Consider the following 72,089-nt stretch of genomic DNA (forward strand, 5'->3'; position numbering starts at 1 on the left):
AAGTGAGTTTTTGAGAGAAAAATTCAGTCACACATTTGCCTATAAAGTGCCGAAAATTCAGAGTACCTTAAGGGCGATTCTAGTTGGTCAATCTTAAGGCGGATCAGGACGTGCTGTGGACTATCTACGGAGGGACGACACTTGGAGTCCTAAAGACTTGTTCTTGTTCGGTTCGGGCGCAGCTAGGGAAGGCACGCAACAAAGAGTATGCATCTAAACTATGCTAAATGATTATGTGTAAATAATATGTTTTCCTGGCTTAATGGTTTTTCCGCATGATTTATGAATTGTCATATGTATCATAACCTAACACCCATGACCTAGAGTTAGCTGTTATGGTGTTATCTACGAATATTTGGAGACATTACCTTTATAGGGCAACATGTAAGATCCTTACCAAGAACAAAAGTCTTAAATTTTGGCAATAAGGTCCAGTTGAATCGTGGGGACAACATTGAAAATGATACTGCTTTCCACCCTGCAACCGATGGTCAGCCTGAGAGCACTAACCAAACCATGGGAGATATGTCGAGAGTGCATTATTGGCTTTAAAGAGAAGTTGAGAAATCATCTGGATTTGATTGAATTTTCGTGCATCAATAGTTACCATGCGAGTAGTAAGATGTCACATGTTGAGGCATTGTATGGGAAAGAAGTGAAGAAGTTCTGCTTGCTGGAATGATTTTGGTGAAAATATAGTATTGGGGGCAGAATTAGTTGAAGGAAAAATATCCAAAGTTATTCCCTGAGATGAGTTACGAGGGCGTAACCCGTTTTCTTTAAGAGGGGTAGAATGCGATAGAAATTCGCGCTTTTTACCTATTTTTAAGGCAATTTTATGCACTTTATGCTCATTTTTAGCAACTTATACATGTTGATGCAAGTAACTAGATTCTCCGCATAAGAAAATGTGCTTTTGAATATTACAAGTAACTTGTAGTTGACAAAAGAGTGCACAAGAGTGGCACAAAGTACTTCTCCAGTAAGAATAAGTTGAAAAGTTTGGAAATATATGTGAATTTTCGCGTCAAGTTTCGGGAAGAAACTTCTTTTAAGAGGGGTAGATTGTAATTTTATTACATTTTATTTATATATTTTAACGTATATTTAATATATTTAAATAAGAACTTATGAATTTTGAAAATAAATATATATTTAACGTATATTTATTTATTACATTTTAATATTTTCAAGATTTACGAAATCGAAAATAATTTTAGAATTTTAAGTTGAAAAGAATTTGAATTACGAAAATTGATTGAATTTAGAAAACGATCCTATTCAGTTTTGGATTCGAATCGTAAAAGCTAAATCCTAATTCTAGCCCACTTGGGAAAGCCCAACATTAAAACCCAAAGCTCAAACCCTCCCCTTACTCTAATTCACATGAAACAAAAGCAACCAAACCCTCCTTCAGTTTCACGTAAAAACACCTTAACCCTCTCCATTGTCGCTACTGTTTCAGCCACCACCGTCGACCAGCCACGATCCTGGCTGCACCGCCGCCGCCAACCAGCCGGCGCCCTCCCTTCCTCTCTTCCTCTTTCAATTCGCACGAAGTCCTCCCTCCTTAATCGTGGCCTGTTTCCAGCAGCCGCCGCGAACAGCCTTGCTGTAACCGTCGTCCGGCGTCCTCGCCACCTTGCACGGTAGTCTCCTCTTCCCTCTTCCCTTTCCTTTTTCGTTCCTTTCTTTGGTTGTTTACCCTCCTTTTAATCGTGGCCTTGTTTCGAACAGCACCGTCGTCACGACCACCTTGCCCAGCCTTGTCGCCCGACCAACGACCACCATGCCTGTTGCAGCGCCGCCATTACCGCCGGCCAGCAGTCCCTTCTTCTTGGTTATTTCATCCCCTCCAATCTATTTAAATTATTATTCATCTTTTAATAAATTAATTAATGTTTTCATGATTTAAATTATTAGTTTTAATGATGTATATTTAGAATTCAGATTATATGTTGTTGAAATTAATTTTATTATTTTCAGATTTGTTAATCACGTTTAAGTTAGGGTTTTAATGAAGTTTCATTAATTTAATTCATGTTTCTTGAATATAAATTATAAGTTTTTATGATTAAGTTAGATTTCAGATTATATATTATGCTTAATTAATAATTTAAATTTCAGATTACATAATTGAATTGAAATAAAAGTTTTAATTATTTAAAGCATGAATTTTAAGGTTTTAATGACTTTAATCATAATAGAATGATTATATATTATTAAAGCTATTATTTTTATGATTTTAAGAACGTTGATTATGTTTTGTGGACGTTTAAAATTATTTTATATGGCTGGAAATTTAAAGTACGACGTTTGCGAAGAGTTTTCAACGAATTTCAATTATTGATTCAATAATTATGATGCTAGGAAATCAAATGTTCAAGTTTTAATGTTAGGGAATGTCCTAAATATGTTTAGGATGTATTTAGAATGCCTTGTTATTGTTGTGAGTGATTAGAAGTTGATTGGGATTATTTGTTGGTTGTTTTAGGAGGAGAATTCTCTGTAGTCGACTTTTGAATTATTAAAGTGGTCTTGCAGTTTGTTTACACAAGGTACGTACATACCTGTGTGCTTGGAATGTGTGCTAATTGTTGAAACCATGTTGAATTTGTTGTTGAACTTGGCTATGTTGATAGTATTGTTGAACTTGGTGATGTTGATATTATTTACGAACTTAGTCAGGTTGAAATTGCATGTTTAATACTGTTGCATGGACATATTGAACCTATATTGCATTATGAGAATTATAACATGTTAGTATGGATGATTGATGCAAACATGTTTGATTGGGAACACTAGATTACTTTGTATATATTGATTCAGATCAATTGATTGTTGTTCCCTTTTAGCTTTTCACTACTTTATGAGGGCCGAGGACCTTGTTTAGTAAGTTAAAACCTTATACCCCATATAGAGGGGTTAATCAGTATTAAAGGAAAGGTTGGATTTAATTGGAATGAGTCTTGTTTGATCCCTTTATGATCACTTACTTAATTCCAAGATAAAAACAGTTGTGAATACATGTGGTTTGTATGCCTTATGTGATTGTTGAGTCATAACAGAGTTTCAATTTGTAAATCATGTAAACTGAAACTGAGTAGCAATAGCTTTAGACTGTGCACGTCTAAAGTGACGGACAAACAGGAGTTGGGGTTCATGGTGGTAGCCCATGGCCTTTAATTCGGACCGGATTGATCACCGTGTCCTATTTTTATTCAAACGTTCCTCGATATCGCAGGTCACTAAGGTTACGGATTCGCGCCCGTACCTCGTCTTCCTTAGTGAAGCCTCTAGCTAGAAAACTCGGTCCATTGTCTATTTCAACTAAAATAATATTATTGTTATAAGTCTAGCCTAGTCTAGTCAAGTATGGTCGTCAAATTATCATGTTTGTCTGCCCTTATTTATGTTCATTAGTTTCATGTTAGGATGGTTCGTTTAATAGTATCATGTTAGGATTATTATTGTTTTAGTATGTAGTACTCAGCTTTGCTGATTACGTGCTTTGTTTGTGTGTGTTGATCATGGCTATGCCTTATTGATCCTGTGATGACCCAACTTTGGTGAGCAGTCTCTAAGGATCAATAAGCGTTGTCCATCTACAGGTTTGAAGATGATGCATCATTGGGATCGGGATTAGAGAGTTTGTATTTAGATTTGTTTTGCCAAGTGATTTGGTTTGTTAATTTGGACTTGAAATTTGTCGTACTATTCGTATTTCCTTATTTCCGTTAATTGGTTTTGGGACTTAATATGTAATCGATTATTTATAAACCTAAAAGTTAGTTTTATGTTTTTCGCTGCAAAATTCTGAATAAGCCGTTACGTTTTCACACGGGCGATAATGCCTTGATAATTCTCTATGTTTTATATAAAAAGGTTATTTTAGAAAAGGGAGAATTTTCGGGGTGTTACAGTGAATATAAAACTAAAAGTTATGTTATTACTTCTAGCAAAACTTATAACACCTAATCGGATCCGGGGAGCATTAAAAATAGCAATAGTTGGTTTTAATGAAAACGTAGAAGAACGAAAACATGCCACCTTTTTCTTTTCCAATTTCTTCGTTTCATATCTACAATAGGTTATGGAGATGTTTATAATTAAAAAGTTTTTGAATAGGAATTGTAATTAAGGTTATACATAATACATGAGTGTAGTTAACCTGTGCATAACGTGTAAATAAGGAATTATGGAGTAGTAAGTTCATTAACAGGGTTCAAATAAATCCCAGTGTGATATCCTATAAACATATTTGTAAATGTCGGCTAGAAATATAATCATACTTCATACATACGAAGTATAAATAATATAATCAGAAATATCGTAATTACGGATCAATCGAGCTCACATTATTAAACCTTATTAATACCCCGTATCAACCTAACGATGAAATCAACTTGTTTTATAAAAATTAATAATGAAATCAAGTTTTTTTTATCTTAAACAACTCCGTATATATTCTAGAAGGTAAGATAAACAACTTCTCTCTTTCTTGTTGGTGCTTCTCTCTCTCCTTCCTCTGTTTCATGTCAAGAGTCTCAATAGACTAAACTCCTCACTTATACACCCTCTCTTCTTCCTTCAGACTCCTCTCAAGAGTATCCTCCACTCCATTTGCCGCGAACTTCCGACGATTAGATTCGGTAACCACATAGAGAAGTTGATTGAGTGATGGAGTGTTTGTTGTTGTTTGTCTGATTTTTGTTTCTGCTGAAATATTCGACTCATGACAATCAGTTTTAGGTTTTCTGTATTTAGTTCATTCATAATTTTGTGAAATGTAATACTTGAATGGTGTTAATCTTTTTGACTTTGCTAAAACCAAAATTTGTAGTTTTTGTAATTGTAATAAGTATTTATACTTCAATTGCCACCCCCCTTTAATCTTAACGGTTGCATTTTTTGCGTGATTTGTTGGTATTTAATACCGTGATTGAATGTGATTTTTTATTTTGCCTGTTGTTACAGCGTGGCGTGATTTTTGGGTATTAATTATTTTTCCTTTTTACTCGGCTATGAATCTATGATTAAGTAATTGTTGTGATTAGGATTTTTGGTCTTCTTCGACTTTTATTGTTTAGATTACGGGCTGCTTTTCAAATTTTCTTTCTTGATTTGGAAAATTTAATTCTTTTGTTGACATAATGCCTTTTTTTTTTGCTTTACTGATTTATTATTGCAATTAGTTTTTAAAATCATAAGTAATTACTCCCTCCGTCTCTTTTTGTTCTTTACGTTTTCCTTTTTGGGTGTCCCAAAATGTTCTTTACATTTCCTTTTATATTATCACATAAATGATTTAATATTCTATCAAAAGTTGTGTCCAACTATAATATTAACCAATTAAATCAATTGGGTCATTTAATCCCTCACACTTTTCCATAGAGACATTAATTTTTTCTCATTTTCCCAATATCAAAATTTTGATAAGAGTGAAAACATTATAAATAAATGTAATTTTCCTCGTTTACATGAAAAACTTAGAAGAATCTCAATGCACATTAATTATTTGTTAAAACGCGTGCAAAATACCAAACGTAAAAAACAAAAAGAGACGGAGGGAGTAGATTTTTATTGAATGAAATTGTAAAGTTGCTAAGGTTATTTTAGTCTATTTCTAGAGGGACACCAAAAGTTGAGTTACTATATTACCACTCCCCTCTTCCCTTATAATATATAGATAGATTACCAACACCTTACAACTCACGCGTACTTTCTTTTGTTAGTATTGATACTAGTCTTATATGCACGCGATGCGTGCGGTATTCTATAAAAAACATAAAATTGAGAGATTGTACTTATCTAGAAACTTTAACCTACTTATTTAACATGCTTTTTTCTTTACTTTCTTAACCATAAATAGAAACTAAAACTACCAAACAACCAAATTTCAAAAGCTAAAAAGGCGCAAGCACACAAATAGAGAAAACACAGATAGAGGCCCTGAGACTTGCATAAAGTATTGTCATGTTAAATTCGAAAAAGTAGAGAAAACACAAATAGAGGCTCTGAGACTTCAAAATATTTTTGATTATTACATATTTCTCCATCATTCTCATCCCATCAAATTAAGGCAAAAACTTCAATTCTAACATCAACAGCAAGTCTGCTCAAATTAAGTCTCATCCCAATGCTTTCATTCATCCCTCCAGCTCAAGGAAAGAAACAGCAATCAACAAAGAAGGGTGCACACCGCACCCTAACAAACAAAACACTGCATCAAAAAACAGAACAGTAATGTTAAGACAACATTAGAACACTGCAGCAGAACACATCAGCTGTTGCTGGGAAAAAACAGAAGAAAATCAACACTTGAAACAACCTGCGAACAACAGGAACAACCTAGCAACAAAAAGCAGAGATGCAGCAAAGAAAATCACACTACACACTGTAGAAACACAGCAGCATGTAACAAACAATATAAGTACCAGCTGCAACGAACAACTCATAGCAGCAGACTGTAACAACATAATACAGCCTGCAAACACTCTAACAGCACAACCAATCTGCAGATATCAGAAGTCTGAAGATCAAACTGCACTTGCAGTACCAGGATCCGACTGAAAATAATGAATATAAACAAATGAACCTATTATGAATGCATATAAGACATTATTAATGTATTTAACGGATGGAGTAATGAATGCATCGCGTGAACTTAAAGGTGATTTCCAAGAGGAAGTGGTACCAAGATCATGCAATACCCGTGCCGCCTTTCAAATTTGGGCCAGCTTCCTCTTCAAATGCAGCTTGCTCGTATCATACACTCTACTCCCCCCCCCCTCCCCGACATTTCCTTCTTCACCTCTGCCTCCGTATTCGCCTTAACTGTAGCCTTTGTGTTAAAGTTCTACACAGTTAAATCTACATTAAAAACACAACCTTCAACAACAACAAAGAAATTGAAGTACCCAGGAAAAGGGATTTGCATTTACATGCAATTTAGAAACTACCCACCTCAATCAAAACTCAAAAATCAAAAAAGGTCCCCACTTTTTTTGTATTATAAAGCTCCTTGACAATTTGAGCAAAGCTCTGTGAGTTAAATTTGTTTTTTTTCAATATTTGTTGGGTTTTTTAAATTTATTTTGCTTGATTTCTGTAATTTAAAATGGATATTTTCTATGTTTTACAGTGAGCAACCAGTTGTAGGTTTCAATCAAGTGGCAAATCATGCTCATCAGTTTAAGGGGAGTAGTTCTAGTTTATTATACACACGATGGATATATTACGACAAAAAAGCATGTAATGGACCAACAGTTAATGATTTTGTAATCAATAAAGTGCGTGCGAATATAAGAAAGTAGATTTGTAATGGACCAACAGTTTAAGGGGAGTAATCATCGAGCTATCAATTCTCATCAGTTTAAGGGGAGTAATCATCGAGCTATCAATTCTCATCAGTTTAAGGGGAGTATACAGGGGAGTAATCATCGAGCTATCAATTCTCAACAGTTTAAGGGGAACATATTTTGTCTTTTGATTTAACATGCATTCAGAAGGAGCTCAATATGAGGTACGGGATTAATACAGGGGAAAAGAGTTCTCAAAACACTTCAAGAGACTGCATAAGAAACAATAGGCTACAGGAGAAGCCACAATCATAAATTAGACAAACTACAGGAGAAGCCAAAATCATAAATTAGTCTTCCATCTTGGTGTGATTATCATAAAACCCAAATAATGTAAGAAATTCAACAATTTATAACACCAAAAATCTAAATAACCTGTGATTATCAAACCAAACACAAAATTCCAAGAAAATAAAATAATTCAACACTAACAACATGCAGCGTTAATCTCGAACCACTAAGCACAAATCAGTTAAGCATGAGTTAATTAAGACTAAGTTATCAGTTAATTCAACAAAATTCAGAAGAAATAGTACCGAAGTTGACGATCGTATGGCCTCAATTCCCTTCTTTCCCTATCTTCACTTGTTTGTCGACATCAAGAAATTGCTCAATCACCTTCCCATATACGTTTTCATGAAGTAGCTAAGAAAATAGAAAAGGAAAAGAAAAACAGAGGAGCGTGCGTGAGTGTCTCTTACATACTACTCTTCTGAATTGAAACCTGTCATTCAATAAACAAATACTATGTAATTACCAGCCTACGGCAGGTTGTACAGCGCTGACCAGCTGTACCAACAGCCGCAAAGACAACAGAACGAACAACCAGCTTAATGTCAGCATCATCCATGACAATTATGGCATTATTTCCACTCAATTCAAGCAAGCATTTTCCAAAATCTTTCAGACTGGACAACTCTTTCTGCAAAATATGGACAAAATCTCAAAAAGTTAACTTTCCAATCATCAAAGTTTCACAAATTAATCACCAAATTCAACATCTATATAACATAATTACTCACTCTAATAAACAATCCAATGAATAACAACATGAGAAGACTAAAACCCTTTTGAATTTTCAGGTCAATTAAACTTCCACACATCAAAAGCAACCATTTCAAGAGAAACCCAAATCAAGCCGTTTCCAAAAATTTCGTTCACAAACCAATTCAATTAAATTCCAAACATAATTAACGTGATACAATGGCATCAAAAACCGTAATTAGTCATCAAAATGAAGTAAATAGTGAAGGAAAAACAACTTACGCAAGATTAAACCCCAAATCTTACAAATTTGAAATCGATCTTCAATCATTGGAGCTGGAACAAATTAAACCCCCAAATATTACAAATTTGAAATCGAAAGATTTAAGAAATGAAAGAAACTGAGTGATTTACCTGAGAGAGAGAAAGAGCGTGATTTGGAACTCGATTTCTTCCCCAAATCTTAAAAAATTGAAATCGAAAGAGCTGAAAATTGAAAAAACAATTGGAAGAAACACATCAAATCAACAAAATATCCAGAATCAATTCGAAAAAAAATGAAAATTTGAACAAATTGTTGAAATCTTACCCGGATCTCCAGAAGATCAGACGCTGATGGTGATGGAGACGGCGAGAGGCGGATCACCATCGTTTAGAATAGAGAATGGGGTATGGGGAAGAGGATGGGAGGAAGAAGATCAAAGAGGAAGGAGAGAGAAAACGGGAGGGAAGAAGGAGGGTTAGATGCCGAAGTGTCGAAGACCTAGGAGAGAGAAAGAGAGTTATGGAGGGTTTAGGGATTCCCGTATTTTACAGGAAAGATTCGAAACTAAAAAATTTGAGGGTATTTTGGTATTTTACATGGGGGACACGAAAAGTTATTTTACTATTTTAACCTCAGCTGTTCCTTTATATAATAGAGATTACTCCTACAACTCACGTGAGACTTTTCTTTTCTTTTATTATTATTATTTATTATTATTATTATTATTATTATTATTATTATTATTATTATTATTATTATTATTATGGGAAACCACCAAAACATTACAAGCTTAATAAGCTACAAAGATCAAGTAAACTACAAGAAGTTGGTGGGGAGCCGAGATACAAACTGGGCCCCCACTCCTCTAGCTATGGCGAACCCGATCCTGCTGAAAATGTGGGCAGCTGCCCGTGCCCCAATTTCTTGAGCCCTGGAGTACGTTTGGACCCGCTTCAGCAACGAAACAACCCCTTTCTCTAACTCCCCAAAAGAAGAGAAGGAAAAAGGAAAGAAACCGTAACCCAAAGCCCTACAACGTGCCGCATACTTATCCTGCTTCCGCTGCGCCGCAACCGCCACAACCCGACCCGGAACGAAGTCTGACAACCCAGATTGCGTCATAGGTGAAGACCCAGTCAAGTCAACACACACATCTACACCGCCATCCCAAGAATAAAGCAATATATCTGCAGGACGAAGAGCTCCATCACTCTCACTAGTCAGCCCAACATCAACCTCCTTGCGAGCAGAAATCCCCGACCGATAGCAAATATCCAAAAGGGTATCACGAACAACATTATGTCGATGTTTAATACCCACAATCCCAGCACAAGACACGGCATGATCCCCATAAATGTCCCCATCAAAAACCCGAGAGCAAGCAGAACACGACGTCGAATCAGAGAACAACGGAATATTATTATTATTATTATTATTATTATTATTATTATTGTTATTATTATTATTATTATTATTATTATTATTATTATTATTATTATTATTTGTTTGTTTATTTATTGGTGTAATTATTGTGTTTTTCATCCAAGCATATTGACAGCAGTAGTAGTAGAAAAAAGGAGAGTAGGAACATCCACATAAGGGATGTAAAGTACCAAAATTCAAGTTCAACAAGCTCTCAAGAAATATACGCATATATTTCAACATAGGTAATACAAATAATTGATGAGTCATCTTTAATGATATAACATAATTCCAATGAATAAAACTACAAAAATGTAATTTAACACTACCAAAACAAAATAGTCATATATGATGTACCGTTATTCTCTCAATGTCGTCTCTCATTGTGGATTTTGTCTTTCCCGCAATCGTTTTGCTAGAAGATCTTGAAACTCAGCCATTCGACGAAGTTCACTTTGACTAACACTAGGAGTCACTAGTTCTTCAGATTCATTAGGTGTGGTTTCATCATCTTCAAGTTCGACATTTTCATCCGCATAATGTATAAACAAGGAATCCCCATCCTTGCACATTTTTATGAAATTGTGGATAACACAGCAAGACAAAACTATGTACTTTTGTCTTTTCAAATCATACGGAGGCATATCTCTGAGAATGGGGAATCTAGCTTTCAATATTCCAAAACATCTTTCAATTACATTGCGCTGTAAAGAATGTGTGTAATTAAATATCTCCTCCGGGCCTTGTGGGCTCGTTGCTCCCATATAGTCACGCAAATGATATCTTTCTCCACGATACGGTGAAAGAAATCCAGGCATATTTGTGTACCCTGGGCCAATAAGATAATATTTCCTCACAGGAGGCATAGGAAACTTAGTTTGTTCTCTATTTGTAATCGTTTCCCAAAAAATTCTTGAATCATTTGTCGTTCCCTCCCATCCAACCATCACAAATGTGAATTTCATGTCAAATGAGCAAGCACACGTTATGTTCATTGTAGGCTCAATTTTTTTTTTCCACGATATGGAATTTGTTGCTCCAAAGGCACATGTGATGATACATGAGTTCCATCAATTGCTCCTATGCAATTCTATATAAAAGTTTTAAAATAAAAAACTCAACACATTTGTATTTAATAAATTTAGATAATATTTTAAAGGAATAAGTAAAGATAAAAAAAATTACCTTGAATATAGGATAATATCTTGGATTATTTTTTAATCTCTAGAGGAGTATCTTCAAATGATGGAGGAATGATCAAATGCTTCGATAAAGAACATATGGCATACAAGACCCTTCGAAAATGATGATGAACAAAGTCTAAGGAATGTTGAAATCTATCAGCTACAAGTCTTTGCCTTGAATTATGAGAAATAATAAGAAGAAACATTGCAACTTGTTCCAAAACAGATATGAATTTAGAGTCTTTCAACTTCTCCCTTTTCTTTAACTCTTCACACAAGCTAATAAAGATTTGTGGAGTCATACGGAGCAACTCGAAACATGTCATTGGAGGTCCATTAAGAAGCTCTAGAACATATTGGTGGCCTGTTAACTTTGAAATCCTTTGTGGGCGGGGTATCTTTTTAAGAAACCCATTGTTTTCAAAGTTAATATAGATTGTCATTAATTGTTGAAAGTCCTCCTCATCCGAGTCTGATAAAAGTTCTTCAATATCCAAATCCATATCCATATCTATCTGCAACTTTACAAGCAAAACATAAGTGAAGATTTTAGTATCACTACGTACAAAAAAAAAGTAAAAAATGAAATTACCATCATTCATATCTTATCCAATGTAAAAACGAGTAACATCAAAATACTCCGTAGAGTTCAAATAACAAGACAAACATACTAGAGCTAGTTGTAATTTCTAAAGAGAACATGCTTAAATGTTAAGCACAAAATCTATTTTCCTATCATCGGGGAATCGAAGGAACATTTTCCTCCATGATGGATCATCATGTATGAGTTTAGTTGCTTTTGCAAATGAAGCCCCATCAATTCCCTTGAGAGCACTCAGTGTATCAATGCATTCCATAAGCAAATCATCATCCTCTTTCGATTGTTGTCCACCTTCACTAGCATTAAATTTGTTCTGAAGAAGTTCAGGTTTTTTCTTAGAATTTTCACTCATTGCAACCAATGCATCTGCCATTGCCGTATTAAATTTCGCCCTTAATGTTTTGGGATTGATATTAGTCTTGGCTTTCTTGGTTTTTGGACGCTCTTCACATTGTTTTCCTACATCACCCACTTCTGCATCTGGGTCATCTTCATCCTCACTTTCAGAAGGGCTTTGTAGAAGGGTGTGAACTAACCCCGGTAGCAGTTGTATCACCAAAAATTATGAATTGTTTATCAAATTGCTTACATCCTTTCTTTCTAAAAGTTTTGGCAGACTTATGTTTCTGCAAAAATAAAAACAAATAAAAGCCAAATAAAGGGTGATTAGTGATAAGAATGCCCCCTACACCAAAACAAAAGAGTTGTGATAAACTTATTGACAATCGAGTACCTCACACAACTTTTTCCATACAACATCCTCAGCAGTAAGTTGACAAGCCACGACATTGTATCGAATCCCGGTTTCCTCCAACAATTTACTGAGCCACCATTGGAAATCATCTTACATTAGTTGGTAAGTTATCATTTACTCTCTCTGTGTTTCCGAGGAGTTAGATATGTTAATTATTTATTGTAAATATTTAGGAAAAAGTATTTTTTTTACCACCTAAACAACTAAAACTTGTATTTTACAACCTAAAAAAAATTAAAACTTATTTTTTACCACCTAGAAGTAAAGATGGCTGTGGGCCGGGCCGCCCCGAAGCCCGACCGATCCGACACGAAAAAAGTCCGGCCCGACCCGAGCACGAAAAAAGCCCGGCCCGGCTCAGGCGCGAAGTCATGGGCCGTGGGCCGGGCCTGAGCCTTATTTTGGAAAGCACGACAAGGCACGACACGACAAAGCACGCAAAATTTGGAAAATTAGCCTTAGGCACGACGGGCCCTCCCGGCCCAGCACGAAAAGCGCGTGGACTCGTGCCGGGCCTGGGCCTTATTTTGAACTTTTCGACCCGGCCCGACACGATACAACGTGGGCCTAGATTGGGCCCGGCCCGGTTAGGCCCACGACCCGCGGGCTCGGCACGAAGCCCGACCCGACCCGGTAATCGTTTTGCTAGAAGATCTTGAAACTCAGCCATTCGACGAAGTTCACTTTGACTAACACTAGGAGTCACTAGTTCTTCAGATTCATTAGGTGTGGTTTCATCATCTTCAAGTTCGACATTTTCATCCGCATAATGTATAAACAAGGAATCCCCATCCTTGCACATTTTTATGAAATTGTGGATAACACAGCAAGACAAAACTATGTACTTTTGTCTTTTCAAATCATACGGAGGCATATCTCTGAGAATGGGGAATCTAGCTTTCAATATTCCAAAACATCTTTCAATTACATTGCGCTGTAAAGAATGTGTGTAATTAAATATCTCCTCCGGGCCTTGTGGGCTCGTTGCTCCCATATAGTCACGCAAATGATATCTTTCTCCACGATACGGTGAAAGAAATCCAGGCATATTTGTGTACCCTGGGCCAATAAGATAATATTTCCTCACAGGAGGCATAGGAAACTTAGTTTGTTCTCTATTTGTAATCGTTTCCCAAAAAATTCTTGAATCATTTGTCGTTCCCTCCCATCCAACCATCACAAATGTGAATTTCATGTCAAATGAGCAAGCACACGTTATGTTCATTGTAGGCTCAATTTTTTTTTTCCACGATATGGAATTTGTTGCTCCAAAGGCACATGTGATGATACATGAGTTCCATCAATTGCTCCTATGCAATTCTATATAAAAGTTTTAAAATAAAAAACTCAACACATTTGTATTTAATAAATTTAGATAATATTTTAAAGGAATAAGTAAAGATAAAAAAAATTACCTTGAATATAGGATAATATCTTGGATTATTTTTTAATCTCTAGAGGAGTATCTTCAAATGATGGAGGAATGATCAAATGCTTCGATAAAGAACATATGGCATACAAGACCCTTCGAAAATGATGATGAACAAAGTCTAAGGAATGTTGAAATCTATCAGCTACAAGTCTTTGCCTTGAATTATGAGAAATAATAAGAAGAAACATTGCAACTTGTTCCAAAACAGATATGAATTTAGAGTCTTTCAACTTCTCCCTTTTCTTTAACTCTTCACACAAGCTAATAAAGATTTGTGGAGTCATACGGAGCAACTCGAAACATGTCATTGGAGGTCCATTAAGAAGCTCTAGAACATATTGGTGGCCTGTTAACTTTGAAATCCTTTGTGGGCGGGGTATCTTTTTAAGAAACCCATTGTTTTCAAAGTTAATATAGATTGTCATTAATTGTTGAAAGTCCTCCTCATCCGAGTCTGATAAAAGTTCTTCAATATCCAAATCCATATCCATATCTATCTGCAACTTTACAAGCAAAACATAAGTGAAGATTTTAGTATCACTACGTACAAAAAAAAAGTAAAAAATGAAATTACCATCATTCATATCTTATCCAATGTAAAAACGAGTAACATCAAAATACTCCGTAGAGTTCAAATAACAAGACAAACATACTAGAGCTAGTTGTAATTTCTAAAGAGAACATGCTTAAATGTTAAGCACAAAATCTATTTTCCTATCATCGGGGAATCGAAGGAACATTTTCCTCCATGATGGATCATCATGTATGAGTTTAGTTGCTTTTGCAAATGAAGCCCCATCAATTCCCTTGAGAGCACTCAGTGTATCAATGCATTCCATAAGCAAATCATCATCCTCTTTCGATTGTTGTCCACCTTCACTAGCATTAAATTTGTTCTGAAGAAGTTCAGGTTTTTTCTTAGAATTTTCACTCATTGCAACCAATGCATCTGCCATTGCCGTATTAAATTTCGCCCTTAATGTTTTGGGATTGATATTAGTCTTGGCTTTCTTGGTTTTTGGACGCTCTTCACATTGTTTTCCTACATCACCCACTTCTGCATCTGGGTCATCTTCATCCTCACTTTCAGAAGGGCTTTGTAGAAGGGTGTGAACTAACCCCGGTAGCAGTTGTATCACCAAAAATTATGAATTGTTTATCAAATTGCTTACATCCTTTCTTTCTAAAAGTTTTGGCAGACTTATGTTTCTGCAAAAATAAAAACAAATAAAAGCCAAATAAAGGGTGATTAGTGATAAGAATGCCCCCTACACCAAAACAAAAGAGTTGTGATAAACTTATTGACAATCGAGTACCTCACACAACTTTTTCCATACAACATCCTCAGCAGTAAGTTGACAAGCCACGACATTGTATCGAATCCCGGTTTCCTCCAACAATTTACTGAGCCACCATTGGAAATCATCTTACATTAGTTGGTAAGTTATCATTTACTCTCTCTGTGTTTCCGAGGAGTTAGATATGTTAATTATTTATTGTAAATATTTAGGAAAAAGTATTTTTTTTACCACCTAAACAACTAAAACTTGTATTTTACAACCTAAAAAAAATTAAAACTTATTTTTTACCACCTAGAAGTAAAGATGGCTGTGGGCCGGGCCGCCCCGAAGCCCGACCGATCCGACACGAAAAAAGTCCGGCCCGACCCGAGCACGAAAAAAGCCCGGCCCGGCTCAGGCGCGAAGTCATGGGCCGTGGGCCGGGCCTGAGCCTTATTTTGGAAAGCACGACAAGGCACGACACGACAAAGCACGCAAAATTTGGAAAATTAGCCTTAGGCACGACGGGCCCTCCCGGCCCAGCACGAAAAGCGCGTGGACTCGTGCCGGGCCTGGGCCTTATTTTGAACTTTTCGACCCGGCCCGACACGATACAACGTGGGCCTAGATTGGGCCCGGCCCGGTTAGGCCCACGACCCGCGGGCTCGGCACGAAGCCCGACCCGACCCGGTCCACGACCATCTTTACCTAGAAGTGGAAAAATAGATGAAATTGTTATGTTGGGGTGTACAATAACGCTAATATTTCTGATATTTTCTTTTCTTCCACGATTTCATGTATTTAACTCCCTTCTATCTTCTTCCTTCCTTTTCTTCCATGAATTCACATAATTTTTCCTCCCATTCATTCATAAAATTGATAAAATTCAATGGCATTAAAGAGAGGAAAGTGAAGGAGTTAAAGAAAATCATAGAGGAAGTGTAAAAAGATGGAGCCAAATTGAATTAGTGGATCCCACATAATGGTTCCATCCATTTTTCTTTTCCGGGTGGTAAAAAATAAGTTATAATTTTTTTTTTAGGTGGTAAAAATAATTTTCCTACTTTTTTAGGTGGTAAAAAATAATTCATGATCCAAATATGTAATAGTGGGTGAATAATCTATTGTGATGTGTGGGGAACATAAGAGAAATATAAATAATAAAAAATGGAGGAGTGAGGACCATGGGTGTAATATTTTAATGTAGAAGTTACTACAAATAGAAATATAACTCCTTAAGAAATATGGCCGAAAATGGTACGTGTGACTCCTTAAAAAAAGACGAAAGAATAATGCTGGAGGGGATAAAATTTTAACAATTACTACCTAAATAACATTCTGGTTTAATTGGCTGGAATATGACGTCATAAAATTATTTAAATTGATTCTTTGTAACTAAAACAAAATATTATAATTAAAAAGTCAATGCTTTATAACTTATGTGGTCGATAATTCTCTTAAATCTATGAATTTGGAGCAAATCTTCTTATATAAAAAGCCGAATGAGAATGAGAATGAGATTTTGTCGTAATTTTTATACCTATTATACCCCTCCCATTGGTCTTTAATTACTTGACAAAACCACCCTCTTTATTTGCAGGGGACATCTGTTGGATGACTTGGATCAAGGTTATCTTTGTTTTCCTTTCCCATTCTACTTCCACGGAGTATCAACTATCAAGTTCTTTGAACCATTCTACGGTCTACCTACAAAAACATTACATTATGATCTCTTTCTCTCTCTTACTACGTTGTTTTACACTGAAAATTTGATATACTGTTTTGAAATTTATGGTTGATTTTTGCAAATATAATTTATTTTTCTGAAATTTGTCTTCATAGTTAGAGAAATAAAAGGAATTTTTTCGGCGCTGCAGCTGATTAGAGAGGAAGCTGGAAAGGACGGTCAGAAGAAGAAGACAGAGACGATTTTTTTTGTTTGGTAATTTGATTTCCTTCTTTAATTGTTTAAAATCTGAAGTGCAATTATGGCATATAGAATATTCTAATTACTACCTAAATGTAAGTTTTAGTTTCTAAGTGATTTTATGAATGAATGTCAAGTATTGATGACCTTGAGATTTTAGCCGACGATTAATCAAACAGATTAATGTTGACTTCTGAAATTTTTTGCAATTGATAATACACGGCAAGAACATGGGAATTCATTGCATCCTAAATCAAAAGCCATCCTTGCAAATATGACAAATTGGAAAACCAAATTAAAGAAAATTAAATCTCTCAAAAAAAAATGCATGCATGTATTTATTAGAAAATTCAAAGAATTTACGATAGAAGAAAGAAATACAAAACAACAACTAAAACCATAACCGGACAAACTCAATTCTCATCTTGCAGTTTTTATTATTTTTGATCTCATGCATGCTGCATTCAATTGTTTTTCATTTGAACTTTGGTTTATTGGATACATCATGCGCTCAACATCTCTATTGGTTAACGTGGTGAGTGTAATCAAGGTATTAGTTTTCGTGAAGTAGGTTCCTTTTTATTTTTCCATTTCTTAATTTGTCAAAAAACTAAATTGAGATGATCTTAGGTAATTTCTAATTTGTAGGTGTTGGAGAAACTCAGTAGTCAAACTTATGTATACTATAAAGGTAAGAAAATTTTGTAACTTAATTATACTTCTTTTTTCCAATAATTTAATTACACTTTACAAAATAGTGGAGTATAGTTTTGCGATGTGAAGAAATCCTAATAACTAGAAATAGTGTACTTTGTAGTTTGTACTACGTATTCTTGCAGCTTCTTATTTATTGCACAACAAAATTATGCAGCTTCTTATTTATTGCACAACAAAATTTACTGATTAAATCTCTATCTTGGTAGCATTTCAATATTGTACTTCGTATAATACATTTTTTTTTTTTGGCAAATTCGATAATACATTTACTTCCTTGAGATTGATAGGATAGGAAAGGAAAACTAATATAGATCCACTAGATTAAATCCCGTGCGTGATATTTTCTTTTCACAAAATATTTAACTAAATATCTTCCAAACTACTGCATAATTATAACATTTTTAACCTACCCGTTTAAATTTATTCATCTAATATGCATATTTAAAATGCTAATATAACAATTTGACCAAAATATCGAGTGATATATTTTCCATTATTAATATAGCGATTTGACTAAAATATTACAAATTTAGAATAATTATTACTACACCGTATCTATTGTTTCCACAATTTATAAACTAAAATTTGTTTCCACATAAATACTAATAGTTATAAAAAAAGTGGAGAATAAAAATTTGGCGGAAAAAATTACACCATGAATTGACACGTGTCATTTCTGGTGTCTATTTTAGTATATAGTAATAGATGAGAAAAAATGACGTAGACACTTAGGAGTTGTAGTACGTATCATTGGTCCTCCCTTTTTAGAAGCTAAAGAGATCCCAATAACATAGAGAGCGTGAGGGAAACATGTGGAAAACGTGAGGTGATTACAAACTTTTGTAGGGTGTTGAGTACTATCTTGTAGTATAAAAAGGGTTCTAAGGAAAGATTTTATGCCATGTACAATTTTATCCAGAGATGAGGGAATTGGACCATGGGATAGATCTTGAAGAGAAGAATTCTAAATTGAAAGCAAAATTAAAGGTGTCAAAGGTAGTGTTTCATGATGGTGATTAATAGAGTATGTCTTGAATTATTCTACTACTCCGTATAAATTATAGTATTATACCAAATACTACGATCATGTTTAAAAGGCGCAGAAAGAGGCTCGAAAAAAAAACATGGGCGTTCAACAAGCAAAAGAAAAACCAAAGGGGTTAAAGAATTCGGAGAGATGAAACTAAGGGTATTCGATATCATTTTTAGTAAAGATACTCAAATAATATTTATCTTGAAAGGCTCTGCTCTTAATCTGGTGCATAACTAAAATTGATTGTAAATAGAGTCCTAGATTCCTAGAAGGACCGCAGGTTTAAGTCAAATGTGATTGCTCAACCGCAAAAGTTTAATCCTTCCTAAGAGAAAGCATCATACTCAATGCAAATATTATAAATATTGAACCAAATATGATTGCTTCTTTTTATGGAGTGTTTGATTCTTACTATATACGAAGTATCAATATTAGCTTCATTCTTATTATAAGTTTGACACTCCTTACAAACATATGTTGAAAAATTAAATGTGATGTAGTTATATTGCAAAACATTTTAATAGTACTAGGTAATAATATTGTTCTCTTCTAGCTTCACTATTTAAAATAATAGTGTACATAACAATCCTTTTCACAAAATATCACGTGCAACGCACGTACCATAGGATTGTCGATTAAGGATCATAATTCTTTTTTTCACATGTAATACTATATTATTATGAACTTTATCATATACATAGCAAACACGTGCAAAGCACGTGCCATTTACTAGTTATCACTAATTTATGAGATTATGACCTCATTTTCCGGCCAATTTCACCGGATATTGACTTAAATAACAATAGTAATCATAGTAACGTTTTCTATATAATAAAGGACATCATTTTATTCCCTATGTAGTACATGACAACATGGCTTATTAAAAATGGTAGTAATTGGCCAATTTTTCTTATGTTTAATTGTATTTCTCGGAGTTTAATATCTACTTAATTATAAAGGATGACTAGTGAAGTACTGTGTATTTCTTAAATATGGAGTATATTTTGAAAATATGGTCAAAGTTTTGTCATAGTGTCATCAAAAAGAAATCATACAAGAAAGAACACACGAGATTGTCTAAAGGTGTGTGTAATTTTCTCCTAAAAAAAAAAGTTTAGAATCAATTATGTTCAAGTAAATGGCAATCAAGTCCTATCAGCTATAAGTGTTAATCATGTCGGGTAAATTTGTTTTTTCGGGTGTAGGTCGTATCAGGTCAATTAGGTATAATATTAAGTTCATATAAGGTGAAGAAAATTTTTATTCACCTTAAAAGTTATAGGTCTAATAATTCAGATAAGTTAAAATAATTTCATATAATTTGCAATCAGGTCAATAAGTTTCGACCAGCTCCTATAACTTTACTCACTCAAGTTTACTCTCTTAAAATCAAGTCTAATTAGGCCTAATAATTCACAATTATATCAATTTATTTTAATCAAATCCAATGAATTCAAATAAATTCAAGTTTCATCTGATTAATAAATGCACCTCTAGTTACACAAATAACATGATGCCTTTTTTTTTTTTATGCAAGCTAGGAAAGTTAAATTAATAGTTCAACAACATAATACAAAGAGTGGAGGTTCATGGAGGTCTATCCTCCATCAAAACCTCCGAAACAGATTTCGGAGCCTGCTCAATAATACATAGATTATAGTCCGACATAACGTCGGTTCTACACAACTTTGCTAATCTATCAGCAACTCTATTAGTTTTCCTCGCCTCGAATTCCAGCCTGATATCAGTCATCCTCGTACAAAGATCCCTGCATTTTTTAACAATCCAAAAATTAGCATCCTTGATCTCGTCCACCTGTAGGATTCTATTTATAGCTTGCTGAGAGTCTGAATTGATAATGACTCTACTCCATCTCCTTTCCTCTATGATCTGTAAGGCTGTACATATATCTTGAAGCTCTCCCATAAGGACCGAATGGATGTAGCATTTTTGTTGGAAGCCCAAAACCCAGTTTCCCATGTGGTCCCTGACAATACCTGCAATACCCGCATCTCTATCCACAGCTACAAAAGAAGTGTCACAATTAATCTTGAGCCAGCTAGTGGGGGGTGGTTTCCAAAGGGGGTGGCTGTTTGTATGATGCTCAGAGGGGAATAGGTTGCAGGCCTTGGAAGTATGGAATTCCCAAGCAAGAGCTTGGGCTTCCAAGATGCACCTATCCGTTGAGGTTTGTGTTTGGTTGAAAACAAAGGTATTTCTCCGTTTCTAGATGGACCATAGGACTGCTGGAAACAGAGTTTTCCAGGGGAGGGATATTTGTGTGGATGATGGCGGGGGTCTGTGTGAGATGTTTGAGTGCAGCCACTGTTTTGGTTGAGGGGTAAAAAAAGAGTCATCGACTCCAAGTTGGTACCAAACTTCTTTAGCTTGTTTACAATCCCTAAGGACATGGATTGAGTCCTCAGGAGCATTGTAACAGTAAGCACATGTGTTAGATGGGCATAGATGCCTCACAAATAATGCACATTTATGAGGTAGTCTATCGTGGAAAGCAAGCCATAAGAAAAACTTTATTTTGGTATTGTGTCCGATTTCCAAATCCAAATCCAAGAGTACTCCAAAGAAGGTTTTACATTTCGCAACACAGCCATAACTTTTTTAAAACAAAATTTTCCATTTATAGAAAAATCTGAAAACACAAAATCCTCTTGATGGGCCACCTGATCCTGGAGGGGGACAGATCTACACATTTGAATCACAGACTGAGGAAAGTGGAAAGAAAGCGAAGAAAAATCCCACCCCCCATTATTCATGCAATGGCTCACTTGATGCCTTTAAAGCGAAGAAAAATCCCACCTCCCATTATTCATGCAGTGGAAACATGATGCCTTTAAATGGAGTATTTCTAAGGACTTCTTCTAAGCTTTAATAGTTATTAATTTGAAAGGTTTTACTTAGGTTTATTTTTTTAAATAAAAATAAAAAGAATCTTTATTGCACGTTAATAAACGTGCGAAAGTTCAATTGTAACAAACAAAAAGAAATGGAGGGAGTAGGTTATAGATTAGGGTAATAAATTAACATTTATTGTTACCATTTCCCTCGATATTATAATTCTTAGTCCACTCTTTTTTTTTTTTTTTTTTTTTGATTTTTTATGGGATAGTCATAGACGAGTGAACGGAGCGCTTAGGTGGCCCGCCTAATCCACCCAACCACGGCCACATCTGTTGGGCACCTGCTCACTGCTCGGAGTTCTCAACCGCTGCTTTAATGGCCATATGCTTCTCCTCACCTCCGGATTTTATCTCTCCTTCAAACATCCAACCTCTCCTGCAACACTGCTCAAATCCACACCACCTCACCCAAATCCATGCCAAAATTATCCGCTCAAATCTCTCTTCCAACCCCCTTATCGCCACGCAATTACTACGCCTTTATTCTTCATATGGAAATCTCAACTACGCCACTTCAATTTTCCAACAAATTCAGTCTCCTTCAACCTTCCCCTGGAATCTCATAATCAGAGCTCACACTATCAACGGTTCTCCTTCTCTGTCTCTCACCCTGTACAATCTTATGATCTGCGCCGGCGTTACACCTGATAAATTCACCTTTCCATTCGTGATCAAAGCTTGTTCCGCTTCTTTGAATGTCGACAAGGGGAAGGAGGTTCATGCTTTCGCTGTTAAAACTGGGTTTTATGGTAAAGATATGTTTGTTAAGAATACACTTTTGGATATGTATGTAAAATGTGGGGTTTTGGAGTATGCACGCAAGGTGTTTGATGAAATTCCTGTAAGAAATGTTGTGTCTTGGACTACTATGGTTTCGGGTTTGATTGGGTTTGGGGAGTTGGATCATGCTAGGAGACTGTTTGATCAAATGCCGGTTAGAAATGTGGTTTCTTGGACTGCTATGATTAATGGGTATGTGGCGAATGGGAGGCCTCAAGAGGCGTTCGATTTGTTCTCCGAGATGCAGCCGGAAGGAGTGAGGCCTAATGAGTTCACTCTTGTTAGCTTGCTGAGAGCGTGTACAGAAATGGGGAGTCTTAACTTAGGGGCTTGGGTACATGATTATGCTTTGAATAATGGGTTTCAATTGGGTGTCTACCTTGGGACTGCCCTCATTGATATGTATAGTAAGTGTGGTAGTTTAGAAGAGGCGAGGAAAGTGTTTGATTTGATGGAAATAAGGAGCTTAGCTACTTGGAACTCCATGATTTCTAGCTTCGGTGTGCACGGGTGTGGGGAGGAGGCATTGGCAGTTTTTGAGGAAATGATGGAGGAAAAGATAATGCCTGATGCAATCACATTTGTTGGGGTACTGAGTGCTTGTGTTCAAACAGATAGAGTGGATGAAGGTTTAAATTACTTTAAATTCATGACTCAAGTGTGTGGTATTATGCCTGTTTTAGAGCATTATGTTTGTATGTTTGAGCTGTGGGGTCGGGCCAAGGTTAATGCCGAGACCAGATCATACAATGGTCAAAGATTTTTACTGAGGACTGGAACTTTGATGTTCTAGGAAAGCCTTTACGGTAGATGAGTTCCATGGATATTTAGAGTGTGTATCATGTCAATGACCGTGCTGCTGATTTCTGAAAGAAGATGCGAGCTGCTGGGATATAGAGCAAAGCTGCTAATTTTGAGTCAATCAGAGGCCCATTTTTTAGGTGGTTCATCCTGCAAGCATGGATTTCATGAACTATACAATGCCATCCAGGCTGACATCCCAACCCGGGGGTATACTCGATTTTTGATGAACTGCCTATGATGGAGGCTTGGAGGATCATAAACTCGGGGTATATTCATTTTTTTCCTTCTTTTCCTGTTCTCCGATACAAATTGATTCCGCTTGCAGCAATTAGGATACTTCGTATAAGATTCCTGAAATATAAAAAGTATATATACTTATATGAATTTTAACAAAATGAATGACATTATGAACTACTGATTTGGTGTTTGGGACTAGGGAAGTTACTGAGTTGAAGTTACTGAGTGGTAGTCAGGGAGAATAAGTGCCTATTTTTGTGCATGAAGGTCTAAGATTATGAATATGAATGAGATAGGGAAGTCAAAACCATGCCCATGAATTTACTGTCTTTTGTTTTGTGGAGATCTTTTCTTAATGAAAAAACTCTTGCTGTAGAAAATTTCTATATCATTCATCAATCTATGGATTTTGGAGATATTTTTTCTGCCTTCTTGATGATGCTTGGGTCCCAGTGATCAATTCTTCTCAAATCCCCACCATTTCAGTTTGACAGCAATATTGTGCCCTCGGAGCCGTGCATTGAAACATCGATGATGCACGTCTCCAATTCAGACAAAAATGAGGATATAAAATGTCCTGCTTTCCGCTAAGCAGCTGGTTATATTATGCTGCGCAAGCTAAAGATTTTTTCCTCAGTCCTTAATCATCAATAGAGAATTCCAGAAATTCCTATTTGCTACTTTTCTAACACTGGAAAGGCCTCCGTTTGACTCTTGCTAAGTGGAATTGACATACGGCATATCAGTAACCAAGTAGAATAAACTATGTTTGTGGTAGGGTCCCCTGTCCCTCCCAACCACTAAACTATGTTAGCAATTAAGGTTAGCCCATGAATTGGTGGGGTGGTCAAGAGTATTCTAACTCTCAAAAGCAAACTACTATCAATTGAAAACACTACATACACCCATAAAAGCTACATGTGAACATGACTCCCAAAATGCTACCATATCTTATCTAAGTCATGAGATAATGTTAAGTGGGAAAGTTGTGTAATTGATTCTCCTTTTTTGTATTAACTTTGTGGGTATCCTATTCTCATTTCATTTCTTTGGGCACTTGCATAATAATTTGGGTCTTTTCCCTTGCTTTACATTCTCGTCTATTAGCTGCCCTTTATTTCTCTACCCTTGCTTTGCTCTTATTCCGCTTATTCTCCTGCAACACAAAGGAGTCAGCATATCAGAGCTGAGTTCAGAGTGCTCACTTACATTTCAGAGTAGAGAGAAAATTTTGCTTAAAATTCGGGGAAGATGCATGATTGGGCTCCACCGCTGATAGCTTCAGCCCTGTTTGCACTCCTCCAACCAGGTTTGATCATTCAAGTACCCGGAAAGCAACAGTCAGTCGGTTTCATGAGTATGAATACCAGTGTAGGATCCATTCTTTTCCATGTTGTTATCTATGGTTTGTTGCTTATGTTATTTCTTGTTTTTCTTGATATCCATCTCTATGTCTAAGATGGCAGCAGAATTTTTAGTAAACTGAAGCTTCTTAGCTTTAAGTAATATCTGAAGAGAGGGAAGGAGGAGTTTTTGTTCTGGTTGAATTTGGATTGTGTTCTCTGTTTCTGCTGTACTGCAGTCTGCATAAATAAGAAACAAATTGGTCATGTTGCAAACTGTTTCCATAAAAATCTTCAAGTTTGGTATGGATTGAGGGAAATCCCTGTTCTGAAACTATCACGGCCGTAGTCTGATTCACTGACTGATTTGTCCTGGTGAGCTCGAACGTTGCAGTTTTCAAGTGCTTTTTTGGGTACTTTATCTAATGAGGCCAAACATTGGTGGCTTTGATTTTCTTTTTCTTTTAAATTTAAGCATGTATTCCTACTATAATTCGCACTACTATGATTGATGTATGGAGGTAGTAGCTACAGTATATTAATGGTTGATGTGCTAATGTTAACTTATTTAGTCAGACTCGTAATATTTAATTGCTGTCGGAGGTTCTGCTTCTTTGAACTCGGAGCTAGCCTGAGTATGATTGCTCTGTGCTTTCGAATTTATCTGAAGTTGGAGTACGTTTATATTGCCATTTATATATTTGTTCAATTAGCTAGCTTAAAATTCGGGTAAGCCGCAAGTATGTTTTTGGTATCAAGAAAATTGCATTATGTCAAGATAAGGATATAAATGACCGAAATTCAGCAAGTTAATGTTGAAATCATGCCTGCTTAGACGCAATCTGTAACCAATTTGTTTTTTGTTTTTTTTGTTTTGATATAGGCTTAATTTTGCACTAATAAAGAAAGTTTACAAATTACAATTAAGAGCTTACATAACAAACTACTAGGTATAAAGAAACTATATCAAACTAAAAGGGTAGCAAGTTCTTCTCCGATTGACCCATGATTGTTGATAAGACTTGTTTACACCGTCAGACTACAAGTAGCGTGCTGTAACTGAAATTAGACAAACTGATTATGAACCTAACTGTTACTCCGTACATAAAACATAAATTGAGTATGGATCCTAATATGATTTGAAATGTTCGGAATTAAAGTTATACTCCTCCGCCTAATAAACTAATACGACCCAAATCGAATCCGACCCAACTAATCTATTTCCCACCTCTAAATTACAGCAAATGTTCAATATAGATCTTTTGCATGACTTATTGCACTTGTCGCCTTATCAGAGACTGGTGACAAGCAGAAACTCCGACTTCAGATTTTTTCAACATGTCATTCAACCCAAAACAAATTTCATGACTTGTAAAACTGCATAGCTTTTTCGAGCCATCTTCGGTGTTAATATGGCTGTTAAAAACTAACGCGATTCAATCAACATCTGACAAAAATTGAAATAACTCGGAATTTTTGTTTCATATATTTAATCTGCATGAGCACAATTTTGATCCCGCATCCATGACGCCATTTGAGAGCTTGTATTATGTTGTGTTACTTGCGGCTTACCCATGATCTCTAACATGGCACTATGGCATTACAATTAGAATGAAGACTCAAGAATTTGATAGAAATTTAAGCACGCACGCGGAAGTTTTGATGGACCTCAATTATATAACAAAATTGCATTGTTATCCTTGATTACATTAATAAGAATTGTACAACGATATTTTCTTTGGTAGAACACTTGTTTCATTTTTATCATTGATTATATTAACAAGAATTGTACAACAATATTTGCGAGAGCACATGTCTCTCACTTATATCTTTGGTAGAACTCTTGTTTCTACCTCTCACTCATATTTTTTGTGGAGCTCTCTTAGTTGGCTCACCTCTCAACTTATGCATACAACATATTTATAGTGGGTGCATCCTAGTTTCTAGATTTTTCTACATTTGTCATTTATCTAGATTTTTCTTACTAGATTTTTTTTATGATGATTCTAGAATTTCCCTACTAGAATTTTACAAACATATTATCTAGATTTTTCTAGATTAATATTTCAACAGAATTAAGTTTCAAAGACTCATATTTGTGCCCCGAAAAAGAATAAATAAACGTGTACACACAGGAAGAACGTCTTCAGTGAATTAAGGTTTGTATTGAGTGATTAATTATGAAGTTTCTACATAGAAACACGAACCTTGTCCACGAAGTAGTTGGGTAAGGGTTGGCGAATTATACACTATAATCATATGATCAAGGATTCAAGGGCCAACAAAATAATTAACAGGATATAAAAAAACCAAATCAGGCTCATAAATAATGTTCATCATCAAATTACTCTTACAAGAGGATGACATAAATTATGATCAATGGTACACAACTTACATTTATGGCAACTTAAAATCCTCACTAACCAATGTAAACATGAACGCCCACCGCCAAGAAGAGGATGCAGATGAAAGTGAAATAGATGAGAGTATGAACAAGTATGGCAGGTCCACTTGTATGGAAGCTACTGAACTCCACCGCCTTGTTGCGACCGGGTATCTGAAACAGCAGCCCCGGCGTTAATAATATGAACAGCACCACCGCCACGAAAACTGGCCCCCAATCTCCCATTCTCCTTCAATTATATTAAATTCTCTCTGATTCCTCACTTTGCTGAGTGTTGTTAAAACTCACTTGGCTAGCTACAAATGAAATGAGTATTCATATGTTGAAAGTCAGAAATGTAGTTCCTTTCCTTAGTGGCTTAGTTATATAAAAAGGTGAACAAGAGTGACAAAATAATAAAAGGAGTGCTGGTGAAGAAAAGTGGCTACTGCTAAAGAAAATTAAAGTTACGATGACGACAGAATCAAGCTATTGCGATCGATCATGTATAGTACAGAGTATATGGTTTATTATAGTCTACATTCTACAAGCTGCCAATATATACAACATTATGTGTCTTCTGAATGTTTGTAAATACTTTCAAAAGTAAATCCCCTGTGATCTTCTTTAGTTACAAGTTGCAACATGAGGTTTAGGCAAGGGAAGAGATATGTATCGTAGAGTGTTTTTATTTTTTTTTTAACAAAATAAATTTGAATTTAATGAATACATACAAAATAAATTAAATAAAAATTCATTTCAACAAAGCTACGAAAATTGCACATCGAACCTTCTTTATACCCTCTTTTGTATCGTTGTATTTTACAACCTTACAACGATATGTGAGCATGTGAGCATAAGATGGTTTGGACATGTGAGCAGAAGACCAAGTCATGCCCCGGTTAGGAGATGGAAGGGGGGCAAAGTGAGAATTGCAAGGGGTAGGGAAGGACCTAAGAAAACTTAGAGGAAGGTGATTGAGCACGATATGAGCTTTCAGGAAAATATGGCGTTGGATAGGACAGAGTGGAGGGAGAGAATATACATTGATGACTTCAGTTGATTTATACAGATTTCATGTTTTTGTTTCTTTCTATTTTTTATTTTATTTTTATTTTATTTTTATTTTTATTTTATTTTTTAAATTCTTCAATTTTTGTTTTTTATTTTTTTTTATTTTTTTATTTTTAATTTACATTCTATTTTAAAATATACTTATTTTACTTATTCATTTATTTTAAACTTTACTTATTTTTATTATCTCTTACAATATTTCTTCTATAATATATATACATTTTTCTCTTATCTTACTTTCATTAATTTCACTTTCTCTTCTTTGTTTTTTTGACGATCTCCTACGACGATTCATGTTAGCCGACCCCAAATCATGTTGGGACTAAGACTTTGTTGTTGTTGTTGTTGTTGTTGTTGTTTGTATTTTACAACCTTACGAGAGCGTCTATAGATATGTTATAAGGTGATGATGAAACAACTTGTATTACTCTAAACTCACAAGACTCAACTTGAACGAAACCATTTCATGACTCTCAGAGGGACTAAAATCCAATGAAAGACTTGTTCGTATTATAGAAACATCCAATCAAGTGCGATTTTCTACAAGTAATCTGTAATTTCCCATTTTGGCTCATGTTTGTGGACAAGCTTTATATAACTATCAAGTACTAACAACATGTTGTGATTATACGAAAATTTGAATCGGCTGATGAACTGATTGATGAATAATTGTTGCATCGTGGACACCCACCGTCCTAAAAGACGATTCTGCGGTACCTCTTTGTGCAGTAGAACAGAACGCAGTCGCCCTCCGGGATTAGGGCAGCGCCGACTTTCTGTGCACTCACAAAATCGGATGGAGTAAGAACATATGCCAAATCCGAGAGCAATTTTCTGGGAGAGAAATGAGTGTGTGTTTCGATTTTCTTGAAACGTGTTTGTTTGTAATATGTATTTTGGAAATGAACCGAAATTCTGATTAAGTAATCAGAATTATGGAGAGCCAATAGTAAACGAGCAGAAACATCAAAGGTTGTAACAGCAAAAAACGAACATAATCATTAAGGTTGTAACGGACGCATTTAATGCAAATTAATCCAACGGTTACGTAGTCAATGCAGATTCCCATAACAAGGACTTAACCAAAACAACTCGGTACCAAAAAGAATAGGTAAGGCCCATAGAACACGCCCGCGAACCGCATTACCAAGTACCAAGGCCCACAGAACGTGGATCGAGGCCCGAGCCCGGACCGACTCCACAACTTCCAACAACACAAATTTGAAGATGTGGAAAAGAAAGAAAGAAGAGAAGGATATTGGTTTTGGGCAAAACAAAACAATTGAATAGGTGTCAATGTCCTTCGACTTGATCACACGGCCCATAGAACACACCCCACGCCCGCGAACCGCATTACCAAGTACCAAGGCCTACAGAACGTGGCTCGAGGCCCGAGCCCGGACCGACTCCACAACTTCCAACAGTCCCCCACAAATTTGAAGATGTGGAAAAGAAAGAAAGAAAAGAAGGATGTTGGTTTTGGGCAAAACAAAACAAATGAATAGGTGTCAATGTCTTTCGACTTGATCACACACACACATACACATATATATAGGACCAGGTTCTGGTGAGAACCTCCTTTAAGATGAGAACCTCCTTATAATGAAAACCTCTGACAATCGTTAGATCAAGATGAAACGGGCGGCCAAGATTCAATCTAATTCAACTCCCAAAACACGTTGACTTCTCTCTCTTCCCCGAGGACCACTGGTATGATTGTTTCTCTCTCTAAAATATGCGATTTTCACTCCTTTCTCTCCCTCTAAACTCTACGCTCTTCATTTTTCTTCGAATTTTCGGAAAATTTGTCTCAAAATTAGGTATAATCTGTCAAATAATAGCTACAATGACACTTGATTTCTTCGCAAAATCAAAATTTTTAACGTTTTACATTGATTTTCCAGCTTCAATTTGGGAGGTCGTGTAATTTTACTGCAAATTTTTGGCTCCATAGAGATGATGCGAGCAACAATTTGAGAATTTTTAAGCTTGAATTCATCAGTATTGTTGTATGATTTGAATTCCTTCTAAAGTTTCTCAATGACAGAGGTAGTATTTCTAATATAGTTCAATTGGATTTCTAGGTTTTTTATTTCTCTAATTTTCATTGCTAATTTGCTTTATTCTTCGTATATTGATTCGGCTTGAATTTGCAAGTCCGTCAACAATTTTCTGCAAAATTCGGCTTGAATTTGAATTTGCAACTCCTGTAGATAGAGGTAAGAGTTGTGAATTCAGTCCAAATCAATTTCTAGATTTTTCAATCTCTGTAAGTGTCGTTGCAAAATTCTTTAAGCTTCTCATATTACTTGCGTACAATATATGTTTCTAATACAATAATCTCATGAATTTTTGATCGATTTTAGTTCTAGATAGAAGTGAACAAATTAGCTATTAAAATGTGTTGAAGTAAACGAAAACTGTGCTAAAGTAAACTTAATATCGCTGAAAGTAAACGGATTTGTTCCTATGTTGTTGTTTTGGTCTCTGGTTCCATGCTTTAAATTGTTTTGCTCGATTTAAGCCAAAATTGTGTATGTTGGTCAGTTTTGGTCGTTCTATTCTGTTGCAATTGTGTTTTTCTTCATTTTTGGCCTTATCGGATTTTGTTTTAAAAAGTAAATTAGTTAGACTCGTAAGTAAATAAACAATCAGTAAAAGTAGATTAATTAAACGTAAAAGTACCTAATGGTTGGATGTTATGTCGAAGAATCACCTGTTGTAGCAAATAGACCAAAGTTGACTTTATGTTGATTAGACTAACAATTGGTTTTACCTTAGTTGACTAGGGGGGTGGTGCACAATGTGAAATTTGTCTGCAATGGCTATAGAGTTGCAGTGGCTTGTTGTTTTGTTTTGCAGCGTTGATGTCAGGGTATATATATGTGTTGTTTTGCGTTGTTGTGCTGCTGCAGTTCTGCTTCTGTTAGACTGTCATCGACTCAGTCAATAACCTGTTCAAGGATTCTAGATAGTGTAGCTGGTACTTGACTTTTCCAGAAGGCAGAAGGTAAACCTCAGCCAATTCTAGCTTCTCAGAAGTAAAACTGTGTTGTCCATTGTCTTGCCGAGGACCTTCAAAACAAGCTTAACAACATCTTCTCGAGTAACATCATCCTTGTGCTCCTGCTTAAGCATTGACTGTAAAGTTTGCTAATTTGTTGATGCAAAAAATTATAGTCAGAGGATCTTTACTGCTCAAAGTGCAGGCATAAGGTGATTGAGATTATCACACCTATAAAAGGGATAATTCAAAAGTCTTATATCAAGAAATACAGTAACAATCACTGTAGCCTGTAGCTAATTTGTTGTTAATAGGCTGAGGAAATTCTAGAACTCAGCTTGTATAGTCATTGTAGCCCGTGGAGGTGCTTCCAAGGAACTGTAAATCACTAAAATGGTGTGTGCTTCAGCACTTGTTTTCTTCTGCAAGATAGAATTGGTGTCCACTGTATTTTTTTTCTTTGGTTTTAAGGGAATACCTTTGGAGCATTAGCTTTGTTGATGGTAATAGAAGCCTTTTATGGCTTGGTGTAGTTGGAGTTGAGTATTTTGTTACTGGATTTTCTTAAACCTATTAGCTCAAATGGTAGAGCACTATGCACATGCATAGGGGATGTAGGTTCGATTCCTACATAGGTTGTCTATGAAAGTATATTAAAAAGAAAAAGTAAATTAAAAAAACTCAAAAGTAAATTAAAAAAGCTGAAAAGTAAATTAAAAAACTCATAAACAAATTATAAATTAAACTGGAGTTTTTTTTTGTTAGCTTAAAGAACAAGAAACTACAAAGGATTAGAAAAAGAAATAAGAGTAGCAGAAGTTGTCGTAGTGAGAGAGTGAGCCCGCTGTACTGGAGCCCTTTGAACTTTGGTAATGCTGCATTAGCCTGATATCAACTAGCCCTGCATCCCTTAACATCTCCACCAGCAGGTACGAGACCGAAAGAACCCTAAGTGAAGCTACTTCCCTGTTAGAGCGCAACCCATTTCAGGCCTTTAAGACACGCAATTTACCCCGCTTGCAAAGCCGAGTCCAAATACCCCAAAAAACTATCGTAAAGGTGAATAGAATCGATTCAAAAGTAAATTAAAATTGTTTTATATTTCATTGTCATCAATTGAAATAAAAATAAAATATACTTTTCCTTTACAATTTAGAAGTAGATAAATAACTCGTAAAAGTAAATAAATTTGTTTCAAAAGTAAAGAACCATCGAGCAATAGAACCAATATCGGTTCCACTTGATTTTGGCGGTAACTTCCTTCTTGAACCAATATCGTCTGCATGGTTGCCTGGTCATGAGGTTGTTTGAACTTTTCCGGAGTGTTCAAGCTTTGTTGTATTGTTCAGTTAGTGCTGCTGTCTGTTCTGTTCAACGTTGATATGTACGATGTTGTTTTTCTGTTGGTGCTGCTGATCTGCACATTGGTGTTGTTGATCTTCAAACTGCTGCTTGACAAGATAGATTGTCCATAATCCACTGTAATGCTGTTAAGGTGGTATTAGTTCGTGCATTGAGGAATTCAGAACAAAAACCCAAAAGTTTCTCCTCAGTTATCTTTCTCTGGTTGTTGTTACCATTTGGGATTTCCACTGTCAACAAGCTATCAGCATAACATATGACCAACCTGTTGGTGTTGTTGTTCTCATTATTCCTTTCTCTAATCTTAGGAATCAACACCTCGTTCCGTTTGTTCCTCATCTCGTAAAGCTCATTCCAACGACTACTAAGCAAAACCCGAGTCAAGAAAGGCCACAGATTGAGTACTGCAAAGTATCTGAAGGAAGTGAGTTGCCAGTGCTGCATTGCTTCAATTTCTTTAATCTGGGATCCATCCTCGAAAACTTTAACACAAGCAAACAGAACATGGAAAACGAAAATGATCCATCACCTTGACAACATCAGCATGATCTTGACCACTGGAAACACTTAGATGAGCAGGAAAGTAAATAACTATCAATCAGGAAAATTGAAGTAACTATAAAGATCCAGAACCATAAAACACACACTAGTTTGGGATGCTTTATGTGCTTTTCCATATTTTACCATTACCTCACTCCGGGATACCTTATGTTCCTTTTGGTACTTAGAAGTATATGGGCGGATGCCAAAGTAAATGATTTCATATTAAAAGTAAATAAAACAATACAAAAAGTAAATGAAAATAGAAAACTAGTTATGGTTTGTTTTTTAAAGGTCGTATAAATAGTCTTATTGCTTTGTTCGATTTAGAATTAGTACCATTGTGTTTCGATTCAGATATAAACTACATTATCTAGTATATAAGTAAATGAAAATATTCAAAAGTAATTAAAAAAATCCCAAAAGTAAATTAGAAAATCTCAAAAGTAAATTAATTAAAAAATTTCAAAAAGGATTTATATAATGTAGGAACTACGGTTGTTGGAGTAAATAGATCAAAAGTAAAGGTTTTTAACCTAAAAGTAAATACAATAATACATAAAGTTAAGATGAACCTACGTGGGATTCGAACCCACATCTTTTGTGCTTTTGCACAATGCTCTACCAATTGAGCTAGTAGGCTAGTGTTGACGATAAAGTAAGAATAATTGATTAGTAAAACAATCTTATATTACCAAAGTCAATGAGTCAACTTTGGTAATACAACAAACCAGACAGCACCTGCTGAATCAGTATCACCAACTCAACAGAACATGCCAAAAACTTTGAGCAATTTGTAGTAAGCTACTTCTAGAACCCACCTCAAGTAACCAGGTTTACACCAGCCCCAACACAATACCAAAACTAAAACTAATAAGACTCACATTCAACATCTTATAACTCTCTTAAGCCAACTGAACTGAACCGAAACAGACGCAACAACACACCTAGACTGATCAAACCTGCTACACTAGATATCAATTCACAACATCTAGTATGAATCACATCAGCTTTCAAATCTCACAAAAGCCAAAAAAAAGAGAGCAAAAGAACCGTAGTAATATGCAAGTATGAACAGGAGAAGAGTAGTTAAAAATTCATGAATACCACAGGCAGGTGCTCATCAGTAAAATAATCTAGGGAGATTTGTAATAAGGGACTGCAGCAGGAAGAGTTGTAACCGAGAGCTCGGTGAAGTGGCCATACCAGCTCTATATTGCTTGTTGAACAAGATCATTTTAATCAATACACCAGAGCCATTGTAAAAGTGGCCATACCATCTCTATATTTCTTGTTGAACAAGATCAGACATGCCACATTGCTTATAGGCTCGAGCCCTTCCCAAAGTCTTCCTCGATTTCAAAAACATTTGGTTCCACCAGCAGCTGCCACTCAACAGAACATGAATTGCACACCATTTACAGACCTTACCTGAACCATACTACAGAAATAACATGTACAAGACCCCAGCAATCCAACTCAAAGTAAAACATACCATTCTTTATGGTTTTAAACATACAAGAAATCCTCCCGTTTTTTTTAATATCAGATCTTCTTTGGCTCTAGAGTGGTTCTAAGATGACTCAATTATTTCTCTTACGAATATACATTAGATTAAATAATACAAAACTTAATAAATTGAAAACACTAATTTAACGGAATTAAACAAACAAACACTAATTCAAAACCCTAATTTGTAAAATCAGTCGAAATTATCAACAGAAGATAAGGGACATGAATAAGGGAACAAAACATTATTCAAAAACCTAATTGAACACAAATCAAATACATGAATATAAAAATCGAAGAACAACCAAATAATCAGCAAAATCGAAGAACTGCATTCTAATTGAATGAAGAGAGAAATTAAAATAGCAAAAACTGAAACAAAATCCAAAAAATCGAATATGTACCTGGCAAATTAATTGGAATAAAGTTGCAAAAAAAGGTGAAGTTATTTGCAAGAACAGCGAGAATCAACGAAGTTGAAGAAGATGAAGCCCGATATGAGAGAGGATTTGCAGGAGGAGGGAGAAAACTGAATGAAGAGAGAGAAAGAATTATGGGAACCGCTAATGTGTGTGAAGGAGGTCATTCAGCGCCGTATATTTACCAAAACACCCATAATGAATGATTTGAGCGGGTGAAATATGAGCTGTTAGATTGATTTGATCGACGGCTGAGATTAGTTCTCAGTTCTCATCTTAAGGGGTGGTTCTCACCGGATCCCGATTATATATATATATATATATATATATATATATATATATATATATATATATATATATATATATATATATATATATATATATATATCAATGTTATTTGTTTAAACTTCGCGTGCTATTTCACTTAACCTTTTCATTCCGCATTAACTCTGTCATAAAGTTTTTTGCGATTGATGATTTCTTACAAATCACTCGTTCACGAGCGCGACCTCTACATAATAAGGCCATCCGTCTTTTAAGGGCAGTACCCCTAGATACCTTTATTCGCCCTACATAATAAGGTATTGTTGCTTGTTCGCGTACAACATCAACAACATCAATGCACACATTCTTAAAAGTATGAATCTGATCTATAATTGGTTTATTATCCTCAACTTGAAAGCCTAACCACTTACTCACACAATAAATTTTAGTACCAGCATCATCGTCCCATACTTATTATCTAATGCATCCCAAATATCCCTAGCATGATTTTAACCCATATAGATATCAAGAAATGCATTCAACATATGATGCAGCAACATGACCTTACATGTCCTATCATCCTTAGAAAATTTCAACTCAAAATCGTTCAATTCAGTTTCATCAATAGGTTGGACAACATCACCAATCAGATAAGCAACATCATATTTGTTCCAAATAAAAGCTCATCCTAACCGGTCTAGAGCCATACATCTAGACGATGTCGATGACGGCTTGGGAAACCTTAGGATGAATGAAGGGTTAAGGAACATGTTGGATTCAAATGGAAACCTGATGTGTCCTCCATTCCCCCTATGATGCAGAATCTATTTCCTACAACGCCTTATGAAGCCTCTATGTACCAGGGATTTCCACAGCCTACTCCCCATATGGTTGGAAAACATAACTTGTTTTTCGGTGATAATCCATATCCTAATGCTGGAGGGTTTTATCAAGCGCCTAACGCTAACGGGAACAATCAAAATCAACCCCCTTTGGCTGGCCCTCCACCAGGGTTTTCTGTAAGACCAACTCAAAACAATGGCATGAATTATTATAATTACCCAGTAGGAGGAAACCAACATGGCTAACAGTCTTTTCCTCATACTCCTAATAATGACAGATGGGGTAACCCTTGAGTCAATCCCCCTCAGGGCCAACAAGAGCCACTGATGGGGCAAGTGGAAGTCTAGTTCAGAGACTTGTAGGCGACCGTTTGGGTACTAGGGTAGAATCAGCCATGGCAAAACCAATTCCTAGATGGATTTTAGATGCCTATCCTTTACCTAGAAACATTAGAATGCGTGACTTCATTTTCTTTTCTAGAGATAATGATGTTTATGCTGATGAACATATCATCAGATATGAATGTCAGTGCAAAGACTTTGATAATGACTATTATAAACTGAAGATGTTCGTATGTTCTCTAACAGGGCATCTTTTCAGTGGTACTCCCATTTACACAATGAAACCATACACATTTAGGAGGTAATGGTTGATCAATTTAAGAGTCAATTCGGTAGAACAGTAACCGAAGTCACCATTAGTGATCTAGCCAAAATTCAGTAGAAAATCGGAGTGTCAGTACGAGAGTACCTCATCAGGTTTAAAAACGATAAAATTAGATGTCATGTTAATACCACAGAAGGAGAATTCGTACAGATGGCTCAGAACGAGTTATTTGTCCAGTTTCGCAAAAAGTTGAACGGTTCTATTTTCGGTGCCTTCTCTGGATTAGCCCAAGCAACAACCCGCTTTGAGGCTACTCTACAGAAGGAATCTAACCTTAGACATAAGGCCTACTATACTGGTGCTGAGGATTATGATAACATGACCGTCGAGGTTGACCTGGACTAGCTAGTATCAGGCCCACCTTTTAAATGTTCCCTGCTAAAAAGGAAAGAGTCGGTGGCCACTGGAGATCTCAGATCTGGAAAAAAATGAACCTATACTTTCAACCTCAAAAAGGCAGACAAAATTGTTGATTGGCTGCATAGACATAAGAAAATAAAAGTCTTAGGAAAACTACTAAAACCTCCGAAGAAACAAAAGGGAAGGTTTTTTGCAAATGGAATAATGCTTTCACCCATTATACTTTCTGAATTTCTTCACCTTAGAAATAATATGCAGGATGCCATTGATAAAGAAGAAACTATGTTTCCTGATGAAGAAGGAAACCAAGTCCATTCGGCTGAAATAGAAGAAGAACATTTTGCTTTTATACCTGAGTCAAATGATATACTTGAAGGAAATAATGCCCTTGGTCCAAGTATGCATTTAATGCTAAGTCTAATAAATGTGGTTCAGTATTAATTAACAAGATAATAATTCAGTGAGATCAAGTGAAATGAATGCCTAGCTAGAGGCCGCTTCAGTTCAAGTGAAATTAATAATATTAATACACAACTTACGCTTGACTGAACCCGTAGGGTCACACAAATATTACGTGAACGGATCAAGTATTTAAGTGAATATATTATTCATTAAGCACTCCATTTATGATCATTCGGAAATGACGGATCTCGGTTCCAGTGGGAGCTGAAATCGTCAAAAGGCAAAATAAAAAATACTCTGGAAATGATGATATTGCCGGAAACGGAAATATGGTTCATAACGGAAATATAAATATTAACCAAGTCGTAGATGTTGCCGGAAACGGAAACATATTTCGTATCGGAAAATATTATCGGAAATAGAAATATTGTAGGAATCGGAAATATTGCCGGAAACGGAAATATTACCGGAATCGGAAATACTGTCGGAAAAGGAAATTATTTCCGGAATCGAAAATATTAACGGAAACGTATATATTTGTTCAAAACGGAAATGGATTCCGGAATCGGAAAACGAATAGGAAGCTCGACGAGCGACAAGCCGGCAAGCGAGCCGGCCCATCCCTCGACAAGCAAAGGCCGAGCGCATAGCGCTGAGCACGAAGCCCAGCGCCAACGCCCAACCGATGGGCCTGGAAGCACAATGAGTCGCGCCAAGCGAGCAAGGCAGCATCAGCATAGCATCCCACAAAGCAAGCAAGGCAGCGGCAGCAATGCAGCCCGCCAAGCAAGCAAGCCTGCCAAGGCAAGGCTGCAGCGCGCTGGGCCTAGGTAGGCACGCGCACCAGCGTGACCCATCGTGGTTGCGTTGGTTGCTTCGTCTTGGGCTCCAAGAAAAGTCCGATTACTTAGTTGCCAAGTAACATTGGGATTAAGTATTCCAAGTCCTACTAAAATTGGTTTGATTAAGAGTTTAAATAATATTACAATTCTAATTGGATAAGAATCTCAATCCTAGTAGGGTTGGTAATTCTTTTCCTAGTAAGAATCAAACTCCTTATTTCCTACCCTATAAATATGAGGCTAGGCCCTCATAATTATACACACATAAAAGATTGAAAATCATATTAGCATGTGTGTCTAGGTACCCATGCTAAGTGAAGGAAATAATGCCCTTGGTCCAAGTATGCATTCAATGATAAGTCTAATAAATGCGGTTCAGTATTAATTAACAAGTTAATAATTCAGTGAGATCAAGTGAGCTGAATGCCTAGCTAGAGGCCGCTTCAGTTCAAGTGGAATTAATGATATTAATCCACAGCTTACTCTTGACTGAACCCGTAGGGTCACACAAATAGTACGTAAACAGATCAAGTATTTAATGGCATTAAATACTCTATCTATGGATATTCGGAATCGACGGATCTTGGTTTCAGTGGGAGCTGAGATCGTCACAAGCAAGTGAATACTCCGGAAACGATGATATTGCCGGAAACGGAAATATGGATCGTAACGGAAATATAAATATTATCCAAGTCGTAAATGTTGCCGGAAACGGAAACATGGTACGTATCGGAAAATATTATTGGAAATGGAAATATTGCCGGAATCGGAAATATTGCCGGAAACGGAAATATTGCCGGAAACGGAAATATTGTCAGAATCGGAAATATTATCGGAATCGGAAAATAGTTCCGGAAACGGAAATATTAAATATTTGTTCGAAACGGAAATTAATTCCGGAATCGGAAATATTAAATATTGTTCGTATCGGAAATGAATTCCGGAACCGGGAATTTAATAGGAAACGTATCGTACGAATGAGCATCGGACGAGGCCTGCCGGACGAAGGCCCAACACGAAGCCAGGCCATCGCCCAGCAAGCAAGACGCGCGCCAACGCCCAGCCCAAGGCAGCGCCAGGCCCACCGCAAGGCAGGCCAAGCGCGCCATGGCGAGGCTGCGTAGCGTGGGCTGCGTGAGCCGAGCGCACGCGTGCGGGCGCCCTCGTGGCTCCGTGCGTGTGTGTGTTTGTGTCCTTGCACAATTCCTAAATCTATAAGGATTTTGTGTATGATTAAATTCCTATTCCTAAAAGGATTATTTAATTAATTAGAGTCCTTGTAGGATTCTAAGTTTAATTAAATCGTATCCTACTAGGATTCCAATTCCCTTTCCAAACCTCTATAAATAAGGGCCTAGGGTCATAATTTATGGATATGGGATTGAAGTATTCTAAGGGTAAGTTTTGAGAGAAAAATAAGCCAAACACTTGCAAACACTTAACCGAATTTCCTAGTAACCTTAAGTGCGATTCTAGTTGGTCTAACTTGAGGCGGATCCGGACGTACTGTGGACTATCTACGGAGGGACGACATTTGGAGTCCTAAAGGCTTGTTCTTGTTCGGTTCGGGCGCAACTAGGGAGGGCACGCTACAAAGTGTATGCTCCTAAATTATGCTAAATGATTATGTGTAAATAATATGTTTCTTGGCATTAAGGTTTTCCCGCATGATTTATGTTTTGTCATATGTATCATAACCTATCAGTGGTATCACGAGCCTCTTATTATTTTCATAATCTAAATTGCATAAACATGGTTAAATATTACAAATTTGCAAGAATTAAAAGGGGTGATTAATTTTCGTAATTGTTAATTAATTGCAATTTGCGTTTATTTAATTATATGTACGTAGTTTTTCGGCAGTGTCTTCGTTACTCATCCAAATCGAGTGATTTTTGTGTCAATTCCGCATGTAAAAGGAATTCTAAAATTTTGACAAAAATAGGATTTTTCGGCCGAACCCAGAATTCTCAAATTCGAAGCCTAACTATGACTTTTCGGAGGTTTTAGTTTTTCGAACGCAAAAGTTTGTAAATTTAAGATGTTAAATTAAATATTTGCGATTCTTGTTGATAAATCTTGAATTTTTGATTGACCTACTGTATATGTTAAACAAGTTTGAATGCCTAGCCTTGTTAATTATGCAATCTAATTTGTAATTATAATTAACTTGTTGAAAATTCGAATAATTTAGAATTGATTTGATTTTCATAATTAATTAATAATTTAATTAGATACCTATGATTAAAAACCACCATAAAAATTGTTAATTTTTGTTAAATTTTAAAATTTTATGACCTGGACTTGAATCCATGTTAATCGGAAATTAATTAATTAATAAATTTTCGATTTTTCGCCCTAAAATTATGAAATTAATATGATTTATTAATTTGTCATTAATTTTGAAAATAAATTTTTTAATTTTCATGCGATTCGCTCATATAACTTGCACGCACAAAGCAATGGACGCTACGTGTTACCCTTAAGGGGTGTTGTATAGTGCGGGCATGCGACGACGAGCAAGGGAGCTCGTCGCCCATGCGGTACGTATGCAGCGAGCAAGGCTATGGTGCACGAGCACAAGGCAGCAGCCCTGCCTTGTGTCGTGTGCTATGTGCGATGGGCGAGTGGGCAAGGGCGAGAGCAAGGCAGCTACAGTCGCGTGTGGGCAGCAGGCGAGCTGCGCCACGACGCAACTGCCGCGGGCAACGTGCGAAGCCTCGCGCGCAGCGAGCGCAAGCTCGCGTGCGACGAGCGCTACGCCCAGCGACGAACGCTCGCGCGCAGCGAGCGCAAGCTCGCGTTCGTCGAGGGCAGGCGCGCACAGCGAGCCAGAGGCCAAGCGTGCCTCGAGGCGCCTTGCGATGGTGTGCAGCGATGGATGCGACGCAGCATATAGGCTGCGCGCACATGCCAGCGATGGCTGCGTGCATGTGGCCTATGGCTGTGCGTTGCGTGGTGATGTTGCGTACCTTGTGTTACGATTAGATCGTTTTAAAATTTTAATTTGAAATTTTCAGTTTATGTAATTTTAATTAATTTTACAATTAATAATTTAAATTGTTTTCTTGGATTTTAATTTTGAATATTATAATTATAATAAATTTCATTTATTCTAATTATTTTACTAAAATTAAAATCATGAATTAATTTAAATACGACTGCAAATAAATTAAATATGTGGATTCAATTATAAATTTATATGAGCTTTAAAATTTAATTAAATTTGTATGTTTCCGGTTAGACTAGAAATACATTTTTATGTTTAAAATTAGTAAAGCATATGAATTTATTGGTTTAAGTGGGAGCCCTTTTAGTCATAAAACTCTTGATTAGGTCTACAAATCCTTAAGGTTAAAACAACTTGATTAGAATTAATAAGGACTGAATAATTTGTAGATTATTGGTGCCCTTGATTAATTGCTGCAAATATTTATGTGATGCATAACGTGTTTTACTAACCAGCTATGTGGGCCATTCATGATAATGAATGGGTGAATGGTATATATTGTATATGTACTGTTTTGCAGGTTATGAAGTGACTAGTATGGCCCAAATAGGATAGAAAATATGGTCTGCGTACCATTAATTTGAATGTAATTGGTCTAAAGTACCAAAATTGTTTTTCAATTCAAATACGGTCTGCGCACCATCAAATAGTTGTAATTAGTTTAATTATTGCTTATCCTATTTGAAGAAAATGGCGCCTCCCACGGAGATTTTCAAGACGGACTTTGAAGTTGAAGCTTCAAGATGAAGTCGGGCCATACTAGATCACATTTATCTTATGCATGCTTTAAGTTATTTATTGCTTTAAATATGTCTTAAATATGCATGAGATCAAAGCTTGATTATGTTGCATGATTAAGGATTTTAGTTCACTTAAAATCTAACCAACATAGTAAGAGCCTTAAGTTCCAAACTTAAAAATTGAGTTAAAAGGTGCCATGCCAAAATAACACTTACTTGGATATCCTTTACATCGATCTTAGTAATAGTTTTCCGCCATAGCGAGGTGTTACTTGTCGATACTAAAGGGGTAAGGTACATAAATAATTGTGAGTACATGTTAGTTTTGGTGAAACTCAACGATATAAGTAAGGAGTCCTTTTATGTCGTGGAAAAATCGATAGGTTTACTTAATAAGTTCTTAGACGTACCTATCAACCAAGAATAGTTTCTAGACTATTAGCAAAAGGTTTTTGCTTACCTAAAATGTTTTAGGATTGAGTCGACAAACTGTGCTTAATTCTTCAATGGTTTTAGGATCTTGGAATCATTTTATTCACACCTGCCGGAACACATAACTTGAATAAAATGCTTAATGAACATTGAATTATGCATGTATGCTAGAATTTAAGTTTATTAAGAGAAACGGTGAATGGTTATTTATTCTTTTCAATTGTAGTTTTAAACTATGGCAAACAACAATCAAAACATCATCATGGGTTCTGAGCTTATGGTCAAGCTGAACCTAACAAATTTTCTTGAATGGGAAGCTAAGCTAGTTGAAATAGTCAGACTCAATGGACTTGAGTATGTACTGTTACATCCCATGCCAAGCTACTATGCCAGAGACATGACCCCTGAAAGATTTTTCGCCTGGGATGCGGATCTCAAAAAGATTATGAGTCTCATGCTGAACAATATCCCTGATGAATGGGCTAGAAGGTTTGTAGCTTATGAACCCTTTACGCTCATCAAAAATCTGAGGGATATCTGTCGTGGAAGCACGGAGGACAGAGACCTGAACGTCCATGAGTTGATTGAATCAATGTCTGGACTAAAGGTCAGTTCTCCCAACAGGTGTTATAGGATGGAAGTCCAAGAAACACATGTTCAGCTCCTTCGCACTAAACAGAGGGTAGGCGTCCCACTGAGGTTCCATGTGGATCTTATGCGTTCATATTTTGATCGCCTAAGTCTACTAGGAACACCAATAAGCGAAAGGATGGCAGTCTCTATCTTGCTCAATTCATACACAGTGGGTTTGGTCGCTTCAAGCAACTATACCTAAGTGAACCAAGAGAAGAAACAGTTGCAGAATTTGTTCACCTTGTCAGAAAGGCTGAGATAATACTGGACTGTTAAGCCAAAGATTTACTCAAGGCTAGAGGGAGACCGTTCAAGAAAAGTGGAAAGTCCAAGGGCAATGCTAAATCAAAGCAGGACAAGTCCACATCAAGCTGTCTTTATTGTAATGGAATAGGCCATTACAAAAGAGAATGTTCAAAGCTAAAGGAAGATTAGAAGAACGGAACAGTCGTTCCATCTTCAGGTATTTTCGTTATAGACTGTATACTTGCTAATTCAACTTCTTGGGTATTAGATACAGGTTGTGGCTCACACTTATGTTCCAATTCACAGGGACTAAGAAGAAGTAGAAAGTTAAGCAAGGGTGAAGTCGACCTACGAGTGGGAAATGGAGCACGGATTGCTGCATTAGCTGTAGGAACTTATTATTTGTCGTTGCCCTCTGGGCTAGTTTTGGAACTGGAAGAGTGTTTCCATGTTCCAAGCCTTACTAAAAACATAATTTCAGTTTCTTGCTTAGATGCTAAGGGATTTTCCTTTTTAATGAAAGACAATAGTTGTTCGTTTTATTTTAAAGAGATGTTTTATGGATATGCTAGATTAGTCAATGGACTTTATTTATTAGATCACGACAAACAAGTTTATAACATAAATACCAAAAAGGCCAAAAAGGATAATTCAGATTAGGCCATATTAACTTGAAACGCATGGAAAGACTTCAAAAGGAAGGAATTCTAGAACCATTTGACTTAGAGGATTATGGTAAGTGCGAATCATGTTTACTTGGCAAAATGACAAAGCAACCTTTCTCTAAAGTTGGAGAAAGAGCAACTGAACTATTGGGTTTAATCCATACAGATGTATGTGGACCAATGAGTACAAATGCTAGGGGTGGTTTCAGCTACTTTATCACTTTCACTGATGACTTCAGTAGATATGGTTATGTCTACCTAATGAAGCATAAGTCTGAATCGTTGACAAATTCAAGGAATTTCAGAGTGAAGTAGAGAATCAATTAGGCAAGAAGATTAAGGCACTGCGGTCTGATAGAGGCGGTGAATATCTGAGCTATGAATTTGATGACCATCTGAAAGAATGTGGAATTCTATCAGAATTGACTCCTCCTGGAACACCACAATGGAACGGTGTGTCGGAACGGAGGAACAGAACTTTGCTAGACATGGTTAGGTCAATGATGGGTCAGGCCGAACTTCCATTAGAATTTTGGGGACATGCACTAAATACAGCCGCACTCACTATAAATAGAGCTCCGTCTAAATCTGTCGGAAAGACTCCATATGAGTTATGGTTGGGAAAGCCTCCAAAAGTGTCTTTTCTTAAGATTTGGGGATGTGAAGTATACGTCAAACGATTAATTTCAGACAAACTTCATCCGAAATCTGACAAATGTATCCTTGTGGGCTACCCAAAGGAAACAAAAGGGTATTACTTCTACAATACATCTGAGAACAAGGTGTTTGTTGCTCGAGATGGTGTCTTTTTGGAGAAGAATCACATTTCCAAAATGACAAGTGGGAGAGAAGTAGACCTCGAAGAAATTCGAGTCGAACAACAAACTCTAGAGAATGCTCACGATGACATTCAGGATGAAACTCAGAGATCTTTAGAAGAATCTGGTGAGAATCATGGTCAACCTAGAGATGTAACCCCGCCTAGATCGCAGAGATATAGATCTCAACCGGAAAGGTACTTAGGTATTTTGACGAACGAGAGCTATGACGTTCTATTACTTGAAAGTGATGAACCTGCGACTTACAAACAAGCTATGACGAGCCCTAGCTCCAAGCAATGGCAAGAAGCCATGCAATATGAATTAGATTCCATGTCAGAAAACCAAGTATTGGATTTGGTCGATTTGCCAGATGGCTACCAAGTCATTGGAAGCAAATGGGTTTTCAAACTGAAAAAGGACAAGGATGGGAAACTTGAAGTTTTCAAAGCTAGATTGGTTGCAAAAGGTTAGAAGCAAGTCCACGGTGTGGATTACGATGAAACCTTTTCACCAGTTGCAATGCTAAAGTCTATTCGGATAATGTTAGCAATCGCTGCATATTACGATTACGAAATATGGCAGATGGATGTCAAAACCGCTTTCTTAAACGGTGTTTTAACAGAAACTGTGTCTATGACACAGCCTGAAGGTTTTGAGGATCCAAAGAAAGCTAAAAAGGTATGCAAGCTAAAGAAATCAATCTACGGATTGAAGCAGGCATCCAGGAGCTGGAATATACGTTTTGATGAAGCAGTCAGTGACTTTGGTTTCATCAAGAACGCAGACGAATCTTGTGTATACAAGAAGGTCAGTGGGAGCAAAATTGCTTTCCTAGTATTATATGTCGACGACATATTACTTATCGGAAATAACATTCCTATGTTGAACTCTGTCAAGATTTGGCTTGGGAAATATTTTTCGATGAAGGATCTAGGAGAAGCACAGTACATATTGGGCATCAAGATTTACGGAGATAGATCTAAAAAGATGATTGGACTTAGTCAAAGCACTTATATCAATAAGGTGCTTGATAGGTTCAAGATGGCAGACTCCAAGTGAGGCTACCTACCCATGTCTCATGGAATAACTCTAAGCAAGACTCAGTGCCCAAAAACACTTGATGAGCGTAGAAGAATGAATGGGATTCCATATGCGTCATTGATTGGTTCAATATTGTATGCTATGATATGTACACGCCCGTATGTTGCGTACGCACTCAGTGCTACGAGCAGATACCAGTCAGACCCAGGAGAGGCACATTGGACTGCTGCCAAGAATATTCTGAAGTACCTGAAAAGGCACAAACATGACTTCCTGGTCTATGGTGGAGATGATGAATTAATTGTTAAAGGCTATACGGACGCAAGTTTCCAAACCGACAAAGATGATTTCAGATCACAGTCTGGGTTTGTCTTCTGCCTCAACGGAGGTGCAGTAAGCTGGAAAAGTGCTAAGCAAAGCACCATTGCGGATTCTACAACTGAAGCGGAGTACATTGCTGCACATGAAGCAGCAAAGGAAGCTATATGGCTAAGGAAGTTCATAGTTGAACTTGGTGTAGTCCCCTCCATTAAAGGACCAATAGCCCTGTATTGTGATAATAACGGAGCTATTGCACAGGCAAAGGAGCCTAGGCACCACCAAAGAGTCAAGCATGTACTTCGTAGATTTCACCTTCTACGAGAGTTCGTTGAAAGAAAAGAAGTCGAGATAAGCAAGATAGGAACTTATGACAACATATCAGATCCATTGACTAAACCTCTGCCGCAGGCAAAGCACAACTCGCACACTGCAGCTATGGGAATCAAGCATATTGGAGAATGGCTTTGATGTCCTTATTTAATGTTTTAAAGTTTTAGAGTTTAAATCTTTGTAAAACATTATTGGTTAATCATTCACAATAAATGAATAGAATTCATTTTTCCATTTAATTTGTGGTTTATTAAATGATGAGTCCCTTCAATTTGACGATATATTCAAGATAGACTGTCAGGACCAGTCCTGTGACTAAGAAATGTCTATCAAGTGAACTTGAATGTCAAAGGTTGAGAATGGTCCCTGGTCGGAGTTTTCTATAAAATTGGACGCATAGAAAACGTTAGACGACTAGAATGCAAGATGACTAGTAGATCTGTTTCTTGAACTATGTGGACATGGAAATGTCATAATCATTTGCATAGATACTTACTTTGGGAAGACTAGTATCGGACAGACCTATGAAACTTTACTGTAAGAGATGAAAATCTGTCATAAGTAAATTTCATTAAAATTATTAGACACTAAATCCTCAATACCTGAGTGATTTGAGATCACTTGTTTGAGAACTGGTTGCTTTGACGTTGACCAACCGTCGCACCGTAAAAGGAGGCTATAAAGGCAACGCTCAGGTAATCACCTATCAAACAAAGTCTAATCACAAGATCGCAAGATTGGGATTGTCCTCCCATAAATCGGGATGAGATGCTTAAAAGTTGTACAAGGCCACTCGGAGAGCTAGAAACTGTGAAATGCATGGCCGTGCTCGGATGAATCATAGGCTATGATTATCTGTTTATTTGATCAGTTGAACTCTGAAACCGAGAAACACCTCTGGACATAATAAGGATGACAACTCCTACCTTATGTTCAAGAGCAAGCATCGAGCGACAAAGGAATTAGGTAATGCACACTTGTCCCTAAGGACAAGTGGGAGACTGAAGGAAATAATGCCCTTGGTCCAAGTATGCATTCAATGATAAGTCTAATAAATGCAGTTCAGTATTAATTAACAAGTTAATAATTTAGTGAGATCAAGTGAGCTGAATGCCTAGCTAGAGGCCGCTTCAGTTCAAGTGGAATTAATGATATTAATCCACAGCTTACTCTTGACTGAACCCATAGGGTCACACAAATAGTACGTAAACAGATCAAGTATTTAATGGCATTAAATACTCTATCTATGGATATTCGGTATTAACGGATCTTGGTTTCAGTGGGAGCTGAGATCGTCACAAGCAAGTGAATACTTCGGAAACGATGATATTGCTGGAAACGGAAATATGGATCAGATCGGAAATATAAATATTATCCAAGTCGTAGATGTTGCCGGAAACGGAAACATGGTACGTATCGGAAAATATTATTGGAAATGGAAATATTGCCGGAATCGGAAATATTGCCGGAAACGGAAATATTGTCAGAATCGGAAAATAGTTCCAATATTAAATATTTGTTCGAAACGGAAATTAATTCCGGAATCGGAAATATTAAATATTGTTCGTATCGGAAATGAATTCCGGAACCGGGAATTTAATAGGAAACGTATCGTACGAATGAGCATCGGACGAGGCCTGCCGGACGAAGGCCCAGCACGAAGCCAGGCCATCGCCCAGCAAGCAAGACCCGCGCCAACGCCCAGCCCAAGGCAGCGCCAGGCCCACCGCAAGGCAGGCTCAGCGCGCCAAGGCGAGGCTGCGTAGCGTGGGCTGCGTGAGCCGAGCGCACGCGTGCGGGCGCCCTCGTGGCTCCGTGCGTGTGTGTGTTTGTGTCCATGCACAATTCCTAAATCTATTAGGATTTGGTGTATGATTAAATTCCTATTCCTAAAAGGATTATTTAATTAATTAGAGTCCTTGTAGGATTCTAAGTTTAATTAAATCGTATCCTACTAGGATTCCAATTCCCTTTCCAAACCTCTATAAATAAGGGCCTAGGGTCATAATTTATGGATATGGGATTGAAGTATTCTAAGGGTAAGTTTTGAAAGAAAAATAAGCCAAACACTTGCAAACACTTAACCGAATTTCCTAGTAACCTTAAGGGCGATTCTAGTTGGTCTAACTTGAGGCGGATCCGGACGTACCGTGGACTATCTACGGAGGAACGACATTTGGAGTCCTAAAGGCTTGTTCTTGTTCGGTTCGGGCGCAGCTAGGGAGGGCACGCTACAAAGTGTATGCTCCTAAATTATGCTAAATGATTATGTGTAAATAATATGTTTCCTGGCATTAAGGTTTTTCCGCATGATTTATGTTTTGTCATATGTATCATAACCTATCACTAAGCAAGCAAGTCTAATATCACATGTGTGCCCTTATACCCTTGTGATCGGACACAATACTAGTAGCAAGCTAGGTCTTAGCTACTTAGTAGGTGACTCTCTAGTAGTAGTGGAAGAAGCATTTAATTAATGATTAAGCACTAAAAGCTCTTGGATCGTATACCTTGAGTGAACTTATGGGGGAGGTTCATATATATGGTGTAGCCCTTTGACTTCCGTTGTGGTACAGGACGTTGTTCATATTTATTTGTATGCACTGGAATGTCGTCACAGAATTGTGACATAGTTGGTCTAAAGGGTAGCTCCCATGACGGCTGTCCCTTTTGTGGACATAGTAGTAAGAAACCCGGTTCATTGCTTAATCCTATAATTCGAAATTTAATATTTCATCAACAAGGAAAGAAGTTAGTGTTAGGTTATGATACATATAAACCATATATATTTCATGCGGAAAAACCATAAAGCTAGGAATCCAAATTAATTGCCACATAACAATTAGCATAATTTAGGATGCATACTCTATGTAGCGTGTCCTCCCTAGATGCTCCCGAACCGAACAAGAATAAGTTTAGGACTCCAAGTGTCGTCCCTCCGTAGATAGTCCACAGCACATTCGGATCCGCCTTAGATTTAATTAACTAGAATTGCACCTAAGGTTTTAAGTTATTCGAATAATTTGTGGCAAATTAATGTTAGTTTTAATCCCTAAAACTTATGTGAATACTTGAATAATGTGTTTATAAATTGTGAATGCCATCACATATTTATAGGGTTGGAATAATGGAATTAGAAGTCTACTAGGTTTCAATTAATCTAATCCTATTAGAATTAGACATTAATTAAAACTAATAAAGTTATTGTTTAATTAAACAACTAACTCTAGTCACTTTAGGAAATTTAATCTTTTAATCTAATCCTAATTGCTTAAGGATTTCGACGCAAGAAAAAACTCTACGCACACACGCACGGCCCACAAGGGGCGCTGGCCATGCGCGCACGCGCAGAGAGCAGGCTTCGGCCCACAACTGCTCGTAGCCCACGAGCTTGGGCGCGCCTGTTGCCATGCGCGCTGGGCCTAGCCTTGCGTGCTGCTTGGTTGGGCCTGCGTGCCTTGGCTGCTGCTGCGATGCCTTGCGCGCTGGGCTTGCTAGGCGCGGCCTGGCCTTTTGCTGGGCCTTGCGTCTAGCAAGCTCGTCCGATGTTTATTTCGTGCGACGCGCTTCCGATTAATTTTCCGATTTCGGAATTCATTTTCGATTCGAACAATATTTAATATTTCCGATTCCGGAATTAATTTCCGTTTCGAACAAATATTTAATATTTTCCGATTCCGGAATTATTTTCCGATTCCGATAATATTTCCGATTTTGACAATATTTCCGTTTCCGGCAATATTTCCATTTCTGAGAATATTTTCCGATACGTACCATGTTTCCGTTTCCGGCAAAATCTACGACTTGGATAATATTTATATTTCCGATACGATCCATATTTCCGTTTCCGGCAATATCATCGTTTCCAAAGTATTCATAATTTGCCTTTGACGATTTCAGCTCCCACTGGAACCGAGATCTGTCGATTCCGAATATCCATAAATGGAGTATTTAATTCCTTTAAATACTTGATCCGTTCACGTACTAATTGTGTGATCCTACGGGTTCAGTCAAGAGTAAGCCCTGGATTAATATTATTAATTCCACTTGAACTGAAGCGGCCTCTAGCTAGGCATACAGTTCACTTGATCTCACTGAATTATTAACTTGTATAATTAATTAATACTGAACCGTATTTAGTAGATTTAGCATTGAATGCATACTTGGACCAAGGGAATTATTTCCTTCAGTCTCCCACTTGTCCTTAGGGACAAGTGTGCATTTCCTAATTCCTTTGTCACTTGATGCTTGCGCTTGAACATAAGGTAAGAGTTGTCATCCTTATTATGTCCAGAGGTGTTTCTTGGTTTCAGAGTTCAACTGATGAAATAAACAGATAATCATAGCCTATGATTCATCTGAGCACGGCCATGAATTTTGCAGTTTCTAGCTCTCCGAGTGGCCTTGTACAACTTTTAGCATCTCATCCTGATTTATGGGAGGACAATCCCAATCATGCGATCTTGAGATTAGACTTCCTTTGATAGGTGATTACCCGAGCGTTGCCTTTATAGCCTCCTTTTACGGTGCGACGGTTGACAACGTAAAAGTAACCAATTCTCAAACAAGTAATCTAAAATCACTCAAGTATTGAGGATTAGTGTCTAATAGTTTTAATGAAATTTACTTATGACAGATTTTCATCTCTTACAGTAAAGTTTCATAGGTCTGTCCGATACTAGTTTTCCAAAAGCAAGTATCTATGCAAATGATTGCGACATTGCCATGTCCACATGTGAGGGGGTCGAAAAACCACGAGGCTAATGCGTGACCTTGTCCCTCGTGGGTGTGGCGTTTCTTTTTGTCAAATCAAGTGTAATTGGATTTCCTGTGAGTTTACACCCAATTGACTAGTAATATAGGAGTCGCCATTCAGTTTTTAACGACAATGAGAAAAACTGACAAAACCCGGTTATCGTGACATAAAGGGAGTGCAATTATGTTTGACCACGACGGCCGTAGGTTCCCTTGTGATCCCTGGTGTGGGGATCTCTCAACATACACCCGCAAGGTTGAGATTGAGGGTTCGGGGGATTGTAACTACCGAGAGGAGTACCCGCTTTTCGATAACTCCAGAGGCAGGACCTTACTAGCTCAGCATAAATAATTGAAGGGACATGCGTTAACTATTAAACTAATCTGAGTTGATTTTAACAATATGCAACATATAGTACTAGATCGAACGCAATTATCTGATTTGGTTTGTTTTAAGGGACCTAGCATGATAATCCAATTTCCCAACATATTATCTTTATTAGGCGTGATAGAACAATCAGATTTAATTAGTTTAACAGTTCATAAAAGGGAGAGGAAAGCAATTAAACCATGGAAGAGGGACACATTACGACGCACCCTTGAGAGGTGCGTCACGGTTCTCAGAAAACTAACCACTTTGACTTTGCTATTTCTCCTTTTATTTAACGAATCTCAAATTATAGGACAGGATACGTTGTGTTCGATTTTGGATCGATTGCGACAGAACGCGTGATCAGTTTTCAGCGTGAGGCTTAGGCTTAGGGGTTTAGAGTCAATACTCAGAATAATAATTGTGTGTTGTGTTCTTTTCACGTTGAACTTAGGGCCCTATTTATAGAAAAGAGTTCATGGAAAGATAGAATTGTAGAACTCTAATCCACGAGGAATTAGGAAAGACCACGTCCCAGGTATTTTCAGCGCCCAGGGCTGGGCGCCGAAAATTTCGGCGCCCAAAGCCAGGCGTTGAAAATAGGGTCTGGGCCGTTTCTTTGTCAGATTAGGATTCTTAGAATCCGTAGTGTATGAAACTTTAATCGAGTCTTTTAGTGCGTATTAATTTTATGATGGAATGCATCTGGGCCCGTTACGAACTCTAGGCTCGTTAGGATTTTAATTAATACGTAACTCTTATTTTCGAATCGTATTAGGAATAGGATTCTCTCGCAATTTCTATCTCATTTAGGTTTTATGTTGGAGTGCAACACCTAATTCTGACAGGTTTCTATCTTTTATGACTTGCCACTTTTAACAACTACCCATTACGACAGTTACTATTTTTAGCAGGTTTCCATAAATAGCAGGTTTCTAGAAATAGCAGGTTTCGGGTGAAAGGAAAAGGGGAATTGAGATTCGTTATTTTATAGGAGATGCGTTGTCAAGTGGAGATTTATGTTCTCATCATCGAACCTTCCCTTTCGGGAATGGGGACAAAAGCAGGTGTCTACAGTTATCCCCCACTTTGACTGAGTCTTGGAGTAAGACGATGGTCAAAGTACTAGACGGAGTGCGCCACACAAGTCATGGTGACCTGTTTTGCGAGGGTCTCACGAGCCCCCGAGTAATAACATTTGCCTTAAGGGTCATCACTTGAAGTGTCGACATATCCCTCACGTGTCATTGGTATTTGTCAACGGATAGTATAGAAACTCCCTCACTTTGTCATTGGAAGTATCTAAAGAGGCGTAGAAACTCCCTCACTTTGTCATTGGGAGTAGCTACAGATGTTTTCAAAATTAAAGCTATAAAGTGTAATTGGGCCTGGCCAAGCCCAACCACGAGGTAAAAATGTTTTTAAAGAATCTCATTTTCAGGGCTAGTTAAACGAGAAAACCCCCTTGTTTTTATGGGACGTAAAACGAAGGAAAATCCAGCACATCGTTCTTTTTGGAAAAACGGAAAACCAATCCTTTAATTTTTGGAAAAAGGGAAAACCGAAAAAAGTTATCGCTGCAGCGACTAAGGACCTGCGCGGTTAGTGACGCAGACTGAAAATGCCTGGGGCGTTTTATCTCAGGATTCTTTTTGGATCTGTTTCCTAAAATCTATCTTTCCACACACCCTTTTCCTATAAATACAGCCTCAAAACCGACGTGAAAGACACACAATTCCATAACATGAGTATTGACTCTAGCCTTAAGCCTAGCCTCACGCTGCGAAATTGATCCGGCGTTCTGTCGCAATCGACCCAAAAGTCGAACAGAACGCATCTTGCCCCTTGTAGCTGATGAATTAAGCCTAAATACTGGAACATTTCTTGGAAACCCGAGATTCGTTAAATAAAAGGAGAAATAGCAAAGCCAAGTGGTTAGTTTTCTGAGAACCGTAACGCACCTCTCAAGGGTGCGTTGTAATGTGTCCCTCATATGATTTAATCGCTTTCATCACCCTTTTATAAAATTGTCAAAATATTAACTTGATTGATCTATCACGCCTAATAAGATAATACCTTGGAAAATTGAATTATCATGCTAGGTACCTTAAATCAATCTAAATAAGATAATCACGATCGATTTAGTGTTATGTGTTGCATATTGCTAAAATCAATTCAGAATAGTTTAATAGTTTAACGCATGTCCCTTCAATTATTTATGCTGAGCTAGTAAGGATAACTTGCCTCTGGGGTTATCGATGAGCACTCCTCTCGGTAGTTACAGTCCCCCGAACTCTCAATCTCTGTTCTGGTTGAACGAGGTCTGATAGACTTTAAGGGTGCCCTTCTCGATGATTGTTGACTCAACATTGATTTCGCGGTACAGCAGGTTTGTTTATGCACGATCCCTCATTCGAGAAGGCTTGTCGGTCTTAAGAATGGTTCGGGCAGGAATTCTCTGGTAGCCCTGCGGGTGTACGTTGAGCGATCCCCACACCAGGGATCACAAGGGAACCTATGGCCGTCGTGGTCGAACATAATTGCACTCCCTTTATGTCACGATAACCGGGTTTTGTCAGTTTTTCTCATTGTCGTTAAAAACTGAATGGCGACTCCTATATTACTAGTCGATTGGGTGTAAACTCACAGGAAATCCAATTACTCTTGATCTGAAAACGTCACGCCCACGAGGGACGAGGTCACGCATTAGCCTCGTGCTTTTTGGACCCCCTCACAGTGGCGACTCCGCTGGGGAACGTTAATGAAATACTCGTGCTCGTAGGTAATCAAAATAGCGGAAGGGTGAAACGATCCTACTCCGTGTTTATTTCCTTATCAAGTTGGGACGACCTGAAAATCAGCATACTAATGTGAACGGACAGAACCGCATAACGAATCTTGGCTCCCTTGGTGTGTTTCATCTCGGGAGTTGGGACTAAGGATACCCATCGCCACTCGGGGGGTGCATACGCTTCGAATGTTGTCCACTCGGCACTTTCGCTAGTAGTACACCTGTCCCAAACCCAATCGCTCGCCCACTAGGTCCCTCTCATTGGTGCATGCCCCCTTGGCTTACATCGTGATTGGCCTCTTGGGACGAAATTCGTCTGTTGAATGCACTACATCGACCGGGGCATGTGTTGGATCTACGATAGAAGCGGTACCAAGCCGGCGCAAATATTACCCATAGAAGCCTATCATAAACTACGTGACATATTATTTTTTGCTTCATGTTGTAATGCTAGTTATGTGTAGCGAATTATGTGATTGTGTGTGACAAATAATACCGGAAAACCAACGACCCTAAAAACTGCCCAAACCTTCATAAACACCAATTGGCCAAAGAGTTATACCAAAATACGTGTTCCGTAGCCCCGGGCGATCGCCACAAAAATAAGCGACGCCCAGGACAACCCGTAACGGATCCCACAACGCTGCACAACGCGTAAAGGACGTTATTAGGCGAGCACGCAAAATTAAGTCGTATATACGAAAAAAGGATACGCGAACAGAATACGAGTGCCAGTCAGGGACGCATTTTCAGCGCCCCTGGCTGGGCGCCAATCATTTTCAACGCCCAGAGCTGGGCGCTGAAGTTGCTGCCTGGCCTTTTGGTCAGGCACAACAGCCTCGGTGCCCGCGCATAAAGTATACGTAGAAATAAAAAAATTTCGTAACAAATTTTCTACGAGGACGTATGAAAAAAGGCACTCGATTCTAAGAACGACTTATAAAATAAATAACTCCTTGTGTCGTCATTAGGCCTCCTATGACGACAATGTTCGGCACCAAAACCGAGCATGCTAATTAAAATGACCTTGAATGTCACATGGGCAAAGTATTCAAAAAATGATGTTCAAATAAAGTTTTCAAGGAAAAATAATGTTCGAATAAAAAATAAATAAATCCGAGTCTAGACTAGGCTATGCCAAAGTACAATCTAAATCCTAAGTCTTAGTTGTCTTATACATAGAAACGATCCTAATGCTTGGTGTCGTTCTGCAAGTTAAAAGGTTAAACCATATTGAGTCTCCCTTCCTAACATTTAAAAGAAATCAATAAACACCCATATGTAATTGTCATCCCTTGCTAAGAATCTACGGCCTCAATACTCTCTCTCACCAATAAAAAGAATATGTTATGTAATTCAAGTATTTGCAAAATGGAAACAGTCACATTCTGGAAATCATTCCTCCATAGTCGCACAACCCCCAAAGTGAGCCTAAGGTGTCAATACCATTGGCAAGAAAAAAAATTAATGGCCTCAAGGCTTATGATCACGTTGGGTCACGACTATCATAGTCCTCTCGAGCCACTCGCTCCTTGAAGTACTCCTAAGTACGGACTAAAAGATTTTCCATGAATGCAACATGACGAACCATGAAAATACCCAAATCGGCATGCCATAAAGCTACCATTGGGGTAAAGCAATACACACTAAGAGGGAAGCCGCACTAATGATTCTAGTCTTGCAAAAATGAAAATTCGATCTCCCCGACTAACTACCTTGCCAACATTAAGCAAAATGGCCCATGGAAAATGAACACCCAAGGGTTAAGATCTAAAGTGTCAACCAAAGAAAGTTATGGTCCAATTAGCCTAAGTCTGAGAGTCGCTTGGTCAAATATTATGGGCTTACGCCACGTCATCATTTTGAGTCTAGGCCACCTCTTTGTATTCATACACGGGTTATAATCAGAAAAATTAATGAAAGTTCGAGTCTAAATCACAACTTCCAATTAAATCCCGGAAACTGGAATCTGAAGAGAAGCAAAAAAATTATTTTCGATGTAATTCTTTCGTTAAATTTCAATAAAGTAAAAAACAACATTTTGAATCTACGCTATTTGCACATTTTAAGAAACGAATAAAAACGCTTGCAAAGTAAGACAATTTAAAGGTCCACCCCAGGCCTACTAAAATTAAAGGTCCACTATAGGCCTACCAAACGAGGCTCACTCAGTCTCGCCTCGTGACTCAAAGACCACAACCATCTACCTTTTAGCCCAAATAAAAAGGGGGAGAAATCCCAAGCAAAAAAGAAAAAAGAGAAAGAGAAAAGGGAGAGTGAAAAGAGCGAGCCATGAAATACTTAGCCTGTACCTCCCAACGTGCGAAATTTACCCAATTAAACGAAGGAAAAGAATTGAGTCAACCAATTCAAATCATACCACAAAAACTACATAAAGCCCTACGATCTTCTACCCTCCCTAATCCTCATGCTTGACTAATACCTATACAAATTATCCTATCTCGTTCAACCCATCTTTCAAGACGTCTTGAGTCACGAATAAAAAAAGACAAATGAAAAGTACATTCTACGTTTAACGTAAAAAAAAAAAAAAATAATAAAAAAGAAACTTTGCAAAGCGCCTTTAAAGTTCGTCTAAAAAGAAAAAGAAGCATTTAGCGCACAAAAAAGATTCACAAATATTTGGCACAAAACGAAAAGGAGCAGCACAAAAAGGCATCTCAGAACACATTTTCAGCGCCCAGACCTGGGCGCCAAAAATAATAACGCCCAGCCTTGGGCGACGTTCTTGCTTATCACTTTTCAACTCCCAATTCCTAAAAGTGTTCGTATATTTTCCCATATACATGCGGAAGAATAATGAACACTTGGGGGTAGAAGATCATATAAAATACGCAAAATATGCGCGCTCCAAAATTTTCATACACTTATTTCACCCTATTTCAAACATTACGATTCCACTCGAACGTACTTGTTTAAAATCGGCATTCTAAGAAACCATTTTCCGGCTAAGAACTACGCAAGACCTGATTCCAAATTAAATCTATTTAAGGCGGATACGTAAGCAATCCATGATTCGGTCCAACCAATTTGCAAAAATGTTAAAACCTATAGAAAAACAAGAATAAAAAATAGAGTCCCTTATTGAAATTTAATTACTTGCAATCCAAATCGAAAGAAAAATTTAAGTCAAAAGAAGAATCCAAGTGATCAAGATGCCAAAATGAGCATACATCGAAAAATAATAAGGGCACGTACCCTTGTCAGAAGGAGCACTCACACTCCTAGGCACTTAGCCAATACTCAAAAGATCGCTTTGCCTCAATTGAATGGGGGCTAGCGCGAGCGTCCATGACCTCTAAAGTACTCGACTTGACCCTCCCTAAAGCAAAGTAACTCACTTAAAGACCTTCTTTCACAACTAGACACAGTCATAATCGCCAACAAGTAGTAAAGGCAGTAAGCTTGCAATAAAGAGGATTGTTCTACGGCATCGCCCCATCGTTCCTTCGAACTCAGGGCACCCGTCCATGGTAATTCAAATGCTTGCGAATCCCCTTTGAAAAAATCAGACATTGTCAATAGGACTTGGCACTTAACCAAAGCTCACCCTACTCAGACATATGACACGGGCATCTAAAATCGAAATCTGAAAGCACCGTTAATGAGAAGACATAATAGCAACTCGGGGCTAAAATTGAAATGAAAGAGCTAGGGAGAGAACTAAGTATACCTTGACCTTTTGTGCAGACATACACCAAGTAAATCTAAGTCAATTTGAAAGCGGTTTATATTCCCGCAATTCTGGAAAAGATGGCCCTAAAAGCCTAAAGCATGTGCCACACGGGCACAAGTAATATCTTGACGCCTGCACCCTGGCTTCCAGCAAATCCTTAGACAGCATTCCAAAAATCGTAACAGTATTTTGATTCACTCATGTAATCCTGTACGAACCCTTCTATGAGTCAAACTTACTTAGGACACCTCGGATTGTACACAGTAGGTCTCGGATTTCAAATGATTTTCAAAGACTTCTTCGAACATAATAAAGTGTCGTTGGTTTAAGCTAAGTATGCGTTTATCTCGATGTTGCAAGTGAGTCAAATTATAGGTAAAGAAAGGAACCTAGCTTTTGTTCAAGGCACACTTCAACATGTGACTACCTTGACCATGGCAATGTCGCACAACACGACATTTACAAGAGAAGTAGCAAATCACTACTCGAACGTACCTCGCACTAAACTAGTCTGATTCAAACTATTCATGATCCATGTCACCATGAATGCATAAAAATGTGTGCCAAGCATTATAGCACCAAGCCAATCCCGTAGCTACAATTGGGGGCTTGAGAAAAACACTCTAAAAATGCTCGAAATGACGATTTTATCGCAAATTCTCGACGCTAATGCTATAAACACGTCATAGGGGCACAATCCTAAGGTTTGATCGTGTAAAACGAACCTTAGAATGGCTACAACCCCTCCCAAATTCTAAGCGCTACTTAGAATATTTAAAGTCACCCCACTAACAAGGGTAACTGAAAATCGCGAGTCACCAAAACTCCGATGAAACTACTGCACATAACGCTCGCCCTACAAGCGCCCGTTACACAGTCTACGTCGTTCCAAAGCGAAAGAAAAATCAAGGATAAAAAAAAAGAAAAAAAAGAAAGAAACATCTATGAATCCTTGCATCGAACGAAGTAATAAGCCGCGCACACCCACGCAAAAGGTGCTACACTTGTTCGAGCACCTGAACGAGGCGTGATGAAGTACTCCAACGCAAAAAATAATAATGATATCCCAACACCTGGAGGAATGTTCTAAGACACGCTGTTATGCCACACAAGCCTACGTCGCACCATAAGTTCAACCATCCCACGGTACAAGTCTAAAAAAAAAGATTAAGGCATATTGCACAAATGCGGGCACGACCAAGAGCATGTGTAAAAGAGGCAAATACTACTTATCGCCCAAATTCAAAATGTAAGCCACACGACTTCTACATTAAGGATTAAAGGTAGCAAAACATTACCTACCACAGAAGGGATAGCTCGCACCTACACGAGCGGAACCCCAAGGCATCTTTCTCGAAAGAACCTGCAAAAATCGTACGCCAAAAGGAAGCATCCCAACATGCATGCTTGGGGGCTCCAAGCTACGAAACGACCATAGCAAAATAAAAAAAAAGTCTCAAAGCAAATGTTTGAACGATCAAAAGGACACGATGTCTGAGCCCACTTCATGAATGGGCCTGAACCCTATCAAGCTTCTAAGCAAACTATTCAACATCAGTCATTTCTCAAAAAAAATAATGATTCAAGCGAACTGATTAATAGACCGCACGCAACGGCCATTCTATGAACGCTCGTTCGCACATACGTACCATCATCCTAAGTATCGAACATTCACGAACGCGTTCAAAAGAAAAAATATACGTTCAAAATAACAACAAGAGCGATCAAAGTCTTACGCCTCAAGGTATGTTCCTCGGGCCATATAGACTCGCCCAACTATTGCAATAACTGTACGCCTTAAGAGCAACAGTTCCTTTAAATAATCGCCCCCAAAGCGACAAATACCGTAGTCCACCAATCGGCTACGGCTTCTCGAGAAATCATCACGATCACTCAACTCATTGTGATCTCTAAATTCTACGTTCCAAAAATAAAGAAAAACAAAAGAGAAGAGAATACGTAGAATTTCCAAGTGAAATAAACGAACGAACAAGAGGCCAACTGTGTCATCAAAAGACCAGCCCAAACAATATTTTCAACGCCCCACTTGGGCGTGAATTATTTCAATGCCCAGGCCTAGGAGCCGAAAATGAGCCCAGGCCCAAAATAAGCCCGGATTTCTATAGGGTCCTGCCGTATCCATTCGACTCGAAAATTGCCGATTTCTTTCCTGAAAGTCGCACCTCACGGCTTTGTTAAGAGTAGCACACCACTACAAAGATCGGTCGCACTTACGAGCACGATCCCAAACACGATCAAGGACATTACAAAATGCGTATCCCCAAGGAACCTCTTTGACAAGAAATGACCGTCAAGCACGAGTGCTTGAGGGCTAGAAAGAAAATATATATTTCAAAAGAGAGTATGCAAAGTTAAAACAATATTCCCAGACTACGCTGTACGAAGTCCCGTGTTTGGATAATCTCAAAAAGATAAAACCGGATTACGACCTCAAGACGAAGGTCGTCGTTGATACTTATACATAGTCCCCTAATCAAGGACCCAGGTAGTGGCAAAATTGAGCCGTAAAGACTAGCTCAAAACCATGAAAGATGATGATCACGAGACAATGGTCTGTCTAAGCACGTTGTCAACCAACATTCAGGTTGCAACTAAATCCGAGCATCCCTCGAAAGAAAATAAATTCTTCAAAAAACAAAACAGGCTTGCCATCTTCAGCCGGCGGGGTCTGCGTCACTAACCGCGCAGGTCCTCAGTTTTCAAAAAAGAAATCTTCAAGAACAAAAACAGGCTCGCCCACCTTCAGCGGGCGGGGTCTACGTCACAAACCGCGTAGGTTCTTATTTTTTTTAAAAAAATATCAAAACAGATTCGTCCACTTCTATCGGACGGGGCGTCCACCCTCAGCGGACAGGCTCGCCCACCTTCAGCGGGCGGGGTCTACGTCACAAACCGCGTAGGTCCTTATTTTCAAAACATCAAAACAAATTCGTCCACTTCTATCGGACGGGGCGTCCACCCTCAGCGGACAGGCTCGCCCACCTTCAGCGGGCGAGGTCTGCGTCACTAACTGCGCAGGTCCTTAGTCGCTACAACGATAACTTTTTCTGGTTTTCCCTTTTCCAAAAATCAAAGGATTGGTTTTCCGTTTTACCAAAAAAAAGCGATGTGTTGGATTTTCCTTCGTTTTACGTCCTATAAAAACAAGGGGGTTTTCTCGTTTAGCTAACCTTAAAAATGAGAATCTTTTAAAACGTTTTACCTCGTGATTGGGCTTGGCCAGGCCTAGTTACACTTTATAGCTTTGATTTCGAAACCATCTTTAGATACTTCCAATGACAAAGTGAGGGAGTTTCTATACTATAGGTTAACAGATTCCAATGACACGTGAGGAATGTGTTAACACTTCAAGTGATGACCCTTAAGTCAAATGTTATCACTCGGGGGCTCGTGAGACCCTCGCAAAACAGGTCACATACACCATGGCTTGTATGACACACTCCTTCTAGTACTTTGACCATCGTCTCATCTCGAGACTTAGTCAAAGTGGGGGCTAACTATAGACACCTACTTTTGTCCCCATTCCCGAAAGGGAAGGTTCAATGATGAGAACACAAATCTCCACTTGGCAACGCATCTCCTATAAAATAACGAATCTCAATCACCCTTTTCATTTCTGCCAAAACTGCTATTTATGGAAACCTGCTAAAGATAGTAACTGCCGTAAAAGGTAGATGTTAAAAGTGGTAAAGTCATAAAAGATAGAAACCTGTCAGAATTAGGTGTTGCACTCCAACATAAATCCTAAAAGAGATAGAATTTGCATTCCTAGTATAATTCAAAAATAAGAGTTATGTATTAATTAAATTCCTAACGAACCTCGAGTTCGTAACGGGCCCAGACGCATTCCGTCATAAGTTAATACGCACTAAAAGACTCGGATAAATCTCAAAAAGCTCCGTATTCTAAGAGTCCAAATCTGACATAGAACTCGGCCCAGATCCCATTTTCAACGCCTGGATCTGGGCGCCGAAATCTTCGGCGCCCAGCCCTGGGCGCTGAAAATACCTGGGGCCATTTTATCTCAGGATTCTTTTTGGATCCGTTTCCTAAAATCTATTTTTCCACACACCCTTTTCCTATAAATACAGCCTCAAAACCGACGTGAAAGACACACAATTCCATAACCTGAGTATTGACTCTAGCCCTAAGCCTAGCCTCACGCTGCGAAATTGATCCGGCGTTCTGTCGCAATCGACCCAAAAGTCGAACAGAACGCATCCTGCCCCTTGTAGCTGATGAATTAAGCTTAAATACTGGAACATTGCTTGGAAACCCGAGATTCGTTAAATAAAAGGAGAAATAGCAAAGCCAAGTGGTTAGTTTTCTGAGAACCGTAACGCACCTCTCAAGGGTGCGTTGTAATGTGTCCCTCATATGATTTAATCGCTTTCATCACCCTTTTATAAAATTGTCAAACTATTAACTTGATTGATCTATCACTCCTAATAAGATAATACCTTGGACAATTAAATTATCATGCTAGGTACCTTAAATCAATCTAAATAAGATAATCACGATCGATTTAGTGTTATGTGTTGCATATTGCTAAAATCAATTCAGAATAGTTTAATAGTTTAACGCATGTCCCTTCAATTATTTATGCTGAGCTAGTGAGGATAACCTGCCTCTGGAGTTATCGATGAGCACTCCTCTCGGTAGTTACAGTCCCCCGAACTCTCTATCTCTGCCCTACGGGTGTACGTTGAGCGATCCCCACACCAGAGATCACAAGGGAACCTATGGCCGTCGTGGTCGAACATAATTGCACTCCCTTTATGTCACGATAACCGGGTATTGTCAGTTTTTCTCATTGTCGTTAAAAACTGAATGGCCAATCCTATATTACTAGTCGATTGGGTGTAAACTCACAGGAAATCTAACTACACTTGATCTGACAACGTCACGCCCACGAGGGGCGAGGTCACTCATTAGCCTCGTGCTTTTTCGACCCCCTCACAGAAACACTCTTCTAGTTCCAAAACTAGCCCAGAAGGCAACGACAAATAATAAGTTCCTACAGCTAATGCAGCAATCCGTGCTCCATTTCCCACTCGTAGGTCGACTTCACCCTTGCTTAACCTTCAACTTCTTCTTAGTCCCTGCGAATTGGAACATAAGTGTGAGCCACAACCCGTATCTAATACCCAAGAAGTTGAATTAGCAAGTATACAGTCTATAACGAAAATACCTGAAGATGGAACGACTGTTCCGTTCTTCTGATCTTCCTTAAGCTTTAGACATTCTTTCTTGTAATGGCCAATTCCATCACAGTAAAGACAGCTTGATGTGGATTTGTCCTGCTTTGTCTTCTTGCTTGACTCAGCATTGCCCTTGGACTTTCCACCTTTCTTGAAAGGTCTCCCTTTAGCCTTGAGTAAATCCTTGACTTCACAGTTGAGTATTATCTCAGCCTTTTTGACCAGGTGAACAAACTCTGCAACCGTTTCTTCTCTTGGTTCACTTAGGTATGGTTGCTTAAAGCGACCAAACCCACTGTGCAGTGAATTGAGCAAGATAGAGATTGCCATCCTTTCGCTTATTGGTGTTCCTAGCAGACTTAATCGATCAAACAATGAAAGCATATGGTATACATGGAACCTTAGTGGAACTCCCACCCTTTCTTTAGTGCGAAGGAGCTGAACATGTGTTTCTTGGACTTCCATCCTGAAACATCTGTTATGAAAACTAACCTTCAGGTCTGACATTGATTCAATCAACTCTTGGAAATTTAGGTCCCTGTCCTCCGTGTTTCCACGACAGATATCCCTCAGATTCTTGATGAGCATAAAAGGTTCGTAAGCTACAAACCTCCTTGCCCATTCATCAGGGATATTGTTCAGCATGAGACTCATAACCTTTTTGAGATCCGCATCCCAGGCGGCATGTCTTTCAGGGGTCATGTCTCTGGCATAGTAGCTTGACATTGGATTGAACAGTACATACTCAAATCCATTGAGTATGAGTACTTCAACTAGCTTAGCTTCCCGTTCAAGAAAATTTGTTAGGTTCAGCTTGACCATAAGCTCAGAACCCATGATGATGTTTTGATTGTTGTTTGCCATAGTAAAAACTACAATTAAAAAAGAATAAACAAATAAATAACCATTCACAATTCTCTTAATAAACTTAAATTCTAGCATACATGCATAATTTATCATTTATTAAGAATTTTATTCAAGTTATGTGTTCCGGCAGGTGTAAATAAAATTATTCCAAGATCCTTAAATCATTGAAGAATTAAGCACATTATGTATTTAGACTCAATTCTAAAATATTTTAGGTAAGCAATGCCTTTGCTAATAGTCTAGAAACTACTCTTGGTTGATAGGTACGTCTAAGGACTTATTAGGTAAATCTATCTCATTTGCCACGACATAAAACGACTCCTTACTTATATCGTTGAGTTTCACCAAAACTAACATGTTCTCACAATTATTTGTGTACCTTACCCCTTTAGGATCGATAAGTAACACCTCGCTTAGGCGGAAAACTATTACTAAGATTGATGTAAAGGTTATCCAAGTAAGTGTTATTTTTGCATGACACCTTTTAACTCAATTTTTAAAGTTTGGAACTTAAGGCTCTTACTATGTTGGTTAGATTTTAAGTAAACTAAAATCCTTAATCATGCAACATAATCAAGCCATAATCTCATGCATAATTAAGACATATTTAAAGCAATAAATAACTTAAAGCATGCATAAGATATAAATGTGATCTGGTATGACCTGACTTCGTCTTGAAGCTTCAACTTCAAACTCCGTCTTTAAAATGGATTGGAAACTCCGTCTTGAATTTCACCATGGGAGGCGCCATTTTCTTCAAATAGAATAAGCTGTAATTTAAAGTAATTACAACAATTTGATGGTACGCAGACCATATTTAAATTAAAAAACTTTGGTGCATTAGACCAATTTTACATTCAAATTAATGGTACGCAGACCATATTTTCTATCCTATTTGGGCCATACTAGTCACTTTCCATAACCTGCAAAACAGTACATTTACAATATACCATTCACCCATTCATTTATCAATGAATGGCCCACATAGCTGGTTAGTATAACATATTATGCATCACATAAATATTTGCAGCAATTAATCAAGGCTTCCAATAATCTACCAATTATTCAATCCTTATTAATTCTAATCAAGTTGTTTTAACCTTAAAGGAATGTAGACCTAATCAAGAGTTTATGACTAAAACGCTCCCACTTAAACCAATAAATTTACATGCTTTACTAATTTTAAACATAAAATTGTATTTCCTAGTCTAACCGGAAACATACAAATTTAATTAAAATTTAAAGCTCATATAAATTAATATTTGAATCCTTTAATTTATTTTCAGTTTATTTATTTAATTAATTTAAATTTAATCAAGGTTTTAATTTTAGAAAAATAATTAGTATAACTAAAATTTATAATAATTAAATTATACAAAATAAAATTCTGAGAAAAAATTAAATTACGAATTTTAAAATTAATTAAAATCGTTTTTCCAACTGAAAATCAAAATTAAATTCAAAGCGCATCAATCGAATCAAGACGAGGCCATAGGCTTGCGCCCATGCCCCGTCGAGTCACGAGGCAGCATCGCCCCTTACGAGTGATCGCATAGCAAGGCATGTGCAGCAGCCACGCGCAAACGCAACAAGCCAAGCCACGCTTGCGCGCAGCATTGCTCGCTGGCTTCGTAGCGCAGCAGCTGTTTGACGAGGCAGCGCTCGCTGCTGCGAGGCATACCTCGCTGCCCGCGCGCGCGCCTGCCTTGCTCTCTTGCCTTGCTTCTTCGCCCATCCTCCCATACCCATCACAGCACTCGACGCAAGGCAGGGCTACTGCCTTGTGCTCGCGTGCCACTCGTCTTGCTCGCTGCATTCGTATCGCATGGGCGACGAGCTCCTTTGCTCGTCGTCGCATGCCCGCACTATACAACACCCCTTAAGGGTAACACGTAGCGTCCATTGCTTTGTGCGTGCAAGATTCATGAGCGGATTATATAAAAATCAAAACTTTTTAATTTAAATTTATAGACAAAATAAATCATATTAATTTCATAAATTTAGGGCGAAAAATTGAAAATTTATTATTCAAATTAAATCCGATCAAGTTTATTTTCATGGATTCAAATCTAGGTCATAAAATTTAAAAATTTACCAAATTTAACAAATTTATGGTGGTTTTTAATCATGGATACCTAATTAAATTGTCAATTAATTATAAAAAACAAATCAAATTCTAAATTATTCGAATTTCAACAAATTAATTACAATTAAAAATTAGGTTGTATAATTAACAAGCCTAGGCATTTAAATTTGTTAAACATATACAGTAGGTCAATCCAAAATTCAAGATTTATAAACAAGAATCGCAAATATTTAATTTAACATCTTAAAAATTACAAATTTTGCGTTCGAAAAACTAAAACCTCCGAAAATTCATAGTTAGGCTTCGAATTTGAGAATTCTGGGTTCGACATCAAATCTCTGATTTTAGTCAAAATTTTAAAACGCCGTTTACATGCGAAATACACTATAAAGAAGAAACTATGTTTCCTGATAAAGAAGGAAACCAAGTCCATTCGGCTGAAATAGAAGAAGAACATTTTGCTTTTATACCTGAGTCAAATGATATACTTGAAGGAAATAATGCCCTTGGTCCAAGTATGAATTTAATGCTAAGTCTAATAAATGTGGTTCAGTATTTTAATAAGTTAATAATTCAGTGAGATCAAGTGAAATGAATGCCTAGCTAGAGGTCGCTTCAGTTCAAGTGGAATTAATAATATTAATACACAACTTACGCTTGACTGAACCCGTAGGGTCACACAAATATTACGTGAACGGATCAAGTATTTAAGTGAATATATTATTCATTAAGCACTCCATTTATGATCATTCGGAATTGACGGATCTCCGTTCCAATGGGAGCTGAAATCGTCAAAAGGCAAAATAAAAAATACTCCGGAAATGATGATATTGCCGGAAACGGAAATATGGTTCATAACGGAAATATAAATATTATCCAAATCGTAGATGTTGCCGGAAATGGAAACATATTTTGTATCGGAAAATATTATCGGAAATAGAAATATTGTAGGAATCGGAAATATTGCCGGAAACAGAAATATTACCGGAATCGGAAATATTGTCGGAAAAGGAAATTATTTCCGGAATCGAAAATATTAACGGAAACGTAAATATTTGTTCAAAACGGAAATGGATTCCGGAATCGGAAAACGAATCGGAAGCTCGACGAGCGACAAGCCGGCAAGCGAGCCGGCCCATCCCTCGACAAGCAAAGGCCGAGCGCAAAGCGCTGAGCACGAAGCCCAGTGCCAACGCCCAACCGATGGGCCTGGAAGCTCAATGGGTCGCGCCAAGTAAGCAAGGCAGCATCAGCATAGCATCCCGCCAAGCAAGCAAGGCAGCGGCAGCAATGCAGCCCGCCAAGCAAGCAAGCCCACCAAGGCAAGGCTGCAGCGCGCTGGCCTAGGCAGGCACGCGCACCAGCGTGACCCATCGTAGCTGCGTTGGTTGCTTCGTCTTGGGCTCCAAGAAAAGTCCGATTACTTAGTTGCCAAGTAACGTTGGGATTAAGTATTCCTAGTCCTACTAAAATTGGTTTGATTAAGATTTTAAATAATATTACAATTCTAATTGGATAAGAATTTCAATCCTAGTAGGGTTGGTAATTCTTTTCCTAGTAAGACTCAAACTCCTTATTTCCTACCCTATAAATATGAGCCTAGGCCCTCATAATTATACACACATAAAAGATTGAAAATCATATTAGCATGTGTGTCTAGGTACCCATGCTAAGAAAGCAAGTATAATATCACATGTGTGCCCTTATACGCTTGTGATCGGACACAATACTAGTAGCAGGCTAGGTCTTAGCTACTTAGTAGGTGACTGTCTAGTAGTAGTAGAAGAAGCATTTAATTAATGATTAAGCACTAAAAGCTCTTGGATCGTATACGTTGAGTGAACTTATGGGGGAGGTTCATATATATGGTGTAGCCCTTTCACTTCCGTTGTGGTACAGGACGTTGTTCATATTTATTTGTGTGCACTGGAATGTCGTCACTGTGAGGGGGTCGAAAAAGCACGAGGCTAATGCGTGACCTCGTCCCTCGTGGGTGTGACGCTTCTTTTTGTCAAATCAAGTGTAATTGGATTTCCTGTGAGTTTACACCCAATTGACTAGTAATATAGGAGTCGCCATTCAGTTTTTAACGACAATGAGAAAAACTGACAAAACCCGGTTATCGTGACATAAAGGGAGTGCAATTATGTTTGACCACGGCGGCCGTAGGTTCCCTTGTGATCCCTGGTGGTGGGGATCGCTCAACGTACACCCGCAGGGTAGAGATTGAGGGTTCGGGGGACTGTAACTACCGAGAGGAGTACTCGCTCTTCGATAACTCCAGAGGCAGGATATCCTTACTAGCTCAGCATAAATAATTAAAGGGACATGCGTTAACTATTAAACTAATCTGAGTTGATTTTAACAATATGCAACATATGGTACTAGATCGAGCGCGATTATCTGATTTAGATTGTTTTAAGGGACCTAGCATGATAGTCCAATTTCCCAAAAATATCATATTTATTAAGCGTGATCGAACAATCAGATTCTAGTTAGTTTAACAGTTCATAAAAGGGCGAGGAAAGCAATTAAACCATGGAAAAGGGACACATTACGACGCACCCTTGAGAGGTGCGTCACGGTTCTCAGAAAACTAACCACTTTGACTTTGCTATTTCTCCTTTTATTTAACGAATCTCAAATTATGGGACAGGATACGTTCTGTTCGATTTATGGATCGATTGCGACAGAACGCGTGATCAGTTTTGTAGCGTGAGGCTTAGGCTTAGGGGTTTAGAGTCAATACTCAGAATAATAATTGTGTGTTGTGTGTCCTTTTCACGTCGAACTTAAGGCCCTATTTATAGAAAAGAGTTCGTGGAAAGATAGAATTGCAGAACTCTAATCCACGAGGAATTAGGAAAAAACACGGACCAGGTATTTTCAGCGCCCAGGCTTGGGCACCGAAGATTTCGGCACCCAGAGCCAGGCGTTGAAAATAGGATCTGGGCTGTTTTTCTTAGTTAGATTCGGATTCCTAGAATCCGGAGTATTTGAGATTTAATTGAGTCTTTTAGCGCGTATTAACCTTGTGACGGGATGCCTCTGGGCCCGTTACGAACTCTAGGCTCGTTAGGATTTTAATTAATACGTGACTCTTACTTTCGAATCATATTAGGAATAGGATTCTCTCGCAATTTCTATCTCATTTAGGATTTATGTTGGAGTGCAACACCTAATTCTGACAGGTTTCTATCTTTTATGACTTGCGACTTTTAACAACTACCCATTACGGCAGTTACTATTTTTAGCAAGTTTCCATAAATAGCAGGTTTCGGGTGAAATGAAAAGGGGTGATCGAGATTCGTTATTTTATAGGAGATGCGTTGTCAAGTGGAGATTTACGTTCTCATCATCGAACTTCCCTTTCGGGAATGGGGACAAAAGTAGGTGTCTACAGTTAGCCCCCACTTTGATTGAGTCTTGGAGTAAGACGATGGTCAAAGTATTAGACGGAGTGCGTCGCACAAGCCATAGTGACCTGTTTTGGCGAGGGTCTCACGAGCCCCCGAGTGATAACATTTGACTTAAGGGTCATCACTTGAAGTGTCGACATATCCCTCACGTGTCATTGGGATTTGTCAACGGATAGTATAGAAACTTCCTCACTTTGTCATTGGAAGGATCTAAAGGTGCGTAGAAACTCCCTCACTTTGTCATTGGGAGTAGCTACAGATGTTTTCGAAATCAAAGCTATAAAGTGTAATTGGGCCTGGCCAAGCCCAACCACGAGGTAAAAATGTTTTTAAAGATTCTCATTTTCAGGGCTAGTTAAACGAGAAAACCCCCTTGTTTTTATGGGACGTAAAACGAAGGAAAATCCAGCACATCGCTCTTTTTTGGAAAAAACGGAAAACCAATCCTTTTTATTTTTGGAAAAGGGAAAACCAGAAAAAGTTATCGCTGCAGCGACTAAGGACCTACGCGGCTTGTGACGTAGACCCCGCCGGCTAAAGATGGCGAGCCTGTCCGCTAAGGGTGGACGCCCCGTCCGAAAAAGTGGACGAATCTTGTTTTTGAAATTTGAAAATAAGGACCTACGCGGCTTGTGACGTAGACCCCGCCGGCTAAAGATGGCGAACCTGTCCGCTAAGGGTGGACACCCCGTCCAATAGAAGTGGACGAATCTATTTTGAAATTTGTTTTGTGTTTATTTTTTTGAAAATAAGGACCTACGTGGTTTGCGCCGTAGACCCCGCCGGCTGAAGATGGCGAGCCTGTTTCATTTTTGAATTTTGAAAATTTCATTTTTGGAAAACTGAAGACGTGCGCGGCTAGTGACGCAGACCCCGCCCGCTGAAGGTGGGCGAGCCCTGTCCGCTAAGGGTGGACATCCCTGAATTCGTTTTTTCCTTGATTTGGAACTTGCGTGGTTCGCGGCGCGATCTTGCCTGATTGAAGTGGGCAAGTCTCTATTTTTTGTTCATTGTGATTTTTTTTTTTTGAGAATTTCTTTTGTCCATTCTTGGAAGAGCGAATTCTTTCGAGGGATGCTCGAATTTAGTTGTAACCTGAACGTGGGCTGACAACGTGTTCAGACGGACCTTTGTCTTGCGACCGTCTACTTCCGTGGTTTTGAGCTAGTCTTTATGGCTCGATTTTTGCCACTACTTGGTCTTTGATCAGAGGACCATGTACAAATGTCAATGACGACCCTTTTCTGAGGTCGAACCTATTCTTTTGAGATCATCCATACATGGGACGGCGTATAGCGCAGCTCGGGAATATGATTTTGATTGCGCGCTCTCTGTTGGAGTATACTTTTCGCGAGCCCCCAAGCACTCGGGCTTTGGTGGTCATTTTTCGCATACTTCATAACGTCTTTTAATCATGTTTGGGGTCGAGCTCGTATGTGCGAGCGACCTTTCATAGTGGTGTGCTACTTTGGCGAAGTCATGGGGTGCGACTTCAGTCTTCGGGCGATAAGTTTTAATATCATTCGGTTTAGCTTGACCCGATTTAATCCTTTGACAGACAACATTTTTTTATTTGAGAAACCAACGACATAACAACATTTTTTGGTGTTTCGAAGAATGACCTTGATATTTTTTGTTTTGAAAAGTGTACATATATGTTTCTTGAGACAAGTCTAAGTTTCGACCAAGTTTTACCATTCATTTTTGCTATTTGGGAGCTTAAAGGTGCTTTTGGGCTTGATCTTAATTGTACATAGGGCCTCGTGTCTAGCAACATGGTTTTAAGTCTTTTCCTGCTCCGCGTTTTGTGAAATCTGGGCCTTGGGCTGCATATTCGGCGCCCAAGGCTGGGCGTTAAATATTTCGGCGCCCAGCTTCGGGCGCTGAAAGTCCTTTCCTGGCGAATTTTGACTTTCGGATTTCTTAACGCGTT

General features: G+C 37.9%; 3 protein-coding genes across 3 annotated transcripts; 1 reads left to right on the forward strand and 2 right to left on the reverse strand.

Moving 5' to 3' along the window:
* Positions 1–10,412: 10,412 nt before the first annotated feature.
* Positions 10,413–11,027, reverse strand: LOC110802509 (uncharacterized). Its single transcript, XM_022007937.1, has one exon. The coding sequence runs from the start codon at positions 11,025–11,027 to the stop codon at positions 10,413–10,415; it is 615 nt and encodes a 204-aa protein (XP_021863629.1).
* A 9,520-nt stretch (positions 11,028–20,547) lies between these two features.
* On the reverse strand, positions 20,548–21,392 carry LOC130469765 (uncharacterized). The gene is made up of 2 exons (XM_056839226.1): positions 21,335–21,392; positions 20,548–20,984 (listed from the first exon to the last, which is right to left on the reverse strand). Exons 1-2 carry the CDS (start codon positions 21,390–21,392, stop codon positions 20,548–20,550), a joined length of 495 nt encoding a protein of 164 aa, XP_056695204.1.
* Positions 21,393–22,045: 653 nt separating this feature from the next.
* LOC110802650 (pentatricopeptide repeat-containing protein At3g26630, chloroplastic) lies at positions 22,046–25,720 on the forward strand. Its single transcript, XM_022008092.2, has 2 exons — positions 22,046–23,728; positions 24,869–25,720. Exon 1 carries the CDS (start codon positions 22,195–22,197, stop codon positions 23,449–23,451), a length of 1,257 nt encoding a protein of 418 aa, XP_021863784.2. The 5' UTR covers positions 22,046–22,194; the 3' UTR covers positions 23,452–23,728; positions 24,869–25,720.
* The last annotated feature ends 46,369 nt before the right edge of the window (positions 25,721–72,089 follow it).

This window comes from Spinacia oleracea, chromosome 3 (genome assembly GCF_020520425.1).
Source record: "Spinacia oleracea cultivar Varoflay chromosome 3, BTI_SOV_V1, whole genome shotgun sequence".
NCBI classification, from domain to species: Eukaryota; Viridiplantae; Streptophyta; class Magnoliopsida; order Caryophyllales; family Amaranthaceae; genus Spinacia; species Spinacia oleracea.

Excerpts from the sequence above, each read along its gene's own strand:
- LOC110802509 (XM_022007937.1), bottom strand. The coding sequence starts at position 11,027 with ATGAACATAACGTGTGCTTGCTCATTTGACATGAAATTCACATTTGTG.
- LOC130469765 (XM_056839226.1), bottom strand. The coding sequence starts at position 21,392 with ATGCTCCTGAGGACTCAATCCATGTCCTTAGGGATTGTAAACAAGCTA. Across the intron at positions 20,985-21,334 it reads AAACAAGCTAAAGAAGTTTG|CTGTGGATAGAGATGCGGGT; the intron begins GTACCAACTTGG and ends CTTCTTTTGTAG.
- LOC110802650 (XM_022008092.2), top strand. The coding sequence starts at position 22,195 with ATGGCCATATGCTTCTCCTCACCTCCGGATTTTATCTCTCCTTCAAAC.